Raw genomic sequence first — 68,098 nt, 5'->3', positions numbered from 1 at the left:
GTGAAAATTTCATGTTCCAACTATGTTTTTTTCCTTGTCAAAAGTGAGCCACAAAAAAATTTACTGAAAAAAACAAAAAAAACTAGACAGGGTGTGCGGTTTTTGTATATTTTTCCAGGGGGTATAGCGCGGTTCTACTCTATTATATCAGGGGGTATGGTGCGGTTCTACTATATTATACCAGGGGCGTACAGCGCAGTTCTACTATATTTTACCAGGGTGTCATTCCTTAGTTATTCTACATTCTCTAAACGGGTCTTATTTGTCAGTGTCCATATACTCCCAATGTTGTGCTTCCAGTTTCGGTGCTTTAGCAGGCAAAAGCGGATGTGGCCCGAAGTTGCGTGGTATAGGTTGGACATGGTGCACTTTTACAAGAATGATTGCCAGTGGTCTTAATATAAATTTGGCTGCGAAGCAAACCTATAACTTGTCTTTATAATTGAAAAATATTTGACAATTTTTTCTTGCACCCCTATACGCCTCTAATTGGGGACAAAAATCAATAGTGTGATGTGTTCGATTTAGTTCTTTACAGCTATCTACTCCAATCTAACGGCAGAAAACCTTCAATAGAGAATTCGTTCATATCGCTTGCTTTATTTTGGCCGCGAAGCGGCTGGCACCCTGCTGTGCTTTTTTTGTCCAGCGCGTGCAACATTCATTGTGCAAAGTGTCTCGTCTTAGTGAAACTAAGCGCGTGCGACTTGCCTTTTAGAAAGAGGCTTCTCTTAATAAATTAACTTATTGCTTTTACAAAACAACATATTTTACCGCCGCAGATTGAAATGAAAAAATCTGCCAGGCAGTGTACACCACTCTGTTTCCAGTTTTTATTCTATGAATGAAATCACTTTAATTTCTATATTTTTGTTTAGTTATTTTCCCCATAGGTTAATTATTTTAAATTTAAGTTCAAAATTGGCCTGAGGAGCAATCTATAATTTGTCTTTATAATTGAAAACTATTTAACAATGTTTTCTTTAGTTTTTTAGACACATCTAAACACAAAAACGGCCGAATTTTAATTTTGCCCCCCCTAAATTACTCCCCTTTTTTTCAAGAGGTAAAATGTTTATTTTCACATCAGCTTCAAATGGTTCTCTAACATTTGTGAAATTTTAAGATGTTTATGTCAGTTCCTTGTAGTGTAAATATATCATTGAAATTTTCTAAAGTGTTTTACATTTTGACCCACCGCATGATCAGTTCAGGGGTAAAGTTTAAAATTTTGTTACTTAGCATTGTATATGTGATGTATCCATCATCCATAATGATATCAGATTTTCTTTACATTTTTTTATCTCTGAAAAGTGCTCAAAACCAAAATTAACAAAAAATGACAGTTTTGCCCCCCTAAAAACCACCCCTTATGACCTGGGCAAATTTTTTTTATATTAGAAACAACTTTGGGAGGGTATTTAACAGTTGTGAAATTTTCATGTTCAAACTATGTTTTTTTCCTTGTCAAAAGTGTGCCACAAAAAAATTGACTGAAAAAAATAAATAAATAATTCAGACAAAAACAACATGTGTCCAAAAAAAAATTTTTTTTTTCGGGCCACATAACAATACAGAATTTGTTCATATCGCTTGCCTTATTCTGGCCGCGAAGCGGCTGGCTCCCTGCTGTGCTTTTTTTGTCCAGCGCGTGCAACATCCATTGTGCAAAGTGTCTCGTCTTAGTGAATTAACTTATTGCTCTTACAAAACAACATATTTTACCGCCGCAAGTTTAAATAAAAAATCTGCCAGGCAGTGTACACCACTTTGTCTGCAATTTTTATTCCATCTAAAAATCACTTTAATTTCTATATTTTTGGTTAATTATTTTCCCCCATGGGTTAATTATTTTGAGTTGAAGGTCAAAAGTTTGCTGTGAAGCAACCTATAATTTGTCTTTATAATTGAAAACTATTTAACAATGTTTTCTTTAGTTTTTTAGACACCTCTAAACACAAAAATGGCCGAATTTTAATTTTGCTCCCCTAAAATACTCCCCTATTTTCAAGAGGTAAAATGTTTATTTTAACATCAGCTTTAAATGGTTCTCTAACATTTGTGTATATGTCATGTATCCATCATCCATAAATATATCAGATTTTTTTTACATTTTTTTATCTCTGAAAAGTGCTTAAAACCAAAATTAACAAAAAATGACAGTTTTACCCCCCTTAAAAACTCCCCTTAGATCTTGTGCACAAAAATTTTATATTAGAAACAACTTTGGGGGGGTATTTACCAGTTGTGAAAATTTCATGTTCCAACTATGTTTTTTTCCTTGTCAAAAGTGAGCCACAAAAAAATTTACTGTAAAAAAAAATAATTCGGACAAAAACAACATTTGTCCAAAAAAAAATTTTTTTTTTCGGGCCACATAATAATTCAGACAAAAACAACATGTGTCCAAAAAAAAATTTTTTTTTTCGGGCCACATAATAATTCGGACAGAAACAACATGTGTCCAAAAAAAATTTTTTTTTTCGGGCCACATAATAATTCGGACAGAAACAACATGTGTCCAAAAAAAAATTTTTTTTTTCGGGCCACATAATAATTCGGACAAAAACAACATGTGTCCCAAAAAAATTTTTTTTTTTCGGGCCACATAATAATTCGGACAGAAACAACATGTGTCCAAAAAAATTTTTTTTTTCGGGCCACATAATTCAGACAAAAACAACATGTGTCCAAAAAAAAAATTTTTTTTTTCGGGCCACATAATAATTCAGACAAAAACAACATGTGTCCAAAAAAAAAATTTTTTTTTCGGGGCACATAATAATTCAGACAAAAACAACATGTGTCCAAAAAAAAAATTTTTTTTCGGGCCACATAATTATACATAATTATTTTTTTTCGGGCCACATAAAAAAATAATTAAAAAATTATATTTTCGGGCCACATAAATTAAAGTTGTGTATAATAATATAATAACTTATGGCTTTGAAGCGAAAGGGATTCAAATATGGCGTAGATTTTGGGAAATGATCGAAACATATATTTGATCAATAAAAATTTACGTAGATAATGCTTACGGCCATGTTATTACATTTTGGTCAGCTAGCATGTTTAAAAAGCAAATATTTTAATTCTCTCTAAATGATTTAACGTCTATGGTTTGCTATACTTTTTCCAACTTTTACTGGGTAAATTTTTACCATGCCTTGGTCTGAGCAATCACTGTTGAAACAGAGTTTAAATCTGTAGTTTTGAGCAATATGCAAACACGTTTATGTGCCTAATAAGCCACGTTTTATATTGAAAGTTTTGCCAATTTAAATCCAATAAACGCAAGATTTATTTATTTATGACGCCATGTTATGACGTAGCTTCGTAACGTCGTCGTTAAGAATGCGTTAAACTTAAGCTTTTTGTTGTTGCGGCCCTTGTAAAATTATATTTGTTTAGGCCTGGTGTTGATATGTTTAAATGGGGCAACAATTACAACAGGTGCTAACAGAGATGTGTCCACTGCCTCAAGGATTCACATTTAAAGTTTGCGGTGGTAAAATATTTTGTGTTGTAAGAGCAATAGGTTTTTTTACTTAGAGAGGCCTCTTTATGAAAGGCAAGTCGCATGCGCCTAGTTTTTCTAGGCAAGCCACTTCCAACAAAAACGTTGCACGCGCAGGACTATGAGGCACAGCAGGGATGCCAGCAGCCGCCTCGTCGCGACGCGAGCTGAATAAAGCAAGTGAATGAAAGCATTCTGTATTGAAGTTTTTCTGCCGCTAGATTGTAGTAGATAGCTGTTATGAACTAAAACGATGACGTAACACTTTTATTTTTTGTCCCCCAATTGGAGGTGCTTAGGCGTGCAGCCTCATAAACCTCTACATAGCACCTTCATACCACTCTACGCCATGTCTAAAAATTTGAAAGTTCTACGATGTTCACTTTTTCTATAATGCTCTGGACAAAAATCGGTCTGAAACATGCAATAGCAAACCATAGCAAACCATATGAAACCAAAAACAAACAACGGCAAAAACAAGATATGTCCCGAAAATAAATTTTCGGCCCATATAATGAGTGTATGACTATCACGTAGCCACAACTACATTATAACACAAGGCTATTCAAAAGTAACTCTCATTTTGGACCGCGGCCCGCAGTTTGCCGACCACTGAATTATATGGGCCGAAAATTTATTTTCGGGACATATCTTGTTTTTGCCGCTATTTATATGGGCCGAAAATTTATTTTCGGGACATATCTTGTTTTTGCCGTTATTATATGGGCCGAAAATTTATTTTCGGGACATATCTTGTTTTTGCCGTTATTCTTTTTTGGTTTCCTATGGTTTCCTATGGTTTCCTATGGTTTCCTATGGTTTCCTATGGTTTCCTATGGTTTCCTATGGTTTCCTATGGTTTCCTATGGTTTCCTATGGTTTCCTATGGTTTCCTATGGTTTCCTATGGTTTCCTATGGTTTCCTATGGTTTCCTATGGTTTCCTATGGTTTCCTATGGTTTCCTATGGTTTCCTATGGTTTCCTATGGTTTCCTATGGTTTCCTATGGTTTCCTATGGTTTCCTATGGTTTCCTATGGTTTCCTATGGTTTCCTATGGTTTCCTATGGTATGTTTCAGACCGAGTTTTGTCCGAAGCTTTATAGAAAAAGTAGACATCGTAGAACCTTTAAATTTTCAGACATGGCGTAGAGTGGTATGTAGGTGCTTTGTAAAAGTTTATGAGGCTGCACTCCCAGGGGCCTTTGCTTGGGGGGTAAAAACCTGAAATATTGCGTTTTAGCACTTTGTAGCTAACGACAGCCATCTAGCAGCAGAAAAACTTTCATACAGAATTCGTTCATATTCGCTTGCTTTGTCCAGCTCGCGTCGCGACGAGGCGGTTGCTGGCATCCCTGCTGCGCCCTATTGTCCCGCGCGTGCAACATTTGTGTTGGAAGTGGCTTGCCTAGTAAAACTATGCACATGCGACTTGCCTTTCATAAAGAGGCCTCTCTAAGTAAAAAAACCTATTGCTCTTACAACACAAAATATTTTACCACCGCAAATTTAAATGCGAATCCTACAGGCAGTGTACACATCTCTGTTAGCACATGTTGTAATTGTTGCACCATTCAAACATATCAACACCAGGTCTAAGCAAATATAATTATACAAGGGCCGCAACAACAAAAAGCTTAAGTTTAACGCATTCTTAACGACGACGTTACGAAGCTACGTCATAACATGGCGTCATAAATAAATAAATCTTGCGTTTATTGGATTTAAATTGGCACAACTTTCAATATAAAACGTGGCTTATTAGGCACATAAACGTGTTTGCATATTGCTCAAAACTACAGATTTAAACTCTGTTTCAACAGTGATTGCTCAGACCAAGGCATGGTAAAAATTTACACAGTAAAAGTTGGAAAAAGTATAGCAAACCATAGACGTTAAATCATTTAGAGAGAATGAAAATATTGACTTTTTAAACATGCTTGCTGACCAAAATGTAATAACATGGCCGTAAGCATTATCTACGTAAATTTTTATTGATCAAATGTATGTTTCGATCATTTGCCAAAATCTACGCCATATTTGAACCCCCTTCGTTTCAAAGCCATAAGTTATTATATTATTATACACAACTTATAATTGTGTGTAGATATGTTGGATTGGAGTAACATACAGAACAGGTGCAAATAGCAAATATTCTCCAAATACGATGTTTCCAATATTCTCCAAATCGTATTTCATCGTATTGTCGCGGTAATACACAAAGAGGTAAGGCCGTGAATAAAGTTTCACCCACCGTACAATTAACGGAGGGAAGCATTTCGAGTAGGGATGTTCAAGGCAGAATATCGGCGACTCATTTATAATGCTTGCTTTCAATGCGGCGTTAGTTTTTTTTCGGGCGATAATCTTCGCCTAATAATTAAGTGTCAATAGGGTGTATTTACCGCCGCAAGTTTAAATGCGAAATCTTAAGGCAGTCTACCCTCTCTGTTAGCACCTGTCGTGCATCTTGCTCCAACCAGCATACTACCAACATCAGGCCTAAACATCTAGCAAAACTTTCGATTTAATAGTTTGCGTATTGAGAACATAATAGTGTTTTTCATATTGTTTGAAACTACAGATTTAAAGCTTGTTTTAACAGTGATTGCTCGGACCAAGCCATGGTAAAAATTTACCGAGTAAAAGTTTGCAAAAGTATAGCAAACCATAGGCGTTAAACCATTTTAAGTCTTTAGAAGAATGATAATATTTGCTTTTCAAACACGTAAGCTGGCCAAAATGTAATAAAATGGCCATACACATTATCTACGTAAATTCTATTTATCAAATATATGTTTCAATCATTTGCCAAAATGTACGCCATATTTGAACCCCTTTCGCATCAAAGTCATAAGTTAAGTGCTGGGGAATTTTTCGGCCCATATCTGTTTTTGCTTGCAGAAACAAGTTAAGGAAAATGAAAAACAAAATATATAATATAAAATACACAATACAAAATATTGAAAAAAAAAGTATTAAAGAAAAAAAAAAAAAAAAAACGAAAAAAAAAAAATTAAATCAAAAAAAAAAAAAAAAATATATTAAAAAATAAAAATATTGAAAAATAAAAATAAATATCTAAGTCAACTAAAAATATAAAAAAATGAAAATTGAAAAAAAAAATATAAAAAAAATAGCACTAAACCTTAAAAGTATACCCCCTGACAAAATATACAACAACCGCACCCCCGTCTAGTTATATGGGCCGAAAATTTATTTTCGGGACATATCTTGTTTTTGCCGTTATTATATGGGCCGAAAATTTATTTTCGGGACCGTTATTCTTTTTTGGTTTCCTATGGTTTCCTATGGTATGTTTCAGACCGAGTTTTGTCCGGTAGAACCTTCAAATTTTCAGACATGGCGTAGAGTGGTATGTAGGTGCTTTGTAAAAGTTTATGAGGCTGCACTCCCAGGGGCCTTTGCTTGGGGGGTAAAAACCTGAAATATTGCGTTTTAGCACTTTCACTTTGTAGCTAACGACAGCCATCTAGCAGCAGAAAAACTTTCATACAGAATTCGTTCATATTCGCTTGCTTTGTCCAGCTCGCGTCGCGACGAGGCGGCTGCTGGCATCCCTGCTGCGCCCTATTGTCCCGCGCGTGCAACATTTGTGTTGGAAGTGGCTTGCCTAGTAAAACTATGCACATGCGACTTGCCTTTCATAAAGAGGCCTCTCTAAGTAAAAAAAACCTATTGCTCTTACAACACAAAATATTTTACCACCGCAAATTTAAATGCGAATCCTACAGGCAGTGTACACATCTCTGTTAGCACATGTTGTAATTGTTGCACCATTCAAACATATCAACACCAGGTCTAAGCAAATATAATTATACAAGGGCCGCAGCAACAAAAAGCTTAAGTTTAACGCATTCTTAACGACGACGTTACAAAGCTACGTCATAACATGGCGTCATAAATAAATAAATCTTGCGTTTATTGGATTTAAATTGGCACAACTTTCAATATAAAACGTGGCTTATTAGGCACATAAACGTGTTTGCATATTGCTCAAAACTACAGATTTAAACTCTGTTTCAACAGTGATTGCTCAGACCAAGGCATGGTAAATATTTACACAGTAAAAGTTGGAAAAAGTATAGCAAACCATAGACGTTAAATCATTTAGAGAGAATGAAAATATTGACTTTTTAAACATGACACATTTATAATGCTTGCTTTGAATGCGGCGTCAGCATTTTTTGGGGCGACCAATTACTTCGCGATAAGCTTCGCCTAATAATTAAGTGTCAATAGGGTGTATTTACCGCCACAAGTTTAAATGCGAAATGAAGGCAGTCTACGCCTCTCTGTTAGCACCTGTTGTGCATCTTGCTCCAACCAGCATACCAACATCAGGCCTAAACTTATCTAGCAAAACTTTCGATTTAATAGTTTGCGTATTAGGCACGTAATAGTGTTTTTCATATTGTTTGAAACGACAGATTTAAAGCCTGTTTTAACAGTGATTGCTCGGACCAAGCTATGGTAAAAAATTACCTAGTGAAAGTTTGCAAAAGTATAGCAAACCATAGGCGTTAAACCATTTTTAGTCTTTAAGAGAATGATAATATTTGATTTTCAAACACGTAAGCTGGTCAAAATTTAATAAAATAGCCATATGCATTATCTAAGTAAATTCTATTTATCAAATATATGTTTCGATCATTCCCCAAATTCTACGCCATATTTGAACCACTTTCGCATCAAAGGCATATTTTAAGTGGGGAAGTTTTCGGCCCATATCTGTTTTTGCTTGCAGAAACAAGTTAAGGAAAATGAAAAACAAAATATATAATATAAAGTACACAATACAAAATATTAAAAAAAAAATTAAAAAAAAAAAAAATTAAAATGAAGTAAAAATTGAAAATAAACACTAAGCCCTGAAAATATATCCCCTGACAAAATATACAACAACCGCACCCCCGTCTAGTTCTTTTTTGGTTTCCTATGGTTTCCTATGGTTTCCTATGGTATGTTTCAGACCGATTTTTGTCCGAAGCTTTATGGAAAAAGTAGACATCGTAGAACCTTCAAATTTTCAGACATGGCGTAGATTAGTATGTAGGTGCTTTGTAAAAGTTTATGAGGCTGCACTCCCAGGGGCCTTTGCTTGGGGGGTAAAAACCTGAAATATTGCGTTTTAGCACTCTGTAGCTAACGACAGCCATCTAGCAGCAGAAAAACTTTCATACAGAATTCGTTCATATTCGCTTGCTTTGTCCAGCTTGTGAAGTGACGAGGCGACTCACCGCCTGCTGCGCTTTATTGTCCCGCGCGTGAGACTTTCATTGTGTGAAGTGGCACTTCCTAAACTGGGCTCGTGCGACTTGCATTTTAAAACGAGGCTTCTCTTTAGTCAAATTACTTAATGCTGTTAAGAAACAACTTATTTTACCGCCGCAAATTTAAATGCGAAATGTGGTGGCAACTCTAATACAACATATCAACACCAGGCCTACACAACTTAAAATTGTGTGTTGATATGTTGGATTGGAGTAACATACTATACAGGTGCAAATAGCAAATATTCTCCAAATACGATTTTTCCAATATTCTCCAAATCGTATTTCATCGTATTGTCGCGGTAATACACAAAGAGGTAAGGCCGTGAATAAAGTTTCACCCACCGTACAATTAACGGAGGGAAGCATTGCGATTAGAGATGTTCAAAGCAGAATATCGGCGACTCATTTATAATGCTTGCTTTCAATGCGGCGTTAGTTTTTTTTCGGGCGACCAGTACTTCGCGATAATCTTCGCGATAATCTTCGCCTAATAATTAAGTGTCAATAGGGTGTATTTACCGCTGCAATTTTAATGCGAAATCTTAAGGCAGTCTACCCTCTCTGTTAGCACCTGTCGTGCATCTTGCTCCAACCAGCATACTACCAACATCAGGCCTAAACATCTGGCAAAACTTTCGATTTAATAGTTTGCGTATTGAGAACACAATAGTGTTTTTCATATATTGTTTAAAACTACAGATTTAAAGCCTGTTTTAACAGTGATTGCTCGGACCAAGCCATGGAAAAAAATTACCGAGTAAAAGTTTGCAAAAGTATAGCAAACCATTGGCGTTAAACCATTTTTAGTCTTTAAGTGAATAATAATATTTGCTTTTCAAACACGTAAGCTGGTCAAAATTTAATAAAATTACCATACGCATTATCTACGTAAACTCTATTTATCAAATATATGTTTTGATCATTCCCCAAATTCTACGCCATATTTGAACCCCTTTCGCATCAAAGGCATAAGTTAAGTGGGGAAGTTTTCGGCCCATATCTGTTTTTGCTTGCAGAAACAAGTTAAGGAAAATAAAAAACAGAATATATAATATAAAGTACACAATACAAAATATTAAAAAAAAAATAAATAAAATAAAATAAAAAAAATAAAGTAAAAATTGGAAATAAACCCTAAGCCCTGAAAATATACCCCCTGACAAAATATACAACAACCGCACCCCCGTCTAGTTCTTTTTTGGTTTCCTATGGTTTCCTATGGTATGTTTCAGACCGATTTTTGTCCGAAGCTTTATAGAAAAAGTAGACATCGTAGAACCTTCAAATTTTCAGACATGGCGTAGAGTGGTATGTAGGTGCTTTGTAAAAGTTAATGAGGCTGCACCCCCAGGGGCCTTTGCTTGGGGGGTAAAAACCTGAAATATTGCGTTTTAGCACTTTGTAGATAACGACAGCCATCTAGCAGCAGAAAAACTTTCATACAGAATTCGTTCATATTCGCTTGCTTTGTCCAGCTTGTGAAGTGACGAGGCGACTCACCGCCTGCTGCGCTTTATTGTCCCGCGCGTGAGACTTTCATTGTGTGAAGTGGCACTTCCTAAACTGGGCTCGTGCGACTTGCATTTTAAAACGAGGCTTCTCTTTAGTCAAATTACTTAATGCTGTTAAGAAACAACTTATTTTACCGCCGCAAATTTAAATGCGAAATCTGGTGGCAACTCTAATACAACATATCAACACCAGGCCTACACAACTTAAAATTGTGTGTTGATATGTTGGATTGGAGTAACATACTATACAGGTGCAAATAGCAAATATTCTCCAAATACGATTTTTCCAATATTCTCCAAATCGTATTTCATCGTATTGTCGCGGTAATACACAAAGAGGTAAGGCCGTGAATAAAGTTTCACCCACCGTACAATTAACGGAGGGAAGCATTGCGATTAGAGATGTTCAAAGCAGAATATCGGCGACTCATTTATAATGCTTGCTGTCAATGCGGCGTTAGTTTTTTTTCGGGCGACCAGTACTTCGCGATAATCTTCGCGATAATCTTTGCCTAATAATTAAGTGTCAATAGGGTGTATTTACCGCTGCAATTTTAATGCGAAATCTTAAGGCAGTCTACCCTCTCTGTTAGCACCTGTCGTGCATCTTGCTCCAACCAGCATACTACCAACATCAGGCCTAAACATCTGGCAAAACTTTCGATTTAATAGTTTGCGTATTGAGAACACAATAGTGTTTTTCATATATTGTTTAAAACTACAGATTTAAAGCCTGTTTTAACAGTGATTGCTCGGACCAAGCCATGGAAAAAAATTACCGAGTAAAAGTTTGCAAAAGTATAGCAAACCATTGGCGTTAAACCATTTTTAGTCTTTAAGAGAATAATAATATTTGCTTTTCAAACACGTAAGCTGGTCAAAATTTAATAAAATTACCATACGCATTATCTACGTAAACTCTATTTATCAAATATATGTTTTGATCATTCCCCAAATTCTACGCCATATTTGAACCCCTTTCGCATCAAAGGCATATTTTAAGTCGGGAAGTTTTCGGCCCATATCTGTTTTTGCTTGCAGAAACAAGTTAAGGAAAATAAAAAACAGAATATATAATATAAAGTACACAATACAAAATATTAAAAAAAAATAAATAAAATAAAATAAAAAAAATAAAGTAAAAATTGGAAATAAACCCTAAGCCCTGAAAATATACCCCCTGACAAAATATACAACAACCGCACCCCCGTCTAGTTCTTTTTTGGTTTCCTATGGTTTCCTATGGTTTCCTATGGTATGTTTCAGACCGATTTTTGTCCGAAGCTTTATAGAAAAAGTAGACATCGTAGAACCTTCAAATTTTCAGACATGGCGTAGAGTGGTATGTAGGTGCTTTGTAAAAGTTAATGAGGCTGCACCCCAGGGGCCTTTGCTTGGGGGGTAAAAACCTGAAATATTGCGTTTTAGCACTTTGTAGATAACGACTGCCATCTAGCAGCAGAAAAACTTTCATACAGAATTCGTTCATATTCGCTTGCTTTGTCCAGCTTGTGAAGTGACGAAGCGACTTACCGCCTGCTGCGCTTTATTGTCCCGCGCGTGAGACTTTCATTGTGCGAAGTAGCACGTCCTAAACTGGGCTCGTGCGACTTGCATTTTAAAACGAGGCTTCTCTTTAGTAAAATTACTTAATGCTGTTAAGAAACACCTTATTTTACCGCCGCAAATTTAAATGCGAAATCTGGTGGCAACTCTAATCCAACATATCAACACCAGGCCTACAGAACTTAAAATTGTGTGTTGATATGTTGGATTGGAGTAACATACTATACAGGTGCAAATAGCAAATATTCTCCAAATACGATTTTTCCAATATTCTCCAAATCGTATTTCATCGTATTTTCGCGGTAATACACAAAGAGGTAAGGCCGTGAATAAAGTTTCACCCACCGTACAATTAACGGAGGGAAGCATTGCGAGTAGAGATGTTCAAAGCAGAATATCGGCGACTTATTTATAATGCTTGCTTTCAATGCGGCGTTACCTTATTTTCGGGCGACCAATTACTTCGCGATAAGCTTCGCCTAATAATTAAGTGTCAATAGGGTGTTTTTACCGCCGCAAACTTAAATGCGAAATCTTGAGGCAGTCTACGCCTCTCTATTAGCACCTGTCGTGCATCTTGTTCCAACCAGCATACCAACATCAGGCCTAAACATCTAGCAAAACTTTCGATTTAATACGTAATAAGAATATCAAAGCCCATACAGAAGTAGGTATCATTTTGGACGTTTCGAACAACTCTTTATTCATTTTCAACATCCCTTTCGATTTAATAGTTTGCGTATTAGGCACGTAATAGTGTTTTTCATATTGTTTGAAACTACAGATTTAAAGCCTGTTTTAACAGTGATTGCTCGGAACAAGCCATGATAAAAAATTACCGAGTAAAAGTTTGCAAAAGTATAGCAAACCATAGACGTTAAACCATTTTTAGTCTTTAAGAGAATGACAATATTTGATTTTCAAACACGTATAAGCTGGTCAAAATGTAATAAAATAGCCAAACGCATTATCTACGTAAATTCTATTTATCAAATATATGTTTTGATCATTTCCCAAATACTACGCTATGTATCCCTTTCGCATCAAAGGCATATTTTAAGTGGGGAAGTTTTCGGCCCATATAAGTTTTTGCTTGCAGAAACAAGTTAAGGAAAATGAAAAACAACATATATAATATAAAGTACACAATACAAAATATTAAAAAAAAAAATTAAAATAAAGTAAAAATTGAAAATATACCCCCTGACAAAATATACAACAACCGCATCCCCGTCTAGTTACAGGTTATTAAGCAAAAATTTGCTTTATGGGTAAAAAGTTAAGTTGTGTTAACCTATTATTTTTTTAATACTATTCAAGAAACAAATCGCTTCCTTCAACCACAAATCACGGCTGAATTTCCTTTGGCATCAGATCGGCACCGATACCAGCCAAGTAGCGCTTGGCATCGGGTATCAGCTTCGATCCGACATTATCGGACGTTCCTAGTTACATCGTTCAAAAGGCACCGAAATTATTTAATTTTGTTTGCATACCACACGTTGTTGGAAACATCTATCGGTCAGCAGGTTGCTAATTAATTATTTTCTTAATCCGGCAACCCGCTTAAAGTGATTCTTCTTGCACATACCCTTTTGATGGAAACATTGACATTGAACGTGATGTTTGCACAAGCAACGAGTGCAAACCTTTTCGGATGATTCTGATAAGATAGTCTCGTTCTTTGCGACAAACTTGATTAAATGAATCGCATTCACGTTTGACGTTCGCCATTGTTTCTATTTCATACTTATGCAAAACCTCGGTAGAGCTTTGACTTATCAGCGACATTTAAATCAGTGTATAGATTTATGCTATTGGTTATCTCCTCATCCTGTTCAAAAAATTAAACACATGGACGCGCTCTACACCAGATTATATGCTAAACATCGACTTAATTCTCGGATTCTTACCATACCTATTATTTATAACAAATCGGTGGTTCATAATCTTTGCAGCAAACTAACAAAATCCACCACCTACTCACCAAATTCAACAACGAATAAAAGAAAATAAGTTGGAGATGTGCTTACCAAACCCTAGCTCTCTGTCAAACAAAGTTAATAGTTGGACGACTCCAAATCAGGAAATAATGACAGTGCGATTAATTGACGCACGCATTTCGTGCTGCGTCTTGTACAAAGTATGAATCGAATGTCTCTCACCTTCGTCGTAACACATCCATGTATTCTGACAGAATAAGTCGACTGTTTCTATGCCAGTCGACAATGTGAAACAATGCGCGACACGCTACTCATCGAGAAAAGTTTCTTGAAATACCAGATAAATGTCATGTTTTAGGTTCGCAAAAGAGGTTCGAGGGACACAGTCATGTGACTTGTATACGTCTTGGTTATCAAATGGCTCTTTCATTTTTTTTGGCGTTATTTAGTCCTCTTTCAAAAGAGGAACCGAAATTATTTAATTTTGTTTGCATACCACACGTTGTTGGAAACATCTATCGGTCAGCAGGTTGCTAATTAATTATTTGCTTAGTCCGGCACGCCGCTTAAAATGATTCTTCTTGGACATACCCTTTTGATGGGGACATTGACATTGAAATGATGTTTGCACATGCAACGAGTGCAAACCTTTTCGGATGTTTCTGATAAGATAGTCTCGTTCTTTGCGACAAACTTGATTAAATGAATCGCATTCACGTTTGACGTTCGCCATTGTTCCTATTTCACACTTATGCAAAACATCGACTTAATTCTCGGATTCTTACCATACCTATTATTTATAACAAATCGGTGGTTCATAATCTTTGCAGCAAACTAACAAAATCCACCACCTACTCACCAAATTCAACAGCGAATAAAAGAAAATAAGTTGGAGATGTGCTTACCAAACCCTAGCTCTCGGTCAAACAAAGTTAATAGTTGGACGACTCCAAATCAGGAAATAATGACAGTGCGAATTGACGCGCGCATTTGGTGCTGCGTCTTGTACAAAGTATTAATCGAATGTTTCTCACCTTCGTCGTAACACATCCATGTATTCTGACAGAACAAGTCGACTGTTTCTATGCCAGTCGACAATGTGAAACAATGCGCGACACGTTACTCATTGAGAAAAGTTTCTTGAAATACCAGATAAATGTCATGTTTTAGGTTCGCAAAAGAGGTTCGAGGGACACAGTCATGTGACTTGGATACGTCTTGGTTATCAAGAGACTCTTTCAATTTTTTGGCGTTATTTAGTCCTTTTTCGAAAGAGGAACCAAAATTATTTAATTTTGTTTGCATATCACACGTTGTTGGAAACATCTAACGGTCAGCAGGTTGCTAATTAATTATTTGCTTAATCCGGCACACCGCTTAAGCCTTAAGGTGATTCTTCTTGGACATACCCTTTTGATGGAGACATTGAACGTGATGTTTGCACAAGCAACGAGTGCAAACATTTTCGGATGTTTCTGATAAGATAGTCTCGTTCTTTGCGACAAACTTGATTAAATGAATCGCATTCACGTTTGACGTTCGCCATTGTCCCTATTTCACACTTATGCAAAACCTCGGTAGAGTTGTTACTTATCAGCGACATTTAAATCAGTGTGTAGATTATGCTTCTGGTTATCTCTACATCCTGTTAAAAAAGTTAAACACATGGAGGTGCTCTACACCAGATTATATGCTAAAAATCAACCTATTTTCTTGATTCTTACGATATCTAATATTTATAACAAATCGGCAGTCTATAATTAATCTTTGCAGCAAACTAACAAAATCCACCACCTATTCACCAAATTCAACAACGAATAAAAGGTAATTAGTTGAAAATGCGTTGATCAACCCCAAGCTTTCGGTCAAACAAAGTTAATAGTTGTACGACGCCAAATAAGAAAATACTGACACCACCAAACGACGTACGCATATCGTGCTGCGTTGTGTACAAAGTATTAATTGAATGTTTCACACCTTCGTCGTAACACATTTGTTTAATTTGACAGAACAACGGTTCTTATTCCAGTCGACAATGTGAAACAATGCACGACAAGCTACTTATTGAGAAAAGTTTTTGAAATACTATATAAATGTGCTGTTTTACGGTCGCGAAAAAGGTTCACAAAAGTTACGTGACTTCGATCCGTCTTGGTATTCAAATGGCTCTTTCATTTTTTTTGGCGTTATTTAGTCCTCTTTTCAAACAGGCACCGAAGTTATTTAATTTTGTTTGCATATCACACGTTGTTGGAAACATCTATCGGCCAGCAGGTTGCTAATTAATTATTTGCTTAGTCCGGCACACCGCGCAAAGTGATTCTTCTTGGACATACCCTTTTGATGGGGACATTGACATTGAACGTGATGTTTGCACAAGCAACGAGTGCAAACCTTTTCGGATGATCCTGATAAGATAGTCTCGTTCTTTGCGACAAACTTGATTAAATGAATCGCATTCACGTTTGACGTTCGCCATTGTTCCTATTTCACACTTATGCAAATCCTCGGTAGAGCTTTGACTTATCGGCGACATTTAAATCAGTGTATAGATTATGCTACTGGTTATCTTCACATCCTGTTCAAAAAATTAAACACATGGACGCGCTCTACACCAGGTTATATGCTAAACATCGACTTAATTCTCGGATTCTTACCATACCTATTATTTATAACAAATCGGTGGTTCATAATCTTTGCAGCAAACTAACAAAATCCACCACCTACTCACCAAATTCAACAACGAATAAAATAAAATAAGTTGGAGATGTGCTTACCAAACCCTAGCTCTCTGTCAAACAAAGTTAATAGTTGGACAACTCCAAATCAGGAAATAATGACAGTGCGATTAATTGACGCACGCATTTCGTGCTGCGTCTTGTACAAAGTATTAATCGAATGTCTCTCACCTTCGTCGTAACACAACCATGTATTCTGACAGAATAAGTCGACTGTTTCTATGCCAGTCGACAATGTGAAACAATGCGCGACACGCTACTCATTGAGAAAAGTTTCTTAAAATACCAGGTAAATGTCATGTTTCAGGTTCGCAAAAGAGGTTCGAGAGACACAGTCATGTGACTTGGATACGTCTTGGTTATCAAGAGGCTCTTTCATTTTTTTGGCGTTATTTAGTCCTCTTTCGAAAGAGGAACCGAAATTATTTAATTTTGTTTGCATATCACACGTTGTTGGAAACATCTATCGGTCAGCAGGTTGCTAATTAATTATTTGCTTAATCCGGCACACCGCTTAAAGTGATTCTTCTTAGACATACACTTTTGATGGAGACATTGACATTGAACGTGATGTTTGCACAAGCAACGAGTGCAAACAGTTTCGGATGTTTCTGATAAGATAGTCTTGTTCTTTGCGAAAAACTTGATTAAATGAAACGCATTCACGTTTGACGTTCGCCATTGTCCTTATTTCACACTTATGCAAAACCTCGGTAGAGTTGTTACTTATCAGCGACATTTAAATCAGTGTGTAGATTATGATACTTGTTATCTCCACATCTTGTACATGAATGAAGCACATTACGAAGTTACGCGCTCCACAAAAAATATCACACCGACTTAATGTCTTACAATTTTGCGATATTCAATGTTATAACAGATCGGTGGTTCCTAATCGTTACAATAAACTAAAATAATTTCACAAGCTACTTAACAAATTAAAAGCAAATTTTGTATTCATTTTGCAGAAAAAAAAACCTTACAAATCACAGGAAATCCGTTAGACAGCGATTAACAGGCGACGCCAAATCAATAGCGACACTGCGGATCGACGCACACATATCATGCATGTTGTACAAAGTATCTAATCGACTGTTTCGCACCTTCGTCATAACACATTCAATTAATCCGACAGGATTAGTCGTCGGTGCTTACACCAGTCAACAATGTGAAACAATGAACGACACGCTACCCATTGAGAAAAGTTTATTGAAATACCAAATAAATGTCACCGCAAATCGACGCACACAAAGCGAGAAATAAGTCCTGTTCTAAAACGATGTCGACAAAGTACATTAATTGTCTAATACAACGGCGCAGTAGTTTTTTATTGCCGTAAACATGTCTCGTTGCATTGTTAGCAATCCCCGTCGCTTTGTTGTAAGGTGAAATGTTTTGTTTTACGTCGCAGACGTTATAGATAAAACCCAGGTGCGAAAAACCAGACAAGAACCCACTTCAACTGGTCAATGTGTTGATTTTTAAAAGCATTATAGGTAAAATATACCAACAATATTTTTTTGCATTTCTGTGAAGCGAAACTGCACAAAAACTAAGTGTACTTTTGATATATACACTAGGTTTCATATCTAGTCATGAGATGCATACCACAAGTTCAACGCTTCCGAATGGCCGAAACAAAGCTGTTAATTTACCTTGCAGTGTTTGCACTTGTCAGAGACGGGCTCTACACTAATGGGTGAAATGCAAAATGAGGCGCTTTATTATTATCAGAACGATGTTTGCACATGACACACGTACCAAGTCCAACCAAAACAAAGACTTGCCGTTATTATTTGCACCGCTCAGCCACACGTCGTTGACATGATGTCGGAAGGAACCTTTAATAGCTGTATTTCATTTGTAGCAATATATTGAGGGCAATCAAATCAATAGTATCTTTTACAAGATTTTTTACGTCTTTAAATGAAAAAAATATATAAAATTTATGAGCTGCATGGGATAAATATGATCGAGTAAGGTATTATTAAATTACAATTCACTAATCGTCTAATTCTTAATTAAAAAAAAAACTTCATTTTTTTATCTTTTGAAATGTTTTATATTGCAAAAAAAATGTTGACAAAAGGCTTCAGCAGAGATTTTACAATGTCGTAAGTAATCCGATTCCGGTCGTACCAATATGTCTGCACCTGGAGATGGAGTGGATCGTGTCGCGGCTTTGTGATCAACACTTTCATATTGACGTCGCACGCAAAAATAAACGCATATTAGAAATTACGTCCGTTCACAATAGAGGTTCGTTGCACGCACAAAGCACTAACAAATGGTCCTTTATGCGCATTGCAACTTTGTCATCGTTGACGTGAATTATTGGCGAATTACGATTGTCTGACGGCATTCACGGCGTCGTAGTGAAACAATGCAACTTGTGAGCGTCGAGCGTTGTAGTGCTTACCGGTGCGAGAGATATACATTGCGAGAAGGAGCAACGCACAAAGGAGCGAGCGTCACTTGTTCGACGGTACTTCCCCTATTTAGAGCCGCTCGTATCTTGACCCTTCCTGCAAGCTTTCCTTTTTAAATTACTTAATTTTTCGTTACTGATTACAATTTATCAGCAAAATCTTACAATTTTACAAACATATTTTAGTTAAACAAACAAATTGGAAAATTTAATTATCTTTATTTAGTCGTTTTTTAATTAGAAAGTTAACAATAAATAAAAAAGATACATTTTTCACCTTTCGTAACCATAAAAGTCATAAAACATGAATATAAATAATATTGGCATGATATTTAATCTACCACAAATTTGTTTTACAATTTATGAAAAGGTAACAAAATTGAGATTTTTCTGTTAGTAGCATTACAACCTTTGCGATCTTGCAAACGTTACTACGTCATATACAATTTGCAAACATTTTGTATCATCATTGCAGCTGTCATATACTGAACTGCATGACTATGCATAGTCTTGGAAATAATTGTTTAATATATAATGACAAATGTAGTGTTGACCTTGTAACTATATGGTATCGGTAAGATATAACGATTTTCGCACATTATAATTAACATGTAACAACTGGTGATTTTTAGTCAAGCCGCAAATTGACGAAATGCAAACAAATCGAAGCTGTGATGAGATGGCAATGTTTGCATTGGCGAAACAAGTAACTCATCAAGGTGGACCAAACCTCCTTCGCTCTCTTTCCCTTGGGCTAGTCGGCAAGTTGCAACAAAGAGCGAAAAAGTCCGTTGCAGGTTTACCGCCCCCTCCGAACACGACCGCCTCGCTGCAAGGAAAAAAATGCCCAGCGAGTGACCATATAAATAGGCAGGTCATCTTCAACAGACCCAGCATTTTGGCGATCAGCGCAATTTGTCAGAACAAATTGGAAAGAAGCGTGAAAATATAGAGTGTTACAAAATTCAAAATGGAAAAGATTAAATGGTCTAACATATGTATTTAAAATAAATATAAAAGTTACCAATCTTGTCACCAAGATATATGTTTTTTAAATATTTGTTTAGAACAGTTTCAATATTGTATGTATAGTATAAGTAATATAGTGACAGTTTTAGAGTAGAACTTAGTCTTAAAAAAAACTTAAATATATTTTATGTTTTGTTTCAGAAATCGTTTTGCAATATAAAATAAGTTATAATGAATATGAGGATATCCCAACTATTTGCATATGGATTTTTTATATCAGCGACAATTGTTTCCTCGGCGTTTGGTGCCAGGCCACAGCAAACTCATGGATCGAACCTGTTTGCCGATCTGAGGGATACTGATGCTTTGTCGTCACACAATCTGCCTGCAGGTTCCGCCCGCCCCCAAGCACCTATTCCGCCGAGTATGCACTTCGAATCGGAACACAAGTTACCACATTACTCCGGAGATGATCTTAGCAATTATTACATGCGTTCACTCTTTGATCAACAACAAGAACATTCCTCGGAAATCTCAAGCGAAAAGGTTAAGCAAGAGAACGCACTTAAGCGATCCGACATCGTTCGCAGCTTCGTCGCTATTGGTAAAAAATATTTTTTATTTTTATTATTGAATCCAACATGTATATAAATACGTAAATGACCATTTTATAAAATAATGTTAAAACTGGGCGAATAGAAAACGGGCAAGAGCCAGTCTCTGCGCAACAGACTTCCTTGTGTATTGCGAGACCCTTTCACACGCGCTACTCGACACGTCTTATCCGAACAATAACTCAAGCCTTCCGACACGCTAGTTGCCCGCCGTCTTTTTGTTGAATTCTTTAAAAGATGTAACGTGAAGAAGATTCTAATACAAAAAAATCTTCTGTCAACACTGTTCTGGAAAACAAAGCAAAATTAAGGAAAATACGAATAATTATTTTAATATAAAATAATTGTAACATTTCCCTTAATAGCTTTTTTGCCCACAACCTTTTTTTTAGCTACAACCCGCGGTTAAATAGCCGTTAAATAGTTATATGTAAATGGCGATTGCGGTCTAGAATCGGCCAGACATGTATGTGTACAGAAAAGTTACCAGCTGCACCTCGCCACGTCATTAGTCAACTTCAAGTGTTACGTACAAATTGCGATCGTTTTGCTTGTAATATCCACGCACGCGACGTGCATTGTTTGGCATTGTTTAGTCTGGCTTTTAATGTTTCTGCCTTATATTGGAAAACAAGTGGAGAGACAAAGTAGTTCAAAGACTAAAGACAATTCCCCAAAATAGCTCTGTTGTGTATAGTTAACTCATCTTATAATACATACAAAAGCCTAAATAATGCATTTTTCTATCTTTGATACTTAGTACAATGCAATATTCTAAACGACAAAATGCACAATTTAATGTTCTTTTTTGAATTTCAGAATCTTTCAAGACGTCACGAACCTTGATACTCATCTTTGATCTATCAGCAAGTTTGCCACGGGAGCGGATCCGACTTTCCGAACTGCAATTTCAAATTCCACATGATCGCTATAATGTTAAAACGGTAAAGCTTTTCGACGAACGCCGAGTCATTAAGAAAGGCACACCAGAGTTGGAAAGACGACTTATCGGATCGCTGTCTGTCAATTTTCGTCGCATGCAAAAGACACTAAAGTAAGTCAACTTTAAAAGTAGTTTATGACCGACCTCATTTTGTTTAATTTGCCGCCATTTCCGTTATTCAAATTTGCTTCTTTTCACTGACTATAATCAAATTTGCTTCTTTTCACTGACTATAATGTTTTTGCTGGCTTTGGATATTACAATTGGAAAAATATTGTCAATGCTCCTTTTTCGACACATTCTAACCATTTGTCTTTTTTTACAGAATAGATTGTACACGACTTTTGCGCCGTTGGTACAAGGATGGCGACAAACAACAAAATGACCGAAAGGAGCCTTATTCCGACGAAAAAAGTGATCTTTCGTCTGACATCAGCGACGACTTTTTCCAAACACCGGTGCTTTTTGTTTACTCTTCAAACAATCACCTCGACCTGGTCGACACTGTGTCCTCCCTCCAAGGGCGTACAAGAAGAGCAGCTTCGCCAAAGAGGACGCAAAAAGTGCACAGAGGTCGCGCTGCAAAGAAAAAGAATCGACGCAACAACAAGCGTAACAAGACTAGCAAAGCCCAGTCTCAAGCGTCGAAACTAAACCAAGTGGAAAAGCCAATCTTGAGCAACTACGGCATCTCAACGATTAACGACTTGGAACTGTACGAGCAAGTCCAAAAGCCACATATGAAAAAGAAAAAGAATAAGGACGTTGACGAGTTGGAATCGTGGAAAAACGAGCAAAGCGATGATGTCATTGTGATCGAGAAATCTAACAAGGCAAATTTTAAATCAAATTCGAATAAGCCAATCACAGTCAAGTCGCAGCCGTTTCGACCTAGTTCCACGAAAAACTTAATGAAGCCTACTCATTGTCGCCGAGTTGAATTTGAAGTAGACTTCGAAAAGATCGGATGGGGTTCGTGGATCGTCCACCCGAAGCGTTTTAACGCTTTCCGTTGTGAAGGAAGTTGTAGAAACCCGGTAAGCCATGGAGGTAAACCGACCAATCACGCGTATGTACAAAGCTTGTTGTCAGCTCAAAGTTTTGGAAATGTCGTACCTGAACCTTGCTGCGTTCCAACAAAACTTGCCCCTCTTAGTATTCTTTATCTTGAAAATGGAGTTGTAAGACAAGGCGAACATTCGGATATGACAGTGGTCGAATGTGGTTGCCGTTAAAACGGCTAGTTTTTTATTATGCAATTAGTTTTGTTCGCCTAAGTTCCTGTGTTGTGATCGCCTTTTATTGGGGATCTTTTTTTGCATTTTTCGTTCGTTTTAATAAATATAACTATTCACAAAAATATTCATGATTAATTAAAAAGAGGTGTATTTCAGCTTCGAAAGATGGCCGGTAGCATGGATCGATACATTAACCAAGTTATACAAGGCCAAATGTTTCTATTTATCTTAGCGGTTGATATTCAAATTTCACCACATAACATCCATCCATAGTAACCCTAGTTTAAGGCTAAAACGGTGATATGACCCCTAATAAGGTTCAAGTTAGTTGAAACATATACTAAGGTGTATGTTTTAAAGATGAAGCGAAAAATGTTATTTATACAAGAAAGTATATAGCCTACGTAAATATTATACGCCATTTTCCTCAGAATGATTGTTACAGGCATTTAACAAATTTAAGAGTCTGAAACTATAAGTTACTTGGCCTGGTGATTTAACATGCTTTGATCCTGACGGCCATTTTAAAATTCCAAAATGGCGCCTTCAGCTTTTAAGCCGTTATTGTCGGTCAATAGAGCTACTTCAGAAGCAGTATTTCCCAATCCTTTTTTATACTAGTGCCCCCTTGGGATCCATATTATTTTATATCGCCCCCTCATCTTGCTCTACAGTAAAGTATTGCATTAATTGTTGTCTAACATTATATACTGTCTACACTTTTCGTTGAAATTACGTGAGCATGTGTATAAATTGAAGTAAATTAATGACGTAGGTGCATAACTTAAAACATAAGGCCTATATAGGTAACAGGACAAGAGAACATATCATTTACATACAACAATAATATTTGCGTTAAGCTTTCAAGACACTGGTACAAACTACTTTACGCTACTGCAATTAAATTGGCTGACGATTAAACATTGTTGGCGCAAAGCGCGAAAAAAAGCGTTTGTTTGGTTTAGGTCTACATGTCGTCATCCATACTACTAATGAAAAGTGTAATAAAACTACTTTGAGAAAACGCGATAAATTTAATGGTTAATCTAGTTCAGTGTTGTTAACTTTTTAAGTCGGGGCGCACCTGGCGAAGCGAGCTCGATTTTTTTGGTATACCGGCATTTCTTTTAAATTTTGCAAGTTTTTGTTACAATGCCGAAAATGAAAAATAAAAAAATGTTAAAAAATATATGTCCAATATTTTGAATACGTTTTCCGTTTTTCCGCGACACATTTGACAGCCTTCTACGGCGCAACGGTAAAAAAGCGCTGATCTACTTTAAAAGGGCGTATCAAAACGGATCCGGCGCGTGGGTCGTAGGTTGTCGACCCCTGCTTTAAATATTCAAACATTTTTCCGCGTATAAAACGGCTAAGCTCAACACCAACCAACAATCTTACATAAAAAGACAATTATTACGTCAGAAGTTAACAATGGGCGGGAAAGTACTTCAAGTTCTCAGTACGAAGGTTGCCATTTAAGCTTAAATGTTTACATACCGTATTACAGTGCTGTCAATTTGTTACTATTTTTATCTGAACTTTTTATAAAGTTTTGCGGAAAGTAGTTTTTGTCCTTATGTGCGTTAAGCGCCCCCCCAAATAAGACCAAAACGCCCCCTTGTAACTTGTTAACGCCTACAGCAAGGCCAACGCCTACGTTGGGAACCCCTGGTGTAAAATATACGAAAAGGTTGGCTACCTAAAAATAAAGTGAGATTTGGTTGACTCATCGGAACGCCGGGAAAAGGCCCTTAAATTCGGGACTGTCCCGACTTCCGAGTATCCCGGCTAAATGGGGACGTAGACGGCATCCCAAGTGCCTGGTACGTGAGCACCTTTCCGAAAAATGCGAACATAACTCGAAAAATGAAAACCCAAGTAACCACAAAATGATTGTTACTCCATCTGTTTTTTAACTGGCTAATAAAAGTGCAATGTCATAACTAACAACTTGTTACGAACAATACGCTTTCGTTTTAATATTATTACGTTGGGAACTGTAGAATGTGTCCGAATTTAACAACACTGTAAAACAGTGGTTCCCAACCTTTTTTGACTCACGGCACTCTAAAAATATCTTAAAATCGCCCTTGACACATAACAAACTATATGTCAATGTCTCAAAATTGGTAATTTGTAATGAATAGTGCATAATTAAGTCTAAAACGCTTCCGTGTGTGCCTATTGGTAATAGAAATATTTTCTTTTTTCCGAAATTACAAAAAAGTTTTGCGGTACACTTGATGATCTCCCGAGGGCCGAGGCACACTAGTGCAGTGGTTCTCAACCGCCGGTCCGCCTTACCACAAAGATTTTAGGCATTCTGAAGCGATGTAGGTCGGGTGACAGAAAATCACGTATACCGGTATAGCAGTTGTGGCATATGATGCACCAACCCAAAAATCTAATCGGGAACCGACGGCTTTCAGGATTTTAAACGCCGGAGAGCGGTAGAAAACTCGCCTGTTGCATAAGGGCCAGAAGTGGTATAGCTAGTCTTTCAGAGTCGGACACTTCTACCGCGTTAATTCAGACAGACTTGCAGTCGCTATCGGACAATTCTTAACAAGTTGTGATACGAGTTTGTTATTAAAAATGGAGCGCTTAAGTGGAGGTGTTCTAGCTTTGTCGATTAGTTGTTAAAGGTGTTCTTGCATTTTTATCTCGAATGGGAAAAGCCGATGGATTGGACCGTCGGAACTAGTGCCAGGAAGTAGTTCTTTGGTGACTTAAGTAGTAGGCCTAAGAGTGCTGTAGCGATTACAGTCCACCTTACAGAAGTTCCCATGTTTAGTCGGACGGATTGGTACGTCTCGTCGATAAATTAGCCATACCGTGTCCCTTGCTGGGGGCTGACCGAGCTAGTTTAAAATTGGAAATGGCTTCTTTTTCCAGCAATGCGTTACTTCAGGTACAATAACAAGGACCTTACGTTTAAAGGCCAGACGTTATGTTCAACGACATTGCTTTTGCTGGTGAGATAAGCCGTTTTGTATTCAACATCATAATGGTTGGACGTAAATTCCTTTCGGCAGCGTCGGGCTTGCCACCGCGCGTTTAATAGGGCATTTTCCTCTCCACCTTGCGTGGAACAGTTTTAGGCCTGGGTTGCGCTCTCAGTTTGCAACCATGGTTCATCTTTGTTTTGCAATGATGTAACACGGAATGACATGAAAGGTAGTTTACCCCCGAAAATAATTTGTTTTATTTTTCATTTTTATGGTTTAATTTACTCAGTTTGGACATGTTTCAGCTGAAACAGGGGCCATGTTTTGAACCAGGTTAAGGCTATTTTTAACGTCATTTATTGCTAAATTTTCTTTGTAGTTTATCGTGGAAGAACATATATACAAATATGCCAAGACATGTGGTTTCCGTGCAAATATTGAGATACTTGTAACAAGTAGAAATAGTTCTTATCAGCGTGGTCTATACGGCTAATGCAGTCTCATTATTTAAATGCAGCCTTTTGCATGTCCATTCCTATGACATCAGCTGGCAGTTTGTTGTTCGTTAATTGCCATAATGGTCTATTGCGGTTCTAAATTGCTTGTGCGTTTTGAAAGGAACTGCTTGCTCTCTTGCATTTGACTCATTAATTTTAAAACAGTTTTTGTTTATTTGACACAAAACATTTTTCAGGGAAAAAATTAATCTAAACCCCCAAAGCCTGATGCAATAAATGAATAAATCCAAAAATAAAGATGGTATAGAAAATCGCACATTTGAAATTCTTAATGCAATTAAAAAATATCACACATTTGAATGTGTAACGTAATAAAAACATGTATAAGAAAATAAACCGTAGTCATTAGGCTTGTGTCAGTGGTTATTCGTGCAGGGCAGGAACCACGTTTTTGTAGTTACAAGAATGACATTCTAGAGTCAAAAATAACCATATAGATGATTTGTGTCTGTCGCCCACACAATACCTTTCACACAGTTTAAAAAACTAATAAACGTAACCCCGTTTGGGACATCAATACTCTACTCGAGTTTTATGACAGTGACAAACAATACATAAAACTACGCACATTCAAAAGACATTATACCGACAAAAAGTAAACAAGAAATAAATTAGGAATAAAAATTACATGTTAACAATCATTACACAATACGAAAAACAGCTATGACGTCATAACAGTTTACTCCGTTATGAGGTCGATATTGATAAATCCCTTATGTAAGCCTTGTATTATTAAGAAAGGTAGTCATAAAGAACACCAGGGCCCAATAAATACAATTCAATAAAGAACAGTGTTTAAGCAAACAGGCGACTTTTGCTACCTTTTCAGTAAATTCTGTTCAATTGTAAACCAAAAATGCATAAACAAAGCGTCGTGCAAAGCGCTGACAATAACATCACGATGTGGACACCTCATATCTTAATTTATACGCCAATTCATCGACGTTGGTTTTAAACTTTAACCAAAGTTGACGTACTTCAGATAAACGTTTTTTAGGAACTCTATAAAGTTAGATCTTCAGTTACCTACGCTTATTTATTAACTTCGAGTTTTGTAAGCAAAATTTTATATCGAGATAAATCTAAAAATTTTTAACAACTAACTTATAAAAATAAAACATTTAAACTGTCATATACAGTAAACGATATGCAGCATCTTAGACAATCATATCTAACTTAGACCTTCTTCCGATAGTGCAACAGATAGGAAACGAAATGCACTTGTTGAGTAAAAACAAAGACCGCCTAGAGAAGTGCTAAGATCACGGTTAGAAAGTGCAGAACACGGTTTGATATTATCCCTCCGCAAATGTTGCAAATACAACAAACTTAACACAGAAGAAACGTTGTATTCATTGTGAGCGTTGGAACAGCGCTTCCAGTTTGTCACACGATGGTGTCGTCATTACTTCAGCACGTTTTACCATATCAGAACTCCCAAAGTATATCCCCTTTCGACGAAGGTTTTCTTCTATAAATAATGTGATACTAACATTTTACAAATATTAACTAAAGTACTTCCACAGAAGTACAAACAGAGCAGGAATTTCCAAGTACAATGTTGTAAAATTAAAAACAAATTACGTGAAAATCGATTTTTGTTTTTGAACCATGACCAGGAATAAAAACTTTAACCAACTTACTATTAACCCTCTCCTGGTAACATCTTTCACGAAGGTTTTCTACGTAGTCACCCTCGATAGAATCCTCGAGACGTTGAAGCGATACACTTTGACGTTTGTAAGTATCACCAAAATCACGTTTTACAAAATATTTAATGTGGAGGTTCCCAGTGTGGCGCTGAACTAAGTAGTCACTATTCAAAAAAATAGAAAAGTTTCAAGCTAGAATATAACAGGTTGTTACATCTAATAGCCTATTTTAAAGTTATTAACAAAAGTATTAGATAATATCTCGATGTTTAAAATTGTAGGAGGTTGAATTTAATCATTTCTAATATAATAGCTAATTGCCCAATTGGGTTTTATATTTAGATAAAACAAATTCTTGCGTTTGGTGCCTAATCAAATTATCACGACCAAATGCGTTTGGTGCCCAATCAATTTATCATTTACTTATTTAGAAGGAAAAGTCAAATCAGTTTAACACAAGATTTAGGTTTTCAAAGCATTAAATACTTTGCGTATTTGTTAGAAAACTTGCATCCCGTGTAACCTTACTAAGGCATTCATAATTTGACACTAAATGTATTTCTTACCCTTTTTTGTGGAAGGAATATGCTGGGTCCGACACAAACAAGTTGCCCAATATTGACATTAGGAAAATTAATAAAATTGGAAGGATTTGAATCCACATCACAGGATTTCCCTGCCAACAAACGTGTAAAACAAAACAATGACTATAACCATTTTTTTAAAGAAACTTAAAGTGGGTTGATGCCTCATAAACATACAGAACGATGTTGTTACATGTTATTATCTGAAAATACAGAGCATTTAAAAAAATGCCAACTATTCAGTGTTTAGCAGACGTATAGTTTGTTATGAATTACAATGTAATAAATATATTAAAAACAGTGCCAAAAAAGCACTAAACTAAACAAGCACCAAAAAAATAATCTCAAACCTGTTGTGTATGTTCAGTGCGCTGCTGCCGTCGGTGTCTTCTGTCATAATAGTAAGTGTTTCCTTGCCTGAACACTCGGACATTCTCTGCAACAAAAATGATCACTGTAGTATATAAAATGATTATATGTGATGGTTAGGCTTCCTTTATGCAACAAGATGATTAAGTAACACAAATACTAAAATATGTAACACGTATTCGAGAACTGCTCGCAAACTTTACAACCAACAGCTTTCTACTGCGCAGTAGCTTTACACAATAAAATAAATAAATACTTAACGAGTTAATACTACATGGTACCAAATAAAGAAGTCATTGTTTCAACAAAACATAAGATGCCTTAGTTTACCAAAATCAGTCGGCCTGATCAGGATTAAAGCAAGGCAAGGCCAGGCTAGAAAAATAACTAGCCTGCAGTGAGGTTGAAAAAAGAGCAGACACCCATAGTACCTTTGGGTTGAATAGATTTGCCTTATACAGACAAAAAAAATAAATAAAGTAGCTTAAATTGTAAAAAAGGGTTTTTACACAATTGAAATAGACACAAATATACTTTTGATTGCGATTGATGGCCTTCTGCCATTATTCTCTAATTCCATAGTTGCTCATTAAGGAATTAAAAAAAATCACCATTAGGAAATCCACCACCGAAAAACATGTTAAAGAATTCATTCGGATCGAATTCCCCATCAAATTCATCATCCGAACTGTTTCTTCGCCTTCTCCTTGTTTGAACTTCTTCTGGTCCATAAAGGTCATAGCGTCTTCTCTGTTCTGAATCACTCAAAATTGCATAGGCCTTTCCAACCGCTGCACAATATGCAAAAAAAATATATTTGGTTTCCTTCAACTATGCAGCAAAATTTATTTGTGTATGATATGTTTAGTTAATTATTAGGCTGCCTAGTTGCCTAACTCCTAAAACCCTTTAACCTACTTCCTAACAAATTACCTTGTTTAACAATATGTTAATATACATAGTTTGCCTTTCTGTCATAATGTTGGTCATTAACAAAGAAAAATTAACATGACCTAGTTTGTGTTATTCTGTTCAGATGGTGATACCAATAGCTGCACATTATTGAGCGCAAAAAATTCAAACAGCACTTTCACAAACAATAAATATACAATCAAACTACATAAACATTACACTTAAAAGCGTCAGTGGCTCCAGGAGCAGAATTTTTGTCAGGATGGAGTTGCAAAGCCATCTTTCTGTAAGCCTTTTTCATTTCTGCCTCACTGGCTTCTTTTGACACTCCAAGGATGTCATAAAAATCTTTTGCCTGGTTTACTCTAAATGAAAAGTATATTACTCAATAAACGATTTTCCAAAAAGTAACTACTTTTTTTAAAGATAGAAAACATATCTTAAAATGATAAAATAGGCAAAATCTTTATCAATGTTGTGCTAAACACTAAGGCGCAAATACATTCAACACTACACAAATAATAAGGTTAATCGAAGTCATGTTAGAAAGAATTCTTTGTCCCGTTAAGATTCTTTGTCCCGTTTTTAAAAAAAAGGTTTACCAACAAACAGTCAAAGACGTCATTGCTGCAGTGGTAAATAGTTATTGAGGTTTATTGTTTTTCACTTTAACGTTGTTAATTTTTCAATGTTTAACCCTGTCGTTAACGCCTTTGGAAAAGTTAATAGAACTTGCGATGTACCCAGCGATGTTAGTTTTCTGTATTTATTGAATAGTTAAAAGAAAATTATAAGCAATTGCTGCACTTTTTGGTAACAATAAGTTTGAATGCAAATGTCTTATACTATTTGAAAGCAATGTTTTTTAAGATGTTTTGAGGGGCCGAAACGGCCCTTTGAACACTACGGTATTTTGAAATACCGCCTACTTGTGTAACTACAGCCCAGAATGCAATACATGTTCAGATACGAATCAAAACTATTGCGGACGCCCTTGGAAAATCGTAATTTTTTGCTTAGGAGCAACCCTGTTATTGGTCATTTCTTGATGACTTGCTCAATAAGAAAAAATGACAGTTTTTTCAACAAGTTACCAATGGTGATAATGAGGTTTATTTAAGTAGTTAGACACAAATTTTGTTTAAAATATATCCAAATAGCTATAAATTGGGTAACCTATATACATTAGATGGTAATAAAAACAAATCTTAAATGGATTGAAGTTTAACCCTAAACCAGTGGTTAGCAAACTGTCAGCATGGGTCCTAATGTGAGACTTAATTGGCAATTTTTTGTGTGCTGCAAGCTTATTTTTATGCAGTTGTGCGTCATGTGATAGCCCTACATTTATTCTACTTTTGAAAGTTTGTTTGCCTTTGGAGTTTTTATTTTGGTTCATTGTTTTTATCACAGGGCCAGGCCATGCTAGGAATCTCTTTTATGCAACCTGTATCTCACGCATATTTTTCATATGAAAGTTTTGTCGATTTAAACCAAATACCCGAGTATTTAGACAGACAAAAATGTTTGCTAACCGCTGCTCTAATGGCTTTTTGCAGAATTGCAATGCATAATTACATGAATAAACAAAAACGTTATAAAAAATAAAATGCTGTTACCCCAAAATTAATTTTTAGACAATTAAATTGTAAGTGCAATACAGCACACAAAATTAAATGGAAAATTTTAGTTTTTGAGATACACCCGTGTTTTAGTCGTTTTTGGCTACAAGGAAGATCTGTTAAGCACAGTGGCGTTATCCAAGGGGGTTAGGAGCTCCATCTGTCATTATTGTAAATGAGTCAAAATTACATATATCATTATATGGGCCGAAAATTTATTTTCGGGACATATCTTGTTTTTGCCGCTATTCTTTTTTGGTTTCCTATGGTTTCCTATGGCATGTTTCAGACCGATTTTAGTCCGAAGCTTTATAGAAAAAGTAGACATCGTAGAACCTTCAAATTTTCAGACATGGCGTAGAGTGGTATGTAGGTGCTTTGTAGAAGTTTATGAGGCTGCACCCCCAGGGGCCTTTACTTGGGGGGCAAAACCTGAAAATTGCGTTTTAGCTCTTTGTAGCTAACGACTGCCATCTAGCAGCAGAAAAACTTTCATACATAATTCGTACATATTCGCTTGCTTTGTCCAGCTTGTGAAGTGACGAAGCGACAGACCGCCTGCTGCGCTTTATTGTCCCGCGCGTGAGACTTTCATTGTGCGAAGTGGCACGTCCAAAACTGGGCTCATGCGACTTGCATTTTAAAAAGAGGCTTCTCTTTAGTAAAATTACTTAATGCTCTTAGGAAACAACTTATTTTACCGCCGCAAATTTAAATGCGAAATCTGGTGGCAACTCTAAACCAACCTATCAACACCAGGCCTACACAACTTAAAATTGTGTGTTGATAGGTTGGATTGGAGTAACATACTATACAGGTGCAAATAGCAAATATTCTCCAAATACGATTTTTTCAAATATTCTCCAAATCGTATTTCATTGTATTGTTGCGGTAAAACACAAAGACGTAAGGCCGTGAATAAAGTTTCACCCACCGTACAATTAACGGAGGGAAGCATTGCAAGTAGAGATGTTCAAAGCAGAATATCGGCGACTCATTTATAATGCTTGTTTCAATGCGGTGTTAGCTTTTTTTCGGGCGACCAATAACTTCGCGATAAGCTTCGCCTAATAATCAAGTGTCAATAGGGTGTATTTACCGCCCCAAATTTAAATGCGAAATCTTGAGGCAGTCTACGCCTCTCTGTTAGCACCTGTTGTGCATCTTGCTCCAACCAGCATACTAACATCAGGCCTAAACGTCTAGCAAAACTTTCGATGTAATAGTTTGCGTATTGAGCACATAATAGTGTTTTTCATATTGTTTGAAACTACAGATTTAAAGCCTGTTTTAACAGTGATTGCTCGGACCAAGCCATGGTAAAAAATTACCGAGTAAAAGTTTGCAAAAGTATAGCAAAGCATAGGCGTTAAACCATTTTTAGTCTTTAAGAGAATGATAATATTTGATTTTCAAACACGTAAGCTGGTAAAAATGTAATAAAATGGCCATACGCATTATCTACGTAAATTCTATTTATCAAATATATGTTTTGATCATTCCCCAAAATCTACGCCATATTTGAACCCCTTTCGCATCAAGCCCTGAAAATATACCCCCTGACAAAATATACAACAACCGCACCCCCGTCTAGTTTTTGTTAGTTTTTGTATGGAGGTAACTCACTGCCCAAAGCGGCAATGTTTGTTAATGTAAATGGGTCATGTCTCATGTGCCTGGAGCTAAATCAAAATCGAAAATTCAACTCTTGTTTGCACCTCAGTGCCTGGGTGGACCATAGACGCAGAATATTTATTTCTTTTTTCACCTTTTTCTATTTGTTCAGGTTGACTGATCGTCAAGTGTGTATTCAACATACTAGGGAATAGAAAAGTTTATTCCATTCGCAGAAAGAATAAGTAGAGTGCATGTACACAGATTAAAAAAAGCCAATGCATATTTGGCCAAACTAAATCAAGCCTGCTTCCCTTTTTCTTGCTGAAAACGTTGATTTAGGTGCAATTAATGTTCCTGACTGTTCACTGTCTAGTGCAGCAGGTTCTCAACCAGTGGGCCATGGGAACATTTTGAGTGGGCCACAGACCAACTTTATAAAGCTAGATTTAATGAAGAATTAAGTTTTATTTGTGTCACTACACTTGATTTTACAGAAATAATGGCTTAGGAAGAAATTTAGAAGGAATGTAAATTTATTGTTCAGCAGCTAGTATCTCAGTAATGCAAGATTAAAGAAATAATCTGTTTTAAAACATGTTCTGCTGTTTTTTTGTTCTAAACCTATTTTGCCCCCCAAACAAAGGCCCCTGGGGGTGCAGCCTCATAAACTTCTACAAACCACCTGCATACCACTCTACGCCATGTCTGAAAATTTGAAGGTTCTACGATGTATACTTTTTCTATAAAGCTTCGGACAAAAATCGGTCTGAAATATGCCATAGCAAACCATATAAACCAAAAAAGATCTAGACGGGGGTGCGGTTGTTGTATATTTTGTCAGGGGGTATATTTTCAGGGCTTAGTGTTTATTTTCAATTTTTACTTTATTTTAATTTTTTTTTTTTTTTAATTTTTTTTTTTTAATATTTTGTATTGTGTACTTTATATTATATATTTTCTTTTTTATTTTCCTTAACTTGTTTCTGCAAGCAAAAACAGATATGGGCCGAAAACTTCCCCACTTAAAATATGCCTTTGATGCGAAAGGGGTTCAAATATGGCGTAGAATTTGGGGAATGATCGAAACATATATTTGATAAATAGAATTTACGTAGATAATGCGTATGGCCATTTTATTACATTTTGACCAGCTTACGTGTTTAAAAATCAAATATTATCATTCTCTTAAAGACTAAAAATGGTTCAACGCCTATGGTTTGCTATACTTTTGCAAACTTTTACTCGGTAATCTTTTACCATGGCTTGGTCCGAGCAATCACTGTCACAGGCTTTAAATCTGTAGTTTCAAACAATATGAAAAACAGTATTATGTTCTCAATACGCAAACTATTAAATCGAAAGTTTTGCTAGATGTTTAGGCCTGATGTTAGTATGCCGGTTGGAACAAGATCCACGACAGGTGCTAACAGAGAGGCGTAGACTGCCTCAAGATTTCGCATTTAAACTTGCGGCGGTAAATACACCCTATTGACACTTGATTATTAGGCGAAGCTTATCGCGAATGAATTGGTTGCCCGAAAAAAAGCTAACGCCGCATTGAAAGCAAGCATTATGAATGAGTCGCCGATATTCTGCTTTGAACATCTCTACTACGATTTGGAGAATATTGGAAAAATCGTATTTGGAGAATATTTGCTATTTGCACCTGTTCTGTATGCTACTCCAATCCAACATATCAACACACAATTATAAGTTGTGTATAATAATATAATAACTTATGGCTTTGAAGCGAAAGGGGTTCAAATATGGCATAGATTTTGGGAAATGATCGAAACATATAATTGATCAATAAAAATTTACGTAGATAATGCTTACGGCCATGTTATTACATTTTGGTCAGCTAGCATGTTTAAAAAGCAAATATTTTCATTCTCTCTAAATGATTTAACGTCTATGGTTTGCTATACTTTTTCCAACTTTTACTGGGTAAATTTTTACCATGCCTTGGCCTGAGCAATCACTGTTGAAACAGAGTTTAAATCTGTAGTTTTGAGCAATATGCAAACACGTTTATGTGCCTAATAAGCCACGTTTTATATTGAAAGTTTTGCCAATTTAAATCCAATAAACGCAAGATTTATTTATTTATGACGCCATGTTATGACATAGCTTTGTAACGTCGTCGTTAAGAATGCGTTAAACTTTAGCTTTTTGTTGTTGCGGCCCTTGTATAATTATATTTGTTTAGGCCGGGTGTTGATATGTTTGAATGGTGCAACAATTACAACAGGTGCTAACAGAGATGTGTCCACTGCCTCAAGGATTCGCATTTAAATTTGCGGTGGTAAAATATTTTGTGTTGTAAGAGCTATAGGTTTTTTTACTTAAATTTTCGGCCCATATAAAAAATAACGGCAAAAACAAGATATGTCCCGAAAAAAAATTTTCGGCCCATATAAAAACATGTATTTAGGTTATACATATATATATACTACGAACTTATTAACGAGTTGTTGTTGTTGTGGAGTATATTTGGGTTCTGCCTCAGCACTACTTCCATGTAATTCAGAAAAGTCTGGCATAGATTGGCTTCCACTAGTAGAGAAAGTTCCATACTTTGCAGACTTGGACTGAGCAGAAAGTTCTTCGATTTTTTTCAAAAGTCCTTGAAATTAAATAATTTTTTTAGAATTTTCACAGTTAATTTCTAATTATGAAAAGTTTATCTAAAGGCCCGTTTACACTACAGCTGCACTGGGCGTGAAATTGTTTTCACTATAGCTGCAATGAGCTGTGCTGGGCGTAAAAATTGCAACAAAACGTTAAGTTTTTCTATAGCTGCACAGGGCTTGAGTTTAGCAAAGCGTGGTACGCTAGCCACAATAGAATTTAAATGCAAATTACGCTTTGCTCAACTCAGTGCAGCTGTAGTGTAAACGGGCCTTAACACTCAGGTCTTGAAGTTTGTAAGTATAAATATTTAAACCATTATGTTTTCACTTTTGTAAGCTAAATAGTTGGGTGGTTAATAAGCAACATAGGTAAATTATTTAAAAAATAACTTACTAGTCATGAAAAGGTCTGTGAAACCATTATTTTAATTAACTACATACTCTGCCAGTAAATATTTTCACCAGGGTTGTAGATTTTTGCAAAAATTCTTTTGACTTTTTTGTGCTGCAATTTAAACTATTTGTTCGTTAACAAAATTATCAACCTTGACATGACCAACAGGATATTTAAGCAATAGTCTAAGAGTTCAAATATAAGAACATTTAAACAGGAAAACAGCAATCAAAGGAAACATTTTGGCGCTCGTCTAGAATCCTACCACAACGAACATTATTAGGGTTAGGGTGCCGGTTAGCGTTTGGGTTTGGGTGAGTCCATTAATAGTGTTAAACAATATTACTTGACCTACCCACACCCAAACACTAACCGACACCCTAACCCACGTATTGTGCATTGCTTAATAACTAATTGAACGTTGTGGTAGGATTCTAGACCAGCGCCAACATTTTTGTGGCATAAAGAAATACATAAGGGTTTGGTACTCAAGCGAACTAGGTGAACAAACTACCAAATTTATTAAGGTAGTGTATACTGTATATCAGTCAACCTGAATGAATAGGAAAGGTATAGTTCTAAAGGTAAACCTATTGAGGAACATTTCAGATCCAAAATTGTCATCAATATGTGTTCACGCTCAGTGTACTTATATATCAAAGTTTGGGTAAACCCCAACTTACATAAAATAGTTGCCCTATGTGCATTGACTAATAACTTCAACAAATGTAGGGGTTTAAAATATTTGCTTGGTATTCACAAAATTGACTGGGAAAATAAATATAATATTACTTAATAAATTTTGTTATATAACGCCCACAGACGAAAATAATGTGTTGGGATTCCAGCACCTAAAATTCTTACCTTCAGCCTCTTTTAATGGATACAGTTTATTTGACTTGGAAATAAACTTTACCGCTTTCTCGATGTTACCACTTCCAAAAGCAGCATTTGCAATTCTTAAACATTTTTGGGACTCTTCTCTGTTGCTTTCCATTGTAAAAAATTAATTAAAAATATACTTCAGATAAAAATACCACTTTTTATTGTTGTTTTTATATCTTGTCATATAAATCTTTACAATTCGCGTAACACAATGGAATACAATTAATCAATTAACCAATCAAACATAGGTTGTAGACATTAGCTTCTAGCCGAGTAGTAGTATCTACCAAAGAGTAAAGAAATCACAAGTTGCGCAGCTAATTAGCTTTTCGTTGTAGCCACTTGGACGCCATGTTGTTTCCCAAGTGGCAATAGGCGCTTATTACGAAAGAAAAAAATTGCCATTTTTGAACGATTTTACCCCCCAAAACAGCAAAATAACATTTGGATTTGCGCCAATAATTAATACATGTCAAACAAAGCATTTTATATCAGAGGTAATAAACTTGCATAAAAAATGGCTAAACTATATCATAGTTTGTTGTCCTAAATACTTAGTTAACCATTTAAACAAAAATATCCAATAGCCAAGATTTGATCATATAGCCAAGGTTTGATTGTCGCTATTGGTTAACTTAGCATTTGTATTTTCAAGTAACTCTGCCTGTTTATAGCCTGCATTAACGATAGCTAATACTTAAAAATATAGAGTCGAACCGTTTGATTTTTCCGGTTCAGGGTCGGATCGGGTTCATGGATTTTTTCGGAACACGGTTCTGTTTCGGTTTCGGTTCGGAGCAAATTCAAAGTCCCGGTTCAGCTTCGGTTTGACCATTATTATTTCAAAACCGTTTATAAAGTATCAGTTCGGATACAATACAATACAATTTCGTTAAATCTAAAAATGTGGGTTATTAATAAATGTAGAGCCAATAATTATGATTGAATGGTAAGTCGTATTAAATCTAAGTTTCGTGACATAATAAAAAGCACGCAGCTAAATGCCAAAATATCTAAAAAATCAAAAAGCAACGTAAAAAATCAAAAATTAATTTATTTAATAAATATCCATTTTATCATAAAATTCCAAACATGGCATAACTTGACTCCGCAAACTACAACTTGTGGCCTCACACTAGAGTGAACCGCTTTTTTGGCAGGTTCGTGTTGGTTACCTTCTTTTAAAATATTCGGTTCAGTTCGGCTCCTTAAATCTTACAAAAAGCGGTTCAGGTTAGGTTACGGTTCCGGTTCGTTTTCAGTTCGACTCCCTGCCTAAAAGTGCACTATTTTGTATTGGAGTAGTCTCTTAGTTAGTGCAAAGAGATTGTTTGGTGGTTTGTTAATTTGATTTTGAATGAAAGATTTGATTGTGTGTTGTAACGATGCTTTTACTACACATTTTTTACAGCAAATTAACTGTTAAAAATCTCAGAAATGCATATGAACTAACATCTTTAACATGACAGAAAAACATTTTATGGGCAAGTTGATCGACGATAAATCACAGAATTGACATTTAATTATTTCTCTAACTCATCGATCTCTCAACTGCCCCAGGACGAAGCACCTTGCAAAAACAGCCCCGGAAGACGTAGTCCACCCATCTTCAGCCTTTAGGAGCAATTTTGCAACTCAAAGGTTTTTGACGCATCAAAACTATTCGCACGAAATAGATCAGAGCAGTGGTGGGATTCAAATTTTTAGTCAGCCGGTTCTATCACAAAAAGTCATATTTTTTAGCCGGTTCTGTTAAAAAAGTCATTTTTCGGCAAATATTTATTTTTCGGCAATAATTAGAGTAATGTTGCAGGTTTAAACCGGCTGAATCTCATCACTGCTAGTGCTAACAGCCACACTGAAGAAAGCAGCAGCCGTCTCTTGACTTGTACTTATGACGCAACAATGCAATTTTCAGACAAACTACTAAAAAGAACAATTATTACAATTATAAAAAATTAACCCTATATTACGTGCGAACTTCAGCATAGCATTGCAATTAAAAAAACACGTGAACTTTTCAGTTAAGTTGCAAAATTCCATTGACAATAACCAGTAGTGCTAACCGGTTCGCTGATCTCTTAAAATTTCATAAGACGGTTCGATAAAACCGGTGCGAACCGGCTGGATCCCACCACCGGATCACAAGTTCCAAACGTGGGCGGCAACGCCCCCTTGTGGGCGTTAGCGAGTTACAAGGGGGCGTTTTGGGTCCCTTTCTCATTTAGGGGGTGCTGAACGCTCATAAGGGGGCGGTACATAATAGTACTTTTCCGCATTTTTTTATTCCATAAAAACAGTGTACAACCATCACTGTATTATGCATCAATTAAGCTTAAATGGCAACTTTAGTAATTCAAATTCAAAATTTGCAGTAGTTTCTGGCGTAATAATTGGCTTTCTCATGTAAGATTGTTGGTTGTTGTTGCATTTCACCGTTTTATACGCGGCAAAATGTTTGTATATTTAAAGCAGGGATCGGCAACCTACGGCCCGCGGGTCGGATCAGTCTCGCACCTCTTTGACAAATTATACACGAGTCATTTCAAAAACTTTTTGCCTATTTTAATAACGTTAGCGCGAAAGATTTTCGCGCATTGTGCAAATATTCTTTCTACGTTCGGTTTGTTTACGATTTGATTCTTTCTTTTAAAATAAATTAGCGCTTGTTTACTATTGTGCAGTGGAAAGCTGCTCAGTTTACGGACAAACGGAAAACGTATTCAAAAATATTGCGTGGGAATATTTATAGTAGCCACTTCGTCATATTGTGTTTACACAGAGAATTTTTGTTTTAATCGATGTGTCGTAACGGAAAATTTTCAGTAAAAATCTATGGCCTAAATTCTTTGCAATCCTTTCAATGTTTGCGTTACTCCTTGCAGCCAATGTGCAAACGATAAACGGAAAGTTTTCGGTAAAATTCCGTTACGTAGATTTCTTGCAACCACATTGTAATGTTTGCGATATCCTTGCAGCGAATTTGCAAAAATTCAAATTGCTGACACCAATTTTTATGCGTCAGAGCTGTATGTGATGTGACGTATATCCGTTTAATGTGAGCGCTTTGTTTTGAAATTCGCCTTATTGTCAACAATCCGGTATTTTTTAGAATCGAACGCCAGTTACGTCGCAATGTAGATCGAAGCGCTTTTGTTCAAGCCATATTGGGACAAAAATATTATTTCCGTCTATAAGAGTCGAGAGAAAAAGGTTTAGACCACGCCTTGTTATCACGTGATATTTTGTTAAGTATTATAAGAATTAATGACGTAAATCTTTCTTTGTTCGCAGAAATTTTCTTAACTGATTCTCGTCTATAAATAGCGTGTTCAATCAATATAAAATGAAGGCTTTTACAGCTTTTACTGAGACACCAAACTCGAGTGCTTTTGTGACTGAAGATAGCAAAATTGACTGTTCATGTATCTGAACTAAAGGAAAGAATTGGACCTGAATGGCCTCACGAAGACAGGCCATCTCAAATCTTGTAGGAGTGTGTTCGATTCATCTTGGCAATTATATAAATGAAGACTCATTAATCAGACCCACCCCCAAAAATTGATACCCACGTGTGACGAACGAAGCTCAAGTAAAAGTTGGACCTCAAATCGAACAAATACTTTGCAATCGACGACGCGGACCACCTACAAGCGACCGCCTAAAAACTGTCATGTTTGGAACTTGCAAGAAGTCAGCTTTAGAAGAAAATAATCTCATCGAAAGATACGTGAAGAGACGCGTCAGCAAAGCATTTGCTTGGAATTCGAAACACGAAATACAAACAAGCGTTGCCGATAAAGACATCACCACCGTTTGGAATCATGGAAAACGAAACGGAATTAAGGATTTCACAATAACTGATTCTGCCTAGTTTATCAGGTGAAAAATCTATTATACTTTTAATATATATATATATATATATATATATTATTAAAATACCGACCGAAAGGTCTGTAAATTGTTTATGCGACATTTTTTTGAGCCATTCAAATGTGTCCAAATTTTGCCCGCGTCAGAGCACGCGTAGCGGAAATACTTGGTAAAAGCATAGTAATGTCATTCACAAGCGAAAAATATGCTTCAACTCGTGTAAGTCTATAAACACGACTTTAAGGATAAAACCCTGCTCGCGTTCGTAATGTGTTAAATGTTTTATGTAAATATTTTCAATGCATCGCTTACCTTCGTGCTTTTCAAATGCAACCCCAATTAAATAGGCGTAAATCAAACAACTTCCGTAACGGCACTCTACGTGGAAACTGAACTCGTTTCCAACCGCATTTTCCCTTCCTAAAACAAACAGCGTTTCTATAAACGGATCCGCAGCTACTTATAAAACGCAAGCCAGTCAAATGACTAATTTTAAGTGTACACTTCTATACGTCTAATTTATTATATCTCATGAACCATTTTGTGAAACTCACTCGCAAAAGCTTACTATTTTAACAAGGATTGCCAGTACGCGTTAAGACACTTGACCCTACCTAAAAAGTAGCTTGTTCATCTGTAAACTTACGCCCAAGGCGTGCCTGGCTTACAAGGCTTAGTTGCCACTCGATCGTTTTTGAAAATGTCGGTAAGCTAGCAACCGACAAACCCATTAGCGGTGTTTCCGTAAGTCATCGCTTTTCGACGCCGGTACTAAATCCCTCCAAGCGAAATGTAAAGCAAAAATTCTACATTTCAAGATAAATTTTACTTATCTTTTCAAAAGAATACATAGCATACGCATTAGTTCTCAGCGAGTGCTATAAATGTATTCCGCAAGTTACCAATGATATTCGGTAACGTCAAATATCCTATTGCTTGCTCGGTCACGAGTTTTGATCGCTAACGTGTTGTTGCTACGTTGACCCTAAATATATCATGGTGGTTAATTCTACCATTTCCACGATACGAAAATTCCCTTATCCGACCAAGACCTATATGTGGTCGCAATTACAAAATAGTTGGATAGAATTTCCAACAACGCCTGTCCTACTTCACAAACCCTAGAGCTGCCACGCCAAAATGAAGTTATGATAAACTTCGACTAGCCAGTCGAATGACGATAACCAATTTCAATAAAAATGCACGTTGCTCGCGAAATGCCCCACAAATGTTCACTTGTTGCAAAATTGTTATAACTATAATCATTGTATGTATCGCTTTTGAAGCGAAGATATGTAAAAATGTTACCATTATGTATAAGTTATACTCTATGTATCGCGTATAATGTAAATTAAATAACCATGTAATCGCTATAAAGTATATGTCATTGTATGAATCGCAAAGAATATAAATTTAAATGAATATATTGCAATAATTAATTGTCTCAAACTTTAAGTGTAACCTGTCGCGCCTAAGTATAGAAAATATGTGTGTCTATAACCAAAATGTTAATAACCTAAGTTTGAAGTGTTGCAATACAAATGTTCCAGACATACGAACACACATCTGCCGAAAAATATTTCGCATTTTTCAGAATACAAAAGCACGTTGGACAGCGAAAGGTCACAGCACAGCGCAGCGCACAATGAATGGCTTTCCGGTGACGTCAAAATTACAACGCACCAAACAGGGAGTTTCCCCTGCTGCCGCACAGATCGCCTGAAAAGCTCAATCCACAGCAATGCAATGGTGTGTCAAGCACACAACAATTTCGAGCAACTCAGCGAACGCTGACATCAAAGTCCTCGTTGCTAATTCAGGCACCAAAGAGAAAACTTTCTCCAGGAATCAGGAATCTGACTAAAACAATTGCGCAAATGCGTTATGTGATCGAACAATTTTCGCGTCCACGTGTCCACACACATTTCACAAACAAATAACCAGCTTTTGATATGCAAGCTGTTCCAAAATCTAGCGTGGGAATATTTATAGTAGCCACTTCGTCATATTGTGTTTACACAGAGAATTTTTGTTTTAATCGATGTGTCGTAACGGAAAATTTTCAGTAAAAATCTATGGCCTAAATTCTTTGCAATCCTTTCAATGTTTGCGTTACTCCTTGCAGCCAATGTGCAAACGATAAACGGAAAGTTTTCGGTAAAATTCCGTTACCTAGATTTCTTGCACCCACATTCTAATGTTTGCGATATCCTTGCAGCGAATTTGCAAAAATTCAAATTGCTGACACCAATTTTTATGCGTCAGAGCTGTATGTGATGTGACGTATATGCGTTTAATGTGAGCGCTTTGTTTTGAAATTCGCCTTATTGTCAACAATCCGGTATTTTTTAGAATCGAACGCCAGTTACGTCGCAATGTAGATCGAAGCGCTTTTGTTCAAGCCATATTGGGACAAAAATATTATTTCCGTCTATAAGAGTCGAGAGAAAAAGGTTTAGACCACGCCTTGTTATCACGTGATATTTTGTTAAGTATTATAAGAATTAATGACGTAAATCTTTCTTTGTTCGCAGAAATTTTCTTAACTAATTCTCGTCTATAAATAGCGTGTTCAATCAATATAAAATGAAGGCTTTTACAGCTTTTACTGAGACAGCAAACTTGAGTGCTTTTGTGACTGAAGACAGCAAAATTGACTGTTCATGTATCTGAACTAAAGGAAAGAATCGGACCTGAATGGCCTCACGAAGACAGGCCATCTCAAATCTTGTAGGAGTGTGGTCGATTCATCTTGGCAATTATATAAATGAAGACTCATTAGTCGGACCCACACCCCCTCATATTTTTTAAAATTTTTTCATTCTTCATTTCCGACAATGTAATGAAAACAAAAGCTTGCAAGAAATTAAAAAAAAAATGCCGGTATACCAAAAAAAAATCGGGCCCGCTTCGCTCGCCAGGTGCGCCCTTACTTAAAAACACTAAATCATATTAACTATTAAGGTTATCGCGTTTTCCCAAAGTAGTTTTATTGCACTTTTCATTAGTAGTATGGATAATGACGTTTGGACTCAAATTTTAAACCAAACAAACGTTTTTTTCGCGCTTTACGCCAACACTTTACTGCCTCCTTAAATGTAATTAAACACTTTCAGATGCAAAAAAAGATCCGAGGCCCGCCTGATTCACAAAACTTGTTCTAACCCTGTACGAAGACGAAGATTTTTTAGAGTCACGCAAATAAATGTGACAATTTATACAACGTCATTCGATTGAATACCGCGCCACACAAAAGTTGAACTTTGAGTTTGGAGTTTTCAGAATACTTCTCTAAATTGTACCCATAGTCGCGAGGCAAAACCATGTATTATTTAAAATTTATAAGGGGAATTCCATTTTTACACTATGATAGTACATTAATGACTTTGACTTACTTCTATAAAATATAGCATCATTATATATTTGGTCACTTGACGTTTACGCCTAACAACCTTCAATAAATTAAAGTTTTCTATTGGTAACTTTTCGTAAACTCTGCTTTCCTTGCTACGCCTTAAGTGCACAGTTATTTTTTATTATTTGGAACACAAGTCGTAAAATGACGAAAAGGCTTAGACCGTAATTATACTAAGACACGCGTAATAGATTTCAGTTGTAAACAAACACACATATGTGTGTTCATGTTTCATAAGACACGCGTAATGTTGCAAATCCAGACATATCGCACAAATTTCAAAACAATCCGACCAAAAATGTCAACGATGTCAGTTTGGCCACGATTCTAATCGACTCCGGTTGGGATTTAATACAAAAACTTGGGAGGTTGCGCAAGTTTCTCAAAAGGAGAAGGGGGTTGCCAAAACAAAGTTGGCAGCCACTGGTCACAACGAACCTTCAATACAATTGGCGGGGAATAATTTTAGTCTGGATAGAACTTTCTTGGACGGTACGCAAGTAAACAAACTGGACAAAAAAAGAATTAAACACATCGGCCATAAGCGTATTTTTTTCAGAGATATTGCAATAAAAATAAATAACACCACTAACTTGACAGAAGTGGGACAAAACTTGATAACTAACAAACCAGTCTATGTGTAGAATCTTGTAATATTATTGCACAACTTTCAATCGTCAGCCAAATTATGTATAAATATAGTATACTCTCAAAAACCTAGCAGATATGCGCATAATCGCCAACCACTGGTCTCGGCTTATTATCTTACGAATGTATTTGAAAACTTACATATCAAAGTGGTTTGCACAAATTCTATCAATTTTAAATTTAATTTGATGATCTACATAAGGAAACAAGGCAGTGGGAGTTGGGCATTTTGGTTAATCAATGCAATCATGACAATAAAAAGCTCAAAAACATGAGAAAAATACTAATTTACCATTTTACACAATTTGGTTTTAAGTGGTAGTTGATGTTGTGCCGTTATCTTCATCGCCTATAAAACAAAAAACAGTGTTGAATACATCTAATTCAATCCTATTCAATTTTTGAACTGAGTTCAGAAATGGAACCGTTATTAATCGGTTGTAAAGCAATTGAAAAACAATATTGATATTCGTCATTTGTGTTTTACACAACATCTAAGATCATACATATCTGTTTTGCCCCAATACGAGATACACAACACAGAATATCGGCGAGTGCAGTTTTTGTTAAAAGAAAAACGAAAAAAAATACCATGTTTAAAAAAAAACGTTGTTATGTCTTTAACTTACTATTTGATTGCCGCTGAAAGCAATATTGTCACCACAAATGTCAAAATAAATTATCTTTTGACCGATTACTGATGTTTTTACTGATTGCCTTTTTTATATTTGGGATCCGCTCGACCTAATTTAATTAAAGGGTAGCGGTTCAACCACATAACTCTATTCATTGACGCGAGGTTTTATTTGTAGACCTGATATAAATTTAAAAAAACTTTTCATTGATCTAAGATTAAGCTGCCCTGCCACACTTTACCGCAGTTGCTGCCTTTTTATTTTGTTGTCACCCGAACTTTGTTTTTTTGCCAATTTTAATACAGTAAACCCATAAAACGCGCTATGATTTTATAGTATGTTATGCATTATTACATGCCACCCCCTAACAGCCCGGTTCAAATAAGGACGCCCACACGACGAAACGATGAAAGACCCTTAAACGGCCGATGAAAGACCGACCCCCATCGTTTCATACCCTCTTCCTACAGTTTCAGGCGTTATTTTGACAATTTAGGCCTCATTCCGATGAATTTTGGAATTACTCCGAGAGGTTAAGGTATTTTTAGACGATTTAGAATTTAGATCTTATTCTGTCGAGGATATATTTGGCTTTATTATGTGGTTGGTTTTGACATTATGTTATTATAGACAATTTGGCCTTATGTATTGTTTGTTTGTAGGTCTTATTGTGTGCAAAACTTTGTGCAAAACCCAACAAAACCTTTTCGTAAAGTTAAAAAGAAAGTCGCAAAAGGGTTAATTGAACAGTTTGGTAGTTTTAGCGTTAAGACAGTATTTCAAACTAATATTTTTCTAACCATTTTTTTTAACGTAACCCTTGGCAAACTGACTACTAGAGTTAAGCCTCTCTCTCAAGTAAAACAATGCTTGTCTTTAAAGTGTACTTAGTTACGAACGTGATCTAATAAGCGGAAAAATAAGCTGCAGAGAATAAACGTTATTACTGCAGTTGTTTAGTTTGCTTGACATTTATACTAAGGTTTGGCAATTATATACCAAGAAAGTAGACGCTCCCCCTAAAACATTTGATTGGTGCCACTTCGATTTCGATTCCAATTACCGGCAAAGGCAGATAGTATCTGAATGACTCAGAATGGATTTTCTAGGAAAAATATTCAACTTTAAACAGCCCCAATGATAAGTAAAAAAAAAATTAAGAAACCTTGTTGAGTACATCTCCATAAACCATAATTGGTGCCAATATGAGTTTGCCACAGCCTTACTGTGCCATCTTCACTTCCACTGGCATACAACTCGCCATCTGGTGAGAATCTAACAATATGAACAGGACCAAAATGACCTTTATAGGAATCTGCATGAAAACTGTTGTTAATGTTGGCCACACCAAAATAGATTTGTTTTTCAAATAACGATATAAATTGCTAACCTTGTTCTTCTAAAGTATTATAGTCAAACTTGTAAAGTTTAAAGTCCTCTCCTCCAGCCACGATGTACTTATGTGTTGGGTGCAAGGAAGCAGAATAAACATTTGTAGGTAAATTTATACTGCAAAGTTTTTCAAACCTGTCAAAATACATAATTTTTGGTAAAAGTTTAATCAATATAACACATATATTCTGGTTTATTAATAAAAATGCACTACACCAGTGTTTTTTTTATTTTTCTATTAGATTCCCTTTTTAAAATTGTTGCATGCCTTCTTGACAGTGTTCCCTCTAAGAAAATGTTGAACTGCGCAAATATTTTTTGTAGTGCGCAAGAATATTTTAAGGCTGCGTTGGCAGGGGCCCATGACAGATCAATGTTTTTTGTATTGGGGCGAGGCATGAAAATTTTAAAGATGGCGTCACAAAGCGTGACGTCATGAAACAAATATTTTCAATAAACTTGTATACGTGCAACTGCAATCGAGTTAAATGTGTTCAAGGATATGACATCAAAGCAGTCGCGTGAAAAAATATCAGACTATTTGGGTTTAATTGACAAAATGTCTAATTTCTAAAAATAGGATGCGTGATACCTTTAGCGCACAATCAAGAATCACAAACTATTCGCTCATTTGCATTTATCAAGATGATTTTGTCAATTTGTGAGGGCCATTATTTACCCCACAGCTGTATCTGCACAGAAATTGTGTAAAAACTGCAATTGTGGTAAAAATTTACGTCCTAAAAATGCATTTTGGTTTCATGATTCCGAATTATTGGCAAACACTCCACTGCTGAGTACGACACTGTTCTAAACTCATTTTTTTCTTTAAGCTTGATTTTACTGAGTAGTCATTTAATTCTACATGGGATAAAAAACATACACAGCATGCATGGGTGATAAAAAACGATTAGACAAAATAATTTATTACGTTGCAATCGCCAATGCAGATTTGATTTGTTTACTTGCTTTTAGCTACAAACATCAACGAAAAAATGGCCAATGCAAAATGCCCAAACTGTGGTGGTGAAAAAGTGAAGATATTTTAGTTTTAATTTGATGTAAGTGCGCAAAAGCAAATTTTACTGCGCAATTTGTCTGGTGTAGCTGCGCAATTGCGCAGTTGCGCACCTTAGAGGGAACACTGCCATCTGCCAAGAGCAAATTCTGTTTTATTTTGTGAATATTATGTTATTCAGAGATTTGACAACACTTTTTTTCAAACAAAGTTTAATTTAGTGCATAAGCAGGAGTTATATAAATTTTTTAGAGATAAAATCCCAAAATTATGTCTCAACGCAACGTCGGAAAAAATAATTATTAGCAACCTGCGACTTTGAAGTGAAAAAGAGGGCAAATATACCGCTAAACCATAAATGCATGAAACGCTAAAAAGTGTGTTTTTACATTGCCTGACATAATGGCATTTTTCTTGAAGATTGGTTCCCAACTTGCCTAAGTGTATATCGGTTAAAACATGGTATACATCTGACAAAAGGTATACAGATTAGGTCAGTTTTAGCGCATGTCACAACTATGATGGAATAATTTTTTTATTTATGCAGACCTATAATGTATTTTTAAGGCTCAGGGAGGCATGGACTGATCTATGTGAAATTGCTCTGTTTTTGTGGCCATGTATAATAATAACCAAGATAATCTTTTTAGTAAACAATACACCAGGGTGCTTTATTAGCCTAACAAAATCATTCAACAAATTACGGACTTATCTATTATCAGCCAACTACAGTCTTATGGCTAGACACTCCAGTTTAAATGGTGTGTTTTTCCTTGTTCCTTGCTTTTTGTATATATCATACATATATACTAAGAAATGAAACAGGATTCAGTAAAATATACTCACTGAATAGCTTCATATACGTCAACTTGCTTGCTATGTGACACAAGTAAAATTTTTCCATCAGAAGAAAGTTCAATGTCTGATGATGATGAGGGAAGTTCAATTCTTTGGACCTCAGCTTTTGAATGGACATGCCACTTTCTGTAATTCCAAAAAAAGATTGTTACTAAAAAGGCTAATACAAACCCTTCAACTATCTATCACATACATCTTATATTAATTATGACAGAGTTTTTAAACTAGCATTTAATAAAAAAAATGCAATAACCTAATGGTTTTGTCTTCTGCCGCCGTTATAGCAGTTCTTCCATCAGCACTCCAAATTACTTTTTTAATAGTGCCGTCATGCTCTCCTATATTGTCTGGATCTGTTTAACAAAATATAAAAAAGATACTTTGGGGGCAGGCCATGTCCTTATGCAAACAAAATAACGGCAGAAAAATAAAGCAGGATATGGTTTGAACTTTCAAGCCAACCATATTGGTTTACCTAATGTGTTTGTGCAATTTGGAAAAGCAACTGTACCATGACTGTTTATTAAAAAGAATCCACTTGTGTGTATCTGCAATCTAGGAGTCAATTCCCAATGCAAGTTCAGTCAAACTTTTAGAGGTAAAACACTTTTAGCGCCAAACTATAATGTCTTGGGGTTCAGACTAGTGGGCCTGATTTTTTTTTACATATAAAAAGCTAAAATAGACAAAATAGGAGTAATAAGTGTTGCCAGTCAAAGTAAAACTGTAAACACAAAAATTTATAATAAAAAAAAAATATTTTTTTTAATAATTAATTTATATATAAAGCACTGCCCTTTTTCTCCACAAAGTATGGCGCTTCACACATTCCTATTTTTTACAAAATAACACAATGCAGTATGGCAGAATGCTGGGGACTAGGCAACTATGTCGGAGAGAAATCAGCCGGAAAACGGAATTGGTGTCAAAAAATAAATTTGTTTTTAAAAAAATAAATAAAAAATTGACAGGAATTGATTTTGATCATAGAACTGTTGTGTGTTTTGGGGAGTTTTATTTTGACTGACTAGCAGCACTGAAGTACTTCTATTTGACCCCAAATAAATCAATCGTGATAATCTCAATTGCAGTTAAATAGACAAAAAGTATGAATTGGCACACTATAAAAGGGAAGCAGTATGGCAGAATGCTGGCGACTTGGCGACTATGTCGGTCGAAGAATCAGCCAAAAAAACGAGGAAATTGGTGCAAAAAAAATTAAGTAAAAAAAAAATATTTTTGTACTCCAATTGAACACAAACGATTCTATAAACAGGTTTTCAAAAAAAGTTATAATTGGAATCTTAAAAATCAACAAAAGAGTTGGTCCCTTGGAGCATTAGAAATACACTTCAGGGTGCTTGCGAAATAAAAAACCTATTTGGATAAAACTATAAAATAGACAGCGAAACAGTCTCTAATGGGTACAATTCTGTTAAACAAAGTGGATACTCTCCATTTATATGGCAAATTTAAACAACATGGATTTATACTAAAAGATGTTACCTAAATACAAGAAAGAAGTACTTAAAAATGTAGACCCCTTTGTTGGTCTCTGAACTTAGTGAGGACCCAAGTTGAGATCCCAGCTCAAAACAATACACTGACCACATCTGTTTTATAGATTATAGATATTAATGAGTTGCACTGACCAATAAAAACTGTACAATATATATAATGCTTTACCTGATTCAGGTTTGTCAAGGTTAAAAGAGCGTATAAGCTTTTCTTGGCCTCCTGTAAGGAGATGAGAACAATCAGGTGAAAATGTAACAGCTTTCACAATGTGCTTGTGGGGAAAGGATACAACAACTTCTCCTGTTACAGCATCCCATAAATTTCTAAAAACAAAGTTTTAACACAGGGTTTTACTGATATCTTGGAGGATAGAACAAACCCATAGTTAAAAAAATTGGAAAGCGATAATATAACTAAGAGTAGTGATAATATAACTAAGAGCATTTTTCCTGCCTATCAGATTAAAAACAAAAAGCTTGTTTTTGAAACAGTGGTTCTTAACCGTTTTTCTCCTGCACCCCTTTTGGTAAAAATTGCTCTGTGCCTCGTGCCACCCTTAAATATTAAATAATTATCAATTTATGAAAAGCGGGGAAAAAATGTGTTTAATTGGTTTGAATTGGGTAAACTTTAATATAGGAGGATAGGGCACAAAAAAAATTGTTTGTGTGCACACTTAATCACACATATTTTTGAAATGCAGAATATGTAGAAACATTACGCAATACAGTTGTTGTGCCATTCTAAAACAGGTTAAATGTGTGAAACACGTTGTTTGTTTATTGTTTTAAATGTTACTTAATTTCGATCATACAATTGTTGTGTGTTTACAGTTTTACTTTGATTTGGCAAGTACTCCTCTTTTGAGTTAGAAATGCAATCACAATAGTTGCCATTGCTGTACAAAGACAGGTATGACATTAGCATGAGCATAAACAAAACTTGCAACTTTTTGTCATGCAATCCAGTCATATCGGTTTCTTTTAATGCCATCTTTCTCTCTTTGCTGTATTGTAATTTTTAGGTTACTTAGCAACCATGTTTAGGTACACCAAAATACCCAATCTATGTCCCAATAGTTGATTTTTGGATGTCAACAAATTAAAAAAAAGGCTGTTGTTGGAATTCTATAAAAAACATGAGTTTTACAAACAAAGTGTATTACGCTGAAAAATCTGCAGCTCCACTTGCCGCTTTGGAAGCATCGGAGTTCAATGTGACAGCCCAAACTGCACCCTTGTGACCGATAAATGTACCAATCCAATCACCAGTATCTCCTTGTCGAAGCATTGGTTTACCATCTAAATAAAAATAGTTTCTGTTAGTTCACTTAGCCCAGCGTTTTCTAACCTTTATTGCATGTTGTACCACCTAATAGTTTTTAACGTTAAATGTCAATTTCGTGTTTTTTCTCCACCAATCGTTCAATTTGCGGATTAATACCCCATAGTGACAGCAATTAATCGTAAATCACTTTGCTAACATATGCATATTGCGGTAAATAAATAATTTTTTAAATGGTTAACATTCTAATCAACTGCCATTTGAAGCAGTTGTGTAAAGTATAATGCATAACTACATGAAAAAACAATAACAAAAATTTGGTAGACATTTGGTTTCTGGCATATCAACCATATGAAGAATTTTAGTTACCTAAATAGGGGGGAAAAGTCTTTCCTTTTCATAAAATTACCTAAATATAATACGTTGTTAAATGCAAAAAAATGAAACCAAGGCGGCTCCTATTCCCAAAACCTCCCAATAAACTTTTACATATAAATACATACCTTTACAAGCACTAATCATAAAATATCCATCTCCTGTTGTTTTACTGAACGCAAGGTCAACAACTGGCCTGGTATGTCCACTGCAAGTTAATGGAATTTGCTTTGCCATTTCAGAATTAAAGTTCGGTTTTCGTTTGGTTAATACTATATATATTTTTCAGTTAAAAATAAATTACAGGTTTGAACTATTAGAATCTTCAACACATAAAAAAGTTAACGAATTGGGATTCTGAATTAGGAAACATAATAAAACCAATGAAGCATAAAAAGCATGGTCAAAATAGATTTACAGAAAAACACTACATAAAGTCTGTCATGAAGAATTAGTTTGTACCGAAAAATTGTTAGTGAGAGGAAACAAAAGTTTACTTTACGAAGAAACAAAACAGTAGCAGATTTTTATTTTTCATTGTGACATTTACCCCAATGCTCATGTTGCATCCAGCAACAAACTGCAAATAATGCAATTCAACTATAGCATAGATAAATTTTAGGCACTCTTGTTTACGGTCTTACGCTGTTTCCTGGGAACGTCAAATATTTCAAAACATTGTGATTTCGTTGATTCTCATTTTTTTTTTGATGTTCCAAATAAAATCTTATCCTTATCCTTATCTTGCACTTTCATAAAAAAGACAAAACTAACGACTGACCAAAAAAGCTACAACTGACCAAAAAAGTGCCCAAATTTGAGGGTATGTGCAATCAAAAAAATGCCCAAGTTTATTTTGAGCTAAATGCTAAAAACAAAGTGCCGAATTTTTTTTTCAACCTAAGGTTACAAACTTTGGCACTGGTCTAGAATCCTACCACAGTTCTAAAATCAAGGCACAAAATTTGAGTTAGGATACGGGTTAGCGGTTGGGTGTGGGTGGGTCAAGTATTATTATATTCTTTATTTAATAATAATACTTGACCCACCTTAACCCAAACGCTAAACCGCACCCTAATCCAAATGGTGTTTCGTTGTGGTAGGATTGTAGACCAGCGCCAAAACTTTTTTGAACTTAAGGTTAAAACTGCACCCTTTTGTGTAACGAATAGAAAAACGACACTGTGGAAAGTATAGCAAGTGCACCAGCCAGTTTTTTCCAACCTTTCAAAAGTCACCCCGAAAAAAATCTGAACCCCAAATATGTAAAACGCACGTGCACCCTTATTTATCGCATCAGCATACGTTGGCACAGCCAGGGCTGCACAACAAACGGCCCACGAAAACTTTTGATGCGGCACGGGTGCGGCCCACGATGTAATAACATTTCGCAGTCCATTAAAATGAGTAAATTGTCCGATCACACATATTTTTGTAATGCAAAAAACCCAAATGCGCACAGTTTAGTCAAGCATATAGTTGTGGGGTCGCCAAACTTTTTACAAAGAGCTAAATATTGGAGATAGCTTTGTATTGGCCTAAGATGACTCAATTATTATAAAAAGAAAGAAAAGTAAAATAAATATTTATTTATTTATTTATAGTGAGCTTTATGTTATTGTCGTTTAGGTCAAAACAATGTTACTACATAATTCGCTCAGTTGCATCCGACAAACTCCGTTACATTTCTATAGCTATTATAAGTTCAACAACTTAACTCAGCCCCACGGGCGCCAATCACATTTAAATTTCAGTTGTTTGGTAAAGAGTCGCAAATATCTTTCCACCCGATCCGTTAGAAATTAGTGCATTACTAAGCAAAAAGGTCTGACTTTTAAACCTTCAGGTCGTGTCAATGCACTAATTGGACCTTAAGGTAAACTCCCGGCGAATATAAATTAAAAATATTGCTGAAAATTGACAAAAGATAACAAAAAATGTGAGATAGAATTAATAACACTTGACCCACCCGAACCCAAACGCCAGTGCTGTAAACAAGTCTATTTAAAACGACGTAAATCCAAGTCAAGTCTTTTGCAAAAATAACAAGTCAAGTCCCATTCCAAGTCATCGGTTACCCAAGTCAAGTCCCAGTCAAGTAATTATGAAATCAAGTCAATTTCAAGTCATGTCATTGACATATAAGAAAACTGTTAAACTATTAAAATTGGTAAACTCATCGTCCGATTATAAGCAACAATTTAACTTAAAAATACCGGTAACACAAACGCAACATACAGCACTAACAGTGTTCAATGTGCAAAAAGATAAATTTTAATGAAAAACACTTAATTTAATCCCAAGTTATTTGATAAAATGACTTAAGTCTAAGTCAAGTCATTTTGGTCAAAAGACTTAAGTCAAGTCAAGTCATTTAAATACAGGGACTTAAGTCATAACAACACAGCCAAACGCTAACCCGAACCCCTAACAACATTCCTCACATTTTCAACAAGGAGAAGGGTGTTTCTGGTGAGGACTGGCAGCACTTCTATAGGGACTTTCAGAGCTTTCTATAGGGAATCCCACGTTAAGTTTGCGCACAACTAAAGCCACATCAGCAGCACGTGCCAGAGTGTTTAATTGTGTGGATGTGCAGACATTTTTAGTATTACAAAATTTATTTAATGTAGTTATAAACCACACTAAATTTGTAATAGATAAAACCGGCATCACAACAGTGCAGATAAAAAGTCGAGAATATTTTCGCTAAAAGATAAAAACAAGTTGGAACATTAGGATCTTGAGGGCGTGTCTTGGTGTAGCCCACTCTGCACAGCGGTCATTTGTATGTCTGCAGGAGGCCACTATGTTCCACCGTTCATAATATTTCCCCGCCAACGAATGAAGCCCGAATTGTTAGACGATTATCGTTTTCTGGTCGTTTTTGTCATGGTTTAACAAACTGTTCGAATCGGCGTGCTTTTTAAGTAAATGGGTCACGCGTCTTAATCTAATGCGAAACCAAAATCGAGCGCAAAACGCCGTTTTTCGTCTTTAGTTTGGTCGACCGTAAACGCTGGATAGTTTTGCTCTTTCGTTATTTGTTTAGGTAGGTGGTTCTCAACCTTTTTTCTTTCGTGGCCCATTTACGTTGCAAAAAATTTCTGTGGCCCAATAAAATTTTTATGAAAGAAAAAGCTTTAAAATAGGTTTAGAACAAAACACAGCAGAACATATTTCAAACAATATTATTTATTCAACCGTGCATTAGTGAGATAGGCTACTTGTGGCTGAACAATAAATTTACATTCCTTTTTAATTCCTCCCCAAGCCATTATTCCTGTAAAATTAAATATAATGACACAAATGAAACTAAATCTAGCTTTTTAAATTGGTCTGTGGCCCACCTCAAATGTTCTTATGGCCAACCAGTGAGCCATGGCCCACTGGTTGAGAACCGCTGGTTTAGGTTGACTGATTAGCAAGTGTGTATTCGACAATTGACAACGCTAAGTCAAACCTTCTTTCTTTTTTTCTCGCTAAAAAACGTCGAGTTATACGCAGTATGTTCCTCGCTGTTCGGTCTCTGCGCTGATATCCGATGTTGGTGTAACCTTGACATTTGTTTAATTGAAGCAGATTCTTAAAAGGAGGTATAATGGTGACTGTCATGTGCGTTTCAAAGTTTTCTTTGCTTGTTTTTTTTCCTGAAGTTATCGATTGCACACTGTGGTTTCGCAGCTGGCGCCTGACAGGATTGTCGACGACGCACGTGCTCACTTTTTCTGGACGTATTTGGCTGTTTCTGAGTTATTTTTTATCACGTCTTGCAATCACCATTCTATGACGTCATACTGCCATTGTTTTATTACGTCATTATTCATTAACGTCAGACGAAATATAGGGGAATTCCCTAGGTTAAAAATTCAGGCCCCCCTTTTTAATTTTCAGGTTACGCCCCTGATTGCCCCCCCTGGAAAATTTTCTGCGGACGCCCCTGAGTGTAGCTATAGTTTATATCTTTTGGTCAAAGAGCGTTTTAAAATATCGTCCGAGACGCTGATCCACGTTACCACTAGGCCTACAAGTAGGGGCTGTAGATGTAGTTGATAATGAGTACTCATTTAATTGCCTTTTGTGTCTCGATGTACCAAACTTACAACTACAATGTAGATGCTGCATTCAAATTGAAATGTTCATCTTCTGCTTCTAACATACGAGCACTCCAATTGGTTCCTTGAGTAACAGACAAGACTTTATTCGATACTGATCTTCATTATAACGAAATCTTCTTCAGTCACAAAAGCACTCGAGTTTGATGTCTGAGTAAAAGCCGTAAAAGCCATTTATATTGATTGAACACGCTATTTATAGACAAAAATCAGTTAACAAAATTTCTGCGAATAAAGAAGGATTTATGTAATTAATTCTTATGATACTTAACAAAATATCACATGACAAAAAGGGCGTAACTCAAGCCTTCTTTCACACTTATTTCTTTCACACTTATTTTATCTGACGCGAAACATACACTTTTTACGTCAAAACGCGATTGCGAAACAGCTTTCTGACTTCAGTTAAATGACAACAGTTTGAAATCACACGACCGGGGAAACTGATTTATGTTCAGACCGCGGCGTTTTGAAAACATATGCTAAAACGGATGTAAATGCCTTTACGCATAAAAATTGGTGTCAAAAATTGAATTTTTGCAAATTCGCTGAAAGGATATCGCAAACATTGAGAATGTGGTTGCAAGAAATCTAGGTAAAGGAATTTTACCGAAAACTTTCCGTTTATCGTTTGCACATTGGCTGCAAGAAATAACGCAAACATTGAAAGGGATTGCAAAGAATTTAGGCCATACATTTTTACTGAAAATTTTCCGTTACGACACAGCGATTAAAACAAAAATTCTCTGTGTAAATAACAATATGACGAAGTGCTGCTATAGGGTAAAGCGATTTAGGGATTTGAAAAAAAATTGCGGGTACGGTAAAACAAGCCTTAGGGAGTCCGCTTGAGAAACACATATTTTCCAATGACTGCAATATTACATCACAGTGGGTGAACCATGTTTATACGGGGCTATGAATGGCATTGTACTTTAACTTTAAGCTCATGCGCAAGATTTTGGCATCTATGCTCAATGGTCTTTCTTGTAACAAGTCAGTGAAAAGGAGCATGTGATGGAATTGGGGGTACAGTATAAGGATTGACATCCAAATCCAGTTTGCAAAGACCTGTAAACAACCAAATTACAACTCCAGAGGAAATGTTTCAATCTGTCAAACTAACATTGCTGGAATCAAGTTTATATTTCTAAAATCTAATGAAATATTCAAGCAAGGGAAAATTTAAAACAACGGTTTTCTGAACCTTACGACCAAGCTGACCAACGAAGATGGCGGTCAGTGTTTTGGCAAAAAAAGATCTTACAAACATACACCCTGGTTTCTAGGTAGCCATTATTTATTACAATTTATGGTATTTGGCTACCATACTAGAGTTTAGCTTTGATCAAGAAGATGTGGATTTTATGCACCCAAAAGGCCAAAGAGAGTATTTTTATTGGCCAGAGTATAAAGGTATTTATTCAGTGACCCCAAAAAATACAAACTAAATAAACAAATGCAAATTTTAATTATAAAAAAGGTCATCTGTTGAATATTCAATGTTGTAACACTACATTTATATAAAACTATGGTGTAAAAATGTTTTGCTTTGAGTATGTTAGTTTTATTTCTTTTCTTTACTTATTACAATAAAAGTGTACAGATCAATAGTAACTATGTAGTAAAACATGTATGGCTTGATTTTGTAAATAAATGAACCAAAACTTAGCAACATAAACGAAAAATGGGTATGATTTTTAATTCCTTAATTAAAAAAAATATACAAAAAAGTACATTTTTATTTTTGCATATAATGTTTAGCGAAACTGTATCTTTCAAATGAGATACTTTAAGGCAAAATCAAAATTAAGATTTTAGAGAAAAAGACGTTTAAAATTTGCGTTCCGCATGAATGATTTCTTCAATTGGGTGATTAAAAGTGGGTCAAACAATGCGAAAACATCAACTTTGACATTGTTTGTTATTCGCAAGTTGAAAAGAAAGGATTTCTATTGTTGAAAATCTTTGTGAGTAACTTAAAACTCCCTTTAAAACACAATAGAAGTGATACTACAAAGAAGCACTGTTTGTGCTATAATTTTTGCAACAAAAAAACAACAAAACATACCCTCAGTTAAATGATCATATCTCAAAAGGTACTTGACAAACTTTGGATTTTTTTTCAGTTTTGAGTTAATAAAGAGTCATTCTACATTGCCTGTAAGTTTCATCGAAAGCTGAAATGGTGGGTTACATTTTTTTATTTTTCTGGTGAATTGACATGGAACGACCCTCACGTGATAAAAATAGAGCAAGGGGTTTTAACGGGAGGGCACCTACCCCAATTCTGGTGTTAAAAAATAAAAACATCTCAACAGGTTTATGCAAAAAACTAAAGAAAGAAGAGAAGGTAGACGCATTTGCATATTTTTTTATCTTCTCGCGAACTTCTTCATGATTTTAATACAGCCGAGCAGTCGACCCTCGTAGCCCTCGCTACTGAATTATTTAGTCAATTTAAACCTATTTGGCCTAAACGTGATTTTTTGGCTCTTTGCGCGATTAAAAATCTAGGTACCGGTACATTAGTTTTTTTCATGTTGTCTTACTGACATGTAAACGGTGATACGGTTTTGGTAGGATACTTATTTCATATCGTGGTGCGAAATTATTCAGCTTTATCGTTTGGTTTCAGTGCAGTTGCAGAACGACTGAACTTAACACACCCAGGTTTGGATATCGACTTGTTTATTCCTCTGGGTATTTTATATAATTTTGTTGCAGATTTCAAAGATCGTTTTTTAATAACGATATATTTGTGTTTCTTTTCAATTTTTTTCAGACCATTTTGCTTAACCAGTTTTACTTCGATAATGTCGTAGGATTGAGCATCAATCAAATAGGGAATTACTGTTTAAGTCTAATTACTTAATCCGGAAAATAATTTTAGATTGCACAACGTGTAGCAACACTAAACTTAACATAAAACCAGAAGAGATTATGTGTTATTTCCCACGATGAAAGGCTATTTAACAAAACAAACAATGAAACTTCAAGTAGGATTACACTGGCCACAACACTTTGCATATAATATTCTAATGAAACACTGTTTCCTTAAGAATCTTAAAACTAAAAATTCTGTATTGGATAAATAACCAGGCCATTTAATACAAATGACTTAGCAAAAAGTAACTTCACCGTAAGCAGTCACCACATATTTTTACTACATTTCAACATCCATCAAAACTGAGTTAATCCCTAAAGTTTGTGAAAAATCCAATGTGGGTGATTTGGAGGCTCAAAACGTTCGTGACGGTTCAGCAAACAATAAGTATTTTTTCAATATGGGGCATACTTTAAGAGTGTCCAATGTATATACATATTGGCGGGTCGCATAGGATTTTATTTGTGGGGAGGATGAAATATTTGACATAGAATGTAAAGGGTTCGGGTAATTTAAAAAAAATGGACAGAAATATCATTTTGGCGTTATAAAGATGTTTTGTGAACTGGGCGCAACAATTCAAAAAACGTTATTTATATTAGTCCTTCCTTAGATATTGCCACAAAAATGCGCCCTTCGGCAAGTCACACATTCCGATCCGCGACTGCGAGGCAGTGTATTTTTGTTTTTTAAGGATAACTTGAAACATGTAACTGTAATGAACAAATTCGAGTCGCAAGCTTTACACGTGGATAAACAATAAAATATGATATTCACCATTTTCAACGTATACTTCAAAAAAAATAAAAATGGGAAGAAAGCGAAACGAATCATCAAAAGCAGTAAACAATTTAGAAATAATATTACAGGTAGACCTGTGCTGCATTGACTTGGTCCATGAATGGCCGAACAACGTAATCCGTGCTAAAAAATAAAATAGGGTTAATAACGTATAATTATAAAAAAAATCAACCGGTGGTTTAAAGCGTTCCAAGCACACTAAACCCGTACGATGTTCGCTTTCATCAAGCGCTATTAAAGCTAGTGAGGTTTACCTTATTAACAGTTTTTATATATTATTTTTGGTACCATAAAATATAACCAATTAAAATAAATCATACAAATTTAAAAGTCTGTGTGGTACAGCTAACTTTTAAATTAAAAAAGGAACACGATAAAGAAAAGGTTGGTAAACCCTGATGTATGCCAATTGCCAAGTTGTTCTACCAGTATTTGTCCGATACTACGTTGGTATACTTTGATCGCACTTTTTACTCAAAATATTGGGTATCCGTATCGGGCCAAAACACTAAATAACGGACATCCATACTTATCATACTAGTGTTTGATGTTTATATGCTGTGAAGTTTCGAGAAAAATGCAATTACAAAAATATTTTGGGTGGCACGTGGTCGTTCCCTTTTTTCAACATGATAATGCGTGCTTAGTACAATATCTTTCGCATAATAATTTAAAAAATGTGTTCATGTGCACTTTGTGCAGTGAAGAAAAGTAAAAAACAATTGAATTATAGTTTAATCGACGAAGTAACAAATTTAAACAAGTCATTAAAGGTAAAACGGGAAGCAAGTACAACAGCAACACGACAAAAGTAGTATAATTATATATATATATGACATTCCCTGAGTAAGATATACCTTTCAATACAAAAACCTTGCAATACATACTAGCGAAACTCATAATACATTAGAAAACCAATGTATGGTCACAAGAGCATTATTTTTCTTTAAGAAATTAACTTTAGTTTAACAGCGTTGACAAATTAACTTGGAGATTAGTTGTACTTAATACTATACAAAAACAGGGGTTGTTCTAGAAAGTCTTTATCGTAGGTATTTTTTGTTAAAAGTACGTAATACAGCTCTTTAAAAACCGGTAGGAAACGTATAATATGTATATTGTACATTCGCGAAAATGCTTTTATGCGAGTAGTAGATGTAGTTACGGATTGCTACGGGTAAGTAGGCGCTGGCTCTTAAGCCGAGAGCCGACGTTTGACTAAGTCACGTTCCTTGTCAAGGCCGACTAAAAAGGGAAGTCGCTAAAATACTCGTAATTTGTCCAGGTCCGCGCTATGGTTTACATTGAATGAGGCAAAATAGAAAACTCATAAGTATAAATGTTTTTAGTAGAATATCGGATTCTTAAAATTGGAATTCTGATCTCAAGTTTATGACGGATAATTGCGACCGCTAAAATTTGTTTTAAAAAGCATTTAAAAAACGCGAAAGGTTACAGCTATCTGTACATACGCGAGCTACAAATTTGTATAAAGGCCAGTCACTGTGCGAATATTTATAGGCTTGCTTTGAGTAGCCGTACAAAGGCGACAACGGCGTTTTTTCGGGCGACCAATTGCTTGCCAATAACTTTCGCCTAATCATTATTTGATCGCAAAAAATGTTATTGGGCTAGCGGCTAATGTGTAAAGCTACGTACAGAGATCGTAAAAAGCGCTGTTTTGAAAAATAGGCCAATGGCAATGTTTAGGCCATTATTTAATAAGATTATACCACCGTATAATTGCGAAGTAATGATAACGCGGTTACTTTGAATTATTTGCAGCATATGGCTTTTATGTAATATATGTTATTTTACATAATTAAGATATATTGTTTATTACGCTATGCACATGTTAGCAATATGTTATGTGATTAATTTCTGTTTTGTCAACGGTATTATGATTGGGGCGATTATTTTTTGAGAACTGTGACCTATTAGGAATACATTAATTTAAACAACACATTGTTGTTTGAAGTACTGCATTTTTTTGTGTTTTTTTACTAAACGCCGGTGGAACACACAATAGACATTTTTTCGGTTTATGCAAAACTCTTAAAAATGCTTAATTGATACTTGTGGCATAAAAAAGAAACAACTATAAAAATACCAAATACAACAATACGCTGGTAGAAAACTTTGGTGTAATCTGTTTAAAACAAAAGGTAATAAAAAATTCTCAGCAATTAATCTCGAAGACATTTTTTCAAATCAGAGAAACACGACTATCTGAAATAAAAAACGAAGTGCAATAAACCTGGCCCGCGTAGTTAATTCTGCCATCTCGCGTATACCTTATATTGCTCTAATTAAGATATAATACAATTTAAATGTCGTTGAAAGTAATTCAAAACTAAATCTTAAAAAAATATTAAACTGAATAACAAATTTCAATATCTTACTACATTTTTTGCGTTTTGTTAATAATTTTGACTTACTGCGTAAATTTTGACTTTTTTTTAAATCAAAAAATAATTAACACCCTAATTAGATAAACCACCCATAAAATAGAAGTTAAACAATACAATAAAATATACTAAGATTCGAAATTGTGGATAGTTATTGTTGATTCAAAACCCGCTATTCTAGATTACCTTGGTATTGTACTTTGAACAGCCCTACACACACACATATATATATATATATTTAAAAGTACAAGGGGAGTAAACTGTCAGCAATATATTTAAAAGTATGGTAAAGGTAATTCCAAGACTGGACTTACCTGAAATAAAATATCAAACCAAATGTGATTGATATTGGTAGTGCTGGTAAAGCCTTTCTGTAGATGGCTAACAAAATAAGTGTGAGTGACAAACCAATGAGAACAGCAACAAAACAAGCGATGGTGGTATTCCAATCACCCGAGGCAGACGCTTTTCCTACCAGAACACTGTAAAATAAAAATATAAGAGATTTAAAAAGATTAAAAAAGTTGTTTTACATGTGGACACCCCAAACGTAGGGCGACAGCTAGATATTTCAGTCTAAAAATATTTTAAACATATTCGGCGGAGTTTATAATATTTGGTGGTTTCATAGGATTCATAAAAAAATTGCAAACTTCTATGCGGCAAAATAAAAATCAAACCTCAAAAGTCTCGACGATCTGCATAGGTCGCAAAAATAGAAGCTAGGCAAAATATTAGATTTAAAGTGTGGCCGCTGTACAGCAGCTATACATAAATTACCTTTGCACAAATATACAGTAAGACGGATATTTATTTCCGATGGATATTGATGTACAAAAATGGTGAAAACGACAAAACAGCCTGCTAGTCATGAAAAATAATTCTAAAATCACGGTTGGCTAATTTTGTCATAAATTGCAGGAAAATTTGGTCCCAAATCAAACACATCAACAGATAGATAATTGCAAAGATAGATTTTATCATTGTTTTCAGTGGGGTTGAGCATCCCGGTTTTTGCTAGGGTGTAAGGAACACCCTGACCACCCAAACTCCGCTTCAATGATTGATCTCATTTATTCTCATAATAAATGGAAAAGTTTGTCCACCGCCATATGTTCGCCGGTCGGCCGCTGGCCTGTAGTGGTGGTGTTAAAGAGACATATAGAGTAACGTCGCTTTTACTGGGCGGGGTAATTCCCCGTTTTCCGTCTGAAGTTAATGACGTCATAAAATAGTGACAAATATGACGTCATAAAATAGTGATTGTAATGACGTCATAAATAATAAAAGAATCATCAGAAACAGCCGATTAACATCCAGCAAAAGCGAACCTTTAGGCCAGGGGTCGGCAACCTTTTGCTAGTCGCGGGCCAAAACCAAAGTCACCAAATTCCCGATGGGCCGTAATAAATTTCCAAAAACAATTTTGTTATTAAAACGTGTAGTTTTAAAACACTGTGATTCAACATCGGACCCAAATGTTTTATGTAATTAAATATAAATGTCTATTTTACCCTAACATGGAGCAACGCGCGAAGCGCGAAAAAATGCGTTTGTTAGGTTTAAATTGGCAAACCTTTTAATTTGCAAGAAGACGCACAAAATAAAAATATGAACAATACATTTCTGCTACCCTTTTGGTTACTGTTTATCATAAAATACGGGGTACGCCAGAGAAAATGATATAGATTAAATTGAAAAAACTTTCATTTTAGAGAGTTTCATGCTCCGAACAATTTCCACCTAGATAGTTTTCATGCGCACGGCCCTTTGGTCTGAGAAGACTCCCTCAAATAGAAAGTGTACTTCAAAGGAAACAAGATAAGCGCGTAACGCGAAAATTTTTTGCATTTTCGTGTGGGTAAAATAGTTAAAAAAGAAATTACGCGGGCCGGATGATTTTCACTGGCGGGCCGCGGGCCGTAGGTTGCCGACCCCTGCTTTAGGCGCAAAGCGTACACGTGCGTCGTCCACACTACTGTCAGGCGCCAGCTGCAAAACCGCTTAGTATGCCATCGTTAACTTCAGGAGTAAATCGAAAACAAGACCGTGAACTATATGTGATTGATTTTCCGTGTACGGGGCTACGCTAAATTACAAGCACGTCTTTCGCCACCTGCAATACTAAACGAAGATCGTTTTCCCGGGTGTTATTCGGCTAGCACAATAAAAAAACGCCATTTTAACAGTTAATCCAAATCAGTGCCAACATTTTTAAGTGAGGGCACACGTGGCGAGCGAAGCGAGCGCGATTTTTTTTTGGTATAACGCATTTATTTTAAATTTATTGCAAGTTTTTATTACATTGCCGAAACTAAAAAATAAAAATATATGTCCAATATTTTTTAATACATTTTCCGTTTGTCCGCGACGCACTTGGCAGCCCTCCACGGCGCAGCGAAGCGCTGATCGAAACAAACGCTGATCTAGTTCAAAAGACGGCATTAAAATGTAAACAAAAGAGACGTAGAAAGATCATTCGCGCGAAGCGCGAAAATGTTTCGCACTTATGTAGTTAAAACAGTTGAAAAGTATATGAAATGAACTCGTTTATAGTTAAGAGGCAGCGGGCCCGATAAATTACACCGGGCCTCAGGTTGCCGACTCCTGTCTTAGACCAACATCTAATATTAACGCGGACAGCAAACTGCGAGAAACATCAGCACCGTCTAACTCGACGTTTACAGCGAGAAAAAACGAAGACCGCTTGATTTTTGTTGTTGATTGTAGAACACACACTTGCTAATCAGCCAACCTGAACGAATAACGAAAGGCGAAAGGGAAAAAAATCCTGCGTTTACGGTCGACCAAACAAGAAACGAAAAACGGCGTTTTGCGCTCGATCTTAGTTTTGCATTAGCAAGACGCGTGACCCAATTACATTAAAAAACACGCAGCTTCAGACGGTGAGTTAAACGCTGACAAAAACGAACAAAAAACGACGAAAAGGGGGGGGTCTGAACCCCCAAAGATCTTAGGCTATCCGTAACTTTACTTGTTGTAAAATCATATATTAAACACAACATTTTTCAAAAAAGTGCTTTGCCTGAATTATAGTTTCAAATGTACATGAATTAAACAACAAAAAAAATTAACTAAACGATACAAAATTGGGAAATTAAATAAATTGACTATTTTAATAAATCTCATGACTGTAGAAAATTATACTTCGTAAGTTTTAACAGTTTTTTAAAAATATTTCCAAAAAAATTCAACACAAATGTTTCCACTGAATCAAAAAGGAATTCCAATTGCTTAGGTCTAATAAAATTTATGTGTAAATACCTGTAAAATATGAAATCTCCCAATCCTAATTTGACCCCCTTGTCCTCTGGCTCAGATATTTCTGGCAAAGGCCCATGTTCCTCTCGGGCTTGTTGCCGGCTTTCTTCACTACTCCGGATTTCAACCTTAAAAGTAAAAAAAGGAGTTTCAACAAAATCGCGGAAATATTATTTTGAACTAACCTGTTCGTCCATAGCACGACTGACCTCATTTTCACGTTCATGCTGCCAGGCAACGCTGAAACCAGCAGCAACATCACTTGACGCAGTTGTTTCTGTTGTGACTTGAGAACCCGTCTAAAACAACCAATTTTGGTTGTATTGAGTACAGGTTAGACCAATCATTAGAATAAGGATCCAAAGCAACAATTACTTGTTACAACAAAAGTACACAAATTTGAAGACCTGTTCACTATATTGTACAACTTTTAGCTTAATTAATAAGATTTTCAGAGTAAGCACTTTGCATTTTCCAGTATAATTCATTGTTTTTTGTTTTGTTATGTTTTAAGGACTTTTAAGCGTTTCAAATAAATAACATTTCTTTCAAGTTTTTCTTTTAATTTATATATTTTTTCATGAGTGCTTAACAAATTCCTGGATATTTTGCAGACATCTACAATTAGGTAGTTGACAACCAGCTACACAGGTTTAGCTGTGCTACACTACAAACACATTATAAGCCAGGTCTAGAGTTTTTCAAAGTAGAATATGGCATGTGGAGGAATCAAATCTAAATCTGCCTTAATTTTAGGTAATTGGAAACACTTAAATAGATTTCAAAACCAGTGATTCTTAACCTTTTGTTAATGGTTGGCTCTTCAATAAGCTCTCAATGTTTTTTTTTTGTCAATAAGCTCTCAATGTTTAATCTGTGTTTAACCTTACAATTGGTTGCGGTTTAGTCATTTAGGGTTTTAATTTTAACCAACCACCTCCCCCATCTATGAAAAGTACTAAATAAATCAATAAAACAAACTTGGATTCCAGATTCTAAACATACTAGTCTAAAATACTTTGGTACTGTACTTCAAACACCCATAGCTAAGTCATTAAGATTATGTTTTTTTCTGTATATTGCTTTCTATAATAATCAAAAACCCATTTTATGCCAACTAAGACCCAGATAACAGGACACAAAAAGTAGATAACAAAACAAGTCTTTGTTCATGTTTTTCAACACACATTTTCTAATGACAGATTAAACCAAGATATGCTTTCCAAGAAAAACAGCTTTTTTATCTACTCATTTTAAATTTACCTTGGATAACTAATGTATTAAAACTGTAGGCCTTAAGCTATTATGAGGGAAGAATGTTATACAATACGGCATTAAATTTACTATGTTAATTTTGCCATTTGCAACAAAACTGTAAATTATCTTGAAATAAAATGTATTTTACTTAAACAGGCCTGATAACGAAAATATATTTCATTGGTGAAAGGGACAGACTTCTTAACAATGAAGAAAACAGTCGTGTAAGCTACAGCAACATGCATTTTAAACAAAATTAATTTTTTCTTTTCGATTTTTTTATATGAACTCCTGTATAATATCAACCCCAGAATAGTTAGTATCCCGGTGTACATTCACTAGCGTTATGCCAGCCAAGCGCTTTAGGACGCATGTGGCTCTTTTAAACGTTTTTATCGTTATCATATTATCATAACTTCAATAATAAGCTTTGTTTGTACTTTTCACGCTTTATACAATCAGCAAAATCAAACTACAAATATCAAGAGTCATGCTATGTACCTGGCTACAATAGACATTAGTCATTGGCTTTAAACATAAAACTGAACTTACCCTGACCCTTTGATCACCTTCATTGGCCATTCCAACTGTCCACATCATTCCAGAGGAATAAATTAAGGCAGGGAATAATGGTTCATTTCTCTCTTGTGCTAACTCAACTAGCACTCGTAAAGGACCTTAAAAATATGAAATCAGTTGAAAAAGATGTGTACAGTAAAAAGTAGAAAATCGTTTATATTGTTTTAAATTCGGAAATTCATGCATGGATTTAAGCACACATTTTGTGCAGGGTATATATGGTTTAAATAAATTGTTACTTCATAAACAATTTTTTGCAAAAAGTTACCGTAAGTAGTTTTTATGTTGTGAATTAAAAATCAAATACATTTCAAATTATAAAGTGTAGTTACACCAATGGCTACCTTTGGGACAAAGTACTGCAATCAGATCATAAATTGAGATGAAGGCAAGTATCACCCATGCAGTCCATTCTGGCAGGTACTTGATGAAAACAAGTGCCATGAGTGCTGATACTACAATAAGATAGGCTTGCTGGAGCAGCAGTGGTCCTATAATCAAATTTTATTGTAAATGTTTACCTTTTTTGTAAATGGTAAAAAGGTATGCATTGTTTTTAACCAATAATACAGCTAATGTTGTCCTTACCATTTTTAGGGAAAGAAACTTAAGTTGCATATTTATTTTGCACCATTATTAATTAATCACTTCTGTCGACTTAAGGTCTGCAAATACTTTTTAGACCCAAAATTAATAGTCCTAAAGTTGTGCGACCCAAATATGTCAGGAGTTGTGTTTATTTAAACTGTTGTTCTGTTGGTTTGCGGCAATTTTTAACAGTATTGTTAATAATGAAAGTTAATGGCTTGTATTGCATCACTAAGCCTAAGCGAAAATAAGCCTTGCAAGTTTA

The 68,098-nt window shown here is 35.6% G+C and overlaps 4 protein-coding genes across 6 annotated transcripts in view; 1 reads left to right on the top strand and 3 right to left on the bottom strand.

The window, feature by feature from the left end:
- Positions 1 to 20,199: 20,199 nt before the first annotated feature.
- LOC146160407 (uncharacterized) lies at positions 20,200 to 22,760 on the top strand. Its single transcript, XM_083384937.1, has 3 exons — positions 20,200 to 20,572; positions 21,402 to 21,636; positions 21,851 to 22,760. The coding sequence occupies exons 1-3, from the start codon at positions 20,200 to 20,202 to the stop codon at positions 22,758 to 22,760; spliced, it is 1,518 nt and encodes a 505-aa protein (XP_083241063.1).
- Positions 22,761 to 26,371: 3,611 nt separating this feature from the next.
- LOC146160406 (dnaJ homolog subfamily B member 12-like) lies at positions 26,372 to 37,174 on the bottom strand. The gene is made up of 8 exons (XM_083384117.1): positions 36,880 to 37,174; positions 35,449 to 35,614; positions 29,969 to 30,114; positions 29,449 to 29,628; positions 28,819 to 28,904; positions 28,451 to 28,560; positions 27,876 to 28,048; positions 26,372 to 27,703 (listed from the first exon to the last, which is right to left on the bottom strand). The coding sequence occupies exons 1-8, from the start codon at positions 37,010 to 37,012 to the stop codon at positions 27,585 to 27,587; spliced, it is 1,113 nt and encodes a 370-aa protein (XP_083240243.1). The 5' UTR covers positions 37,013 to 37,174; the 3' UTR covers positions 26,372 to 27,584.
- Positions 37,175 to 44,294: 7,120 nt separating this feature from the next.
- LOC146160405 (serine-threonine kinase receptor-associated protein-like) lies at positions 44,295 to 52,267 on the bottom strand. The gene is made up of 8 exons (XM_083385631.1): positions 52,045 to 52,267; positions 51,423 to 51,558; positions 50,426 to 50,580; positions 48,993 to 49,092; positions 48,728 to 48,865; positions 46,862 to 46,998; positions 46,637 to 46,786; positions 44,295 to 45,185 (listed from the first exon to the last, which is right to left on the bottom strand). Exons 1-8 carry the CDS (start codon positions 52,151 to 52,153, stop codon positions 45,148 to 45,150), a joined length of 963 nt encoding a protein of 320 aa, XP_083241757.1. The 5' UTR covers positions 52,154 to 52,267; the 3' UTR covers positions 44,295 to 45,147.
- A 5,127-nt stretch (positions 52,268 to 57,394) lies between these two features.
- Positions 57,395 to 68,098, bottom strand: part of LOC146160404 (presenilin-1-like) — an 18,706-nt gene continuing 8,002 nt past the window's right edge. For 2 of the 3 annotated variants that reach the window (XM_083385628.1, XM_083385630.1), the window contains exons 6-11: positions 67,590 to 67,736; positions 67,219 to 67,343; positions 65,595 to 65,708; positions 65,413 to 65,537; positions 62,442 to 62,609; positions 57,395 to 59,842 (exon numbers count right to left, since the gene is read on the bottom strand). In XM_083385628.1, the coding sequence (XP_083241754.1) occupies positions 59,782 to 59,842; positions 62,442 to 62,609; positions 65,413 to 65,537; positions 65,595 to 65,708; positions 67,219 to 67,343; positions 67,590 to 67,736 (740 nt within the window). In that variant the 3' untranslated portion in view covers positions 57,395 to 59,781. The remainder of the gene's footprint in view (positions 59,843 to 62,441; positions 62,610 to 65,412; positions 65,538 to 65,594; positions 65,709 to 67,218; positions 67,344 to 67,589; positions 67,737 to 68,098) is intronic. The other variant, XM_083385629.1, reaches the window with a different exon arrangement.

Source organism: Ascidiella aspersa, chromosome 3 (assembly GCF_963924565.1).
Source record: "Ascidiella aspersa chromosome 3, kaAscAspe10.2, whole genome shotgun sequence".
Taxonomy (NCBI): Eukaryota; Metazoa; Chordata; class Ascidiacea; order Phlebobranchia; family Ascidiidae; genus Ascidiella; species Ascidiella aspersa.
Note: the sequence above shows the minus strand (reverse complement) of the source record. Positions and strands in the feature narration are given on the sequence as shown.

Bases quoted from the DNA above. Each gene is read 5' to 3' on its own strand.
- LOC146160407 (XM_083384937.1), top strand. From the start codon at position 20,200: ATGAATATGAGGATATCCCAACTATTTGCATATGGATTTTTTATATCA. The intron at 20,573-21,401 runs GTAAAAAATATT...TTTGAATTTCAG, and splicing joins TCGCAGCTTCGTCGCTATTG to AATCTTTCAAGACGTCACGA. The intron at 21,637-21,850 runs GTAAGTCAACTT...CTTTTTTTACAG, and splicing joins CGCATGCAAAAGACACTAAA to AATAGATTGTACACGACTTT.
- LOC146160406 (XM_083384117.1), bottom strand. From the start codon at position 37,012: ATGGAAAGCAACAGAGAAGAGTCCCAAAAATGTTTAAGAATTGCAAAT. The intron at 35,615-36,879 runs GTAAGAATTTTA...TTTAATTTCAAG, and splicing joins TCCATTAAAAGAGGCTGAAG to GACTTTTGAAAAAAATCGAA. The intron at 27,704-27,875 runs GTAAGTTGGTTA...CATTATTTATAG, and splicing joins TTACCAGGAGAGGGTTAATA to AAGAAAACCTTCGTCGAAAG.
- LOC146160405 (XM_083385631.1), bottom strand. From the start codon at position 52,153: ATGGCAAAGCAAATTCCATTAACTTGCAGTGGACATACCAGGCCAGTT. The intron at 48,866-48,992 runs GTTATTGCATTT...TTGGAATTACAG, and splicing joins GCAGAAGACAAAACCATTAG to AAAGTGGCATGTCCATTCAA. The intron at 46,787-46,861 runs GTTAGCAATTTA...GTTTTCATGCAG, and splicing joins TAATACTTTAGAAGAACAAG to ATTCCTATAAAGGTCATTTT.